We start from the raw sequence: 72,089 nt of genomic DNA on the forward strand, positions 1-72,089 counted from the left end.
CAAGGAAGGGATAGTGAAGTGTTGAAATCAGAGAAGGTATTTTAAAACTTCACGTTTTATTTATTTTTTTATTTAAAATACAGTTGATTTACAGTGTGTTAATTTTTGCTGTACAGCAAAGTGATTCGGTTGTGTGTGTATATATATATATATGTGTATATATATGTGTGTATATATATATGTGTGTGTGTGTGTGTGTATATATATATATATTCTTTTTCATATTTTTTTCCATTATGGTTTATCACAGGGTATTAAATATACTTCCCTGTAGGACCTTGTTGTTTATGCATTCTATATATAATAGTTTGCATCTGCTAATCCCAAACTCCCAATCCATCCCTCCCCTACCCCTCCTTGGCAACCACAAGTCTGTTCTCTATGTCTGTGAGTCTGTTTCTGTTTTTTAGATAGTTTGATTTGTGTCATATTTTAGATTCCACATATAAGTGATATCATATGGTATTTGTCTTTCTTTGACTGTACATTCTTGCCTTCTTGTCATATATTAATTGCCCATATAAGTTTGGATTCATTTCTGGGCTCTCTATTCTGTTCCATTGATCTGTGTGTCTGTTTTTGTGCCAGTACCATATTATTTTGATTACTGTAGCTTTGTAGTATAGTTGGAAATCAGGGAGCATGATACCTCCAGTTTTGTTTTACTTTCTTAAAATTGTTTTGGCTATTTAGGGTCTTTTGTGTTTTCATAAACATTTTAGAATTATTTGTTCTTGTTTTGTGAAAAATGCCATTGGTATTTTGATAGGGATTGGATTGAATATGTAGATTGCCTTGCATATGTAGATTACCTTGCATAGTATGGTCATTTTAACAATATTGATTCTTCCAATCCAAGAACACTGTGGATCTTTCCATCTGTTTGTATGGTCTTCAATTTCTTTCATCATTGTCTTCTAGTTTACTGAGTTCAGGTCTTTCACCTTCTTAGTTAGATTTATTTCTACGTGTTTTGTTCCTTTTGATGCAATTTTAAATGAGATTATTTTATTAATTTCTCTTTCTCCTAGTTCACTGTTAGTGTATAGAAACACACAGATTTCTGTATCCTGAAACTTTACTGAGTTCATTTATTAATTCTAAGTTTTATGGTGGTGTCTTTAGGATTTTCTATATAGAGTAGCATGTTCTCTGTTAACAGTGACAGTGTCACCTCTTCTTTTCCAATTTGGAGTATTTTTACTTCTTTTTTTTTCTGATTGTGGAGCTAAGACTTGAATACTATGTTAATAAAAAGTGGTGAAGTGAGCGACCTTGTCATGTTCCTGATCTTAGGGGAAATGCTTTCAGCTTTTCAGTGTTGAGAATGATGTTGGCTCTGTGTTTGTCATATATGGTCTTTATGATGTTGAGGTAATTTCCTCTGTGTACCCACTTCGTTGAGTGTTTTTATCATAATTGGATGTTGAATTTTGTCAAAAGCCTTTTCTGCTCTATTGAGATGATCATATGATTTTTATCCTTCAATTTGTTGATGTGCTGTATCATAATTTTGTTTTGTGGGTATTGGAACGTTCTTGCATCCCTGAGATAAATCCCACTTGATCATGTTGTATGATCATTAAATGTATTGTTGAATTTGTTTTGCTTATATATTGTTGAGGAGTTGTTGCATCTATGTTCATCATAGATGTTGGCTTGTAATTCTCTTTTTTTGGTGGTGTCTTTGTCTGATTTTGGTATCAGGATCATGCTGGCCTTGTAAAGTGAGTTTGGAAGCATTCCTTCCTCTTCAAATTTCTGGAATATTTTGATAAGGGTAGGTATTTAACTCATTTTTAAAGTTTGGTAGAATTCACCTGTGAAGCCATCTGGTCCTGGACTTTTGTACATGGGGAGTTTTATTTATTATTCATTCAGTTTCATTACTTGTAATCTGTCTCTTCATTTTCTGTTTCTTCCTGATCAGTTTTAGGAGATTGTATAGTTCTAGGGATTTATCCATTTCTTCAGGTTGTCTAGTTTATTGGCATATAACTGGTCATGGTAATTTCCTATGATATTTTGTATTCTTGATTGTAATGTTTCCTCTTTCATTTCTGATTTTATTTGGGCCCTCTCCTTTTTTTTCTTGATGAGTCTGGCTAAAGTTTTATCATTTTGTTTATCTTTTTAAAGCTCTTATTTCCATTGATCTTTGCTTTTTTATGGTTTCTGTTTTACTTAATTGCTCTAATTTTTATTCTTTCTTTCTACTAACTTTGGGTTTTGTTTTTCTTTTGTAGTTCCTTTATGTTTAAGGTTAAATTGTTTATTTCATATTTTTCTTGTTTCCTGAGATAGGCTTTTATAAACTTCCTCATTACAACTGCTTTGCTGTGTCCCTTAGATTTTAGATTGTTGAATTTCTGTTTTCTTTGTCTCTGTGCCTTTCAAAAAATTTCCTCTTTGATCTTCAATACTCATTGGTTGTTTAGTAGCATATTGTTTATTCTCCATGTGTTTGTGTGTTTTGCAGTTTTTTTCTTGTAGTTGATTTCTGGTCTCATAGTGTTGTGGTAGGAAAAGATGCTTGATATGATTTCAGTCTTCTTAAATTTACTGAGACTTGTTTTGAGGCCTAGCATGTGATCTATTCTTGAGAATGTTCCATGTGCACTTGAAAAGAATATGTATTCTACTGCTTTTGTTTCTTTTTTTTCTAAACAGTATTTTATTTATTTTTTAAACTAATTTATTTTATTTATTTTTGGCTGCATTGGGTCTTTGTTGCTGCACGTGGGGGCAGTGGCGAGCCCCCCGGCTCTCTGGTTGTGGTGAGCGGGGACTACTGTTCATTGCAGTGCATGGGCTTCTCATTGTGGTGGCTTCTCTTGTTGTGGAGCACAAGCTCTAGGTGCATGGGCTTCAGTAGTTGTGGTACGCGGCCTCAGTAGTTGTTGCTCATGGCCTCTAAAGCGCAGGCTCAGTAGTTGTGGCACGTGGGCTTAGTTGCTCTGCAGCATGTGGAATCTTCCCAGACTGGGGATCAATCATATGTCCCTTGAATTGGCAGGTGGATTCTTAACCACTGCACCACCAGGGAAGTCCCTCTACTGCTTTTGGATGGACTGTTCTTTAGACATGTATTAAGTCCATCTGATCTAATGTATTAAGGGCAGTGTTTCCTCATTGGTTTTCTTTCTATATGATCTGTCCATTGATGTAAGTGAGATGATAAAGTCACCTACTGTTATTGTGTTACTGTTAATTTATCCCTTTATGTAATATTTGCTTTATGTATTTAGGTGCTCCTATGTTGGGTGCATACATATTTACAATTGTTATATCTTCTTGCTGGATTGATCCTTTTCTTATTATGTAATGTCCTTCTTTGTCTCTTGTTACAGTCTTTGTTTTAAAATATATTTTAATATTTTTGTTTATGTATATGATTATTTTAAGGTGATGATCTCTTAAGTTTGAATGCATTCTAACAAACCTGCATTTTTACTCCACCTGCTCACTTTTAATGTTTTGACATCATATTTTACATCTTTCTTCATGTGTATCCTTTAACTTTTTATTGTGAATATAGATAATTATAATACCTTTGTCTTTTAACCTTCTTACTAGTTTTATAAGTGACTACCTTTACTGTATGTTTGCCTTTACCAGTGATATTTTTCCTTTTGCGAATTTCCTATTTCTAGTTGTGGTCTTTTCTGCTTGGAGAAGTCCCTTTAACATTTATGTAAAGCCAGCTTAGTGGTGCTGAAATCTTTCAGCTTTTGCTTGTCTGTAAAACATTTTATCTGTCCTTCAAATCTGAATGATAACCTTGCCTGGTAGAATATTCTTGGTTGTAGCATTGTTTTTTTTTTCCTTTCATCACTTTGAATATATCATGCCACTCCCTTTTGCCCTGCAAAATTTCTGCTGAAAAGTCAGCTGATAGCTATGGGAGTTCTCTTGTACATAGCTGGTTGTTTTTCTCTTACTGCTATTAAGATTATCTTTTTATCTTTAATTTTTGCCATTTTAATTATAATGTGTCTTGGTGTGGACCTCTTTGAGGAATCTTGTTTGGGACTCTGTGCTTCCTGGACCTGGAATTCTGTTTCCTCTTCTACATTAGGGAAGTTTTCAGCTATTTTTTTTCTTCATATAAGTTGTCTGTCACTTTCTTTCTCTTTTCTACTTCTGGGACCCCTACAATGCGAATGTTAGTATACTTGATATTGTCCCTGAAGTCTCTTAAATTATCCTTATTTAAAAAAAATTCTTTTGTCTTTAGCTTGAGTGATTTTTGCTATTCTGTCTTCCAGTTCACTGATCCATTCCCCTCTATCGTCTAATCTACTGTTGACTCCTTCTAGTATATTTTTTACTTCATTTATTGTATTCTTCAGCTTTATTTGGTTCTTCTTTATATTTTCTAACTTTGTTAAAATTCTCACTGTTTTCATTCTTTTGTGTTTTTTGAGCATCTTTATGATCATTATTTTGAATTCTTTACCTGTTAAATTGCTCATCTCCTTGTCATTTACTTCTTTTCTGAGGTTTTGTCTTGTTCCTTTGCTTAAAACATATTTTACTATCTCCTCACTTTGCTTAAGTCTCTGTGTTTTTTTTCCCCATGTATTAGGTAGGTGGGTTACATTTCCTGATCTAAGAAGTGGCCTTCTGTAGGAGATGTTCTGTAGGGCACAACAGCACACTCCTCTCTGGTCACCAGGGCTATATGTGCAGGGTTGCCCTCTATGTGGGCTGCATGGCCCTTATTTTGTGGTGCTAATGTGAGTCTGTTGGTAGGCAGGGCTGGGCCCTGACCTGGCTGGCTGCCAGGCTCTGCCTTGTGCAGTATCTCTTTGCCCATCGGTGGGCATATCTGGGTTTCGGTTCAGCTGGCTACATTCCCTGGGCAGTCTCAAGGCTGGTGCCAGCCTTCTGGTAGGCAGGACCATGTCCTGGGCCGACTTGCTCTGTGGCTGGGGGGGTCCTGTGTCTGGTACCTGACCACTGGCTGTGAGGCTGGGCCATGGGGATGCTGGCTGTAGTATTCGTGAGGTCTTGGATCTGGTGCTGGCCTGCTGGTATGTGGGTCCAGGTTCTGGGGCAATTGCCTGCAGGGCCTATGGGGGCTAAGGGCTAATGCTGGCCTGCTCATGGGCAGGGTTGGGGCCTGGGAGGCTACCTGTAGGACCTGGGGGAGGGGCTGGGACTGGTACTGGCCCACTGGTGTTGGGGCTGGGTCCAGGGGGTGCTGACTGTGGGGCCCAGGTGGGTGCCCTGGTGCTGGTGCTGGCCCACTGGTGTGTGGGGCTATGTCCTGAGGTGGGCCCGGGAGCTGGTATTGGCCTACCCCTGGCACTAACAGACTAGAGGGAAGACCCCAGAATGGCACATGCCAGCATCAGTGTCCTCATGGTAGAATGAGCTCCCTAAATTGTCTCTCATCAATGTCTGTGTCCCAGGGGGAGTCCCAGTTGCCTCTCACCTCTCAAGGAGGACTCCAAGATCAGCAAGTGGGTCTGACCCAAGCTCCTTGCAAATTACTGCTTCTGTGTTAGAACTTAAAGCACGTGAGTTTGTGCATGAGCTCTTTAAGAGAGGAGTCTCTTTTTCCTACAGACCTTTAGCTCTCTCATATGCAAGCCTTGCCAGCCTTTAAAGCCAGACATTCTGGGGCCTCATCTTCCTGGTGCAGGACCCCTGGGCTGGAGAACCCAATGTGGGGCTTGGACCCCTTGCTTCCTGGGGAGAACGTCTGCAATTGTGTTTATCCTCCCATTGTGGGTCACCTGCTCAGGGGTGTGGGTCTTGACTATACCACCTCTCTACCTCTCCTATTCATCTTATTGTGGTTCCTTCTTTATATCTTTAGTTGTGGAAAATCTTTTCTTCTAGTCTTCAGGTCATTCTCATAGATAGTTGCTCTGTAAATATTTTAAATTTTGGTGTGCCCATGGGAGGAGGTGAGGTCTTCTTACTTTGCCATTTTGGCCACACTGCTCCATGTTAATTTCTTAAAGTGTACCTTAGGTAATATTCTTCCCCTTAGTTCTTCACATCCCTCCTTTTATGGAGCTTCTCGGTTTAGAATTCGCTCTAGGACAATGTGCTGAGAATGCCTTACCAATTAACAGACTCTGCATATAAACATAGTTCTTATATTAAATACTGAGGATGAATAGAGAGTCAAGGTAGACCCTCAGGTAACTAGACTTTTGTAATAGGTAGATAAGGAAAAAACTGCAGCTTCTTTTAGACATAAAATCTACCAATATTTGTCACTTCCTCAGAACTCTCCTTACATGGCAAACTTGGGAGTACTTAGCCTGCCTGTTTCCACCTACCTAGGCACACTAAGGGGAGTTTATCAAGTAGCTCATCCTATGCATTTCTAGAGAACCTATAGTTAGCACCCCCTCCCTCCCATAGAAGACAGGAGAAACATCAGAACCACAAAGTAATCTCAAATTGTGTCCTTAGATTAACTAATATAGATCTTTGCATATAAATAGGAATAGAAAATGAAAAATCATCAAACATCTGAGATAAATCAATAGTATAGAAAGGAGAACAATATGAAAAAACAGGACCAACTTAAGTAAAAACAGGTAACTTTGGAAATAGATTATAACCTCACACAAACTTATTTTTTAGTAATTGCAGAGATTGGGGATAATTTAAAATTCATAAACAAGACCAAGAGACTGTGAAAAATGAGTAATGAGAAAAGAAATAACAACAAGAAAATCAAGGGAAAGGCTAACAATTTGCATGGCTATTGGTGAAGAGTAAGTTGTTGATCTGAAAGTTAAATTTGAAGTTTAATGTAAGACCAGAAAGAATAAAGGCAGGAAATAATCAAAGAAGTGTAGATGAAAATTTTCCTGAGCTATAGAAGACTCAAGTCTTTAATTTGTAAAAACTCACTATATACTAAGATGGGAAAAATAAAAATATACATCTACACAAGTTCTGGTTAAATTTCTGGACTGTAAAGAAAAGGATAAAACCTCTAAAAGGCTCCAGGGAAGACGACAACAACAAAGTTACTTTTTTCTTTTTGAAAATGTGATTAATTATTTTTGTGATATCCATGAACCACTTCAACTCCTCATATTCCCAGAAGGGACTGATCTCACAGAAAATAGCACAGCTTGAAGTAGTGAATTTGCTAAAAAGAATGGACTTCAGAAATATGAAAATGTCTTAACATCCAAGAACTACAGGCTTTACTTTTGTAGTAGACCATCTAAGAGAAGGTAAGAACCTGGACGCTGTCCATGACATCACGGTTGCATACCCTCATAACATTCCTCAGACAGAGAGGCACGTCCTCCTCAAGGACTTTTCCAAGGAAATCCACTTCCATGTCCACCGATACCCAGTGGACACCCTCCCCACATCCAAGGAGGACCTCCAGCTCTGGTACCACAAGTGGTGGGAGGAGAAAGAAGAGAGGCTGTGCTTCTTCTACTGGGGGGAGAAGACTTTTTACTTTATGGGACAGACTGTAATTCCACCTTGCAAGTCTGTGCCCAGGATCCTTCTGGTCAAATTGCTCCCTATACCGTACTGGACCCTGTTCAGCCCTGCAGTGTGCCTGCTCATCTATTTGTACAGTCTTGTTTGGTGGTATTTTATAATCATCATTATCATCTTCATGCTGCGGGAGAGAATATTTGGTAGACTAGAGATCACTGAACTTGCATGTTAATGTTTTTTGGACAAACAGCCGCATTTAAATGCAAAGAAAAATGGGTAAGATTGTAAGGTTCACAGTCTAAAAACCTAGGGGATATTTTGTAAATGTTCTAATAAGCCTTTGTAAAATGAGATGCATTTTTGCATGACTACATCTAATATTTCTTACTACCATCATTATTTGTTAAAGATATTTTGCACTCAGTTTTGTGGAAAAATATTGCTACACACACAGTTTTCTTTTTAAATCTCTGAATGTAATTTCAACACTATGTAGCAGGGAGCGTTCTCCGTGAAATAACTTAGGCCAGAGTATTAGTAAACACTCATCATGCTGTTAGCAGACAAGGTACACACAAGATTGTCTTAAAGGCCCAATCCTACTTCCTAACAAACTCTCCAGACTAGAGGCAGATTTGGGGCTCCTGGGCACTGGCCCAGATCAAGTTCTGGCACTTGACAGTGGAGGTGAGGGCCCTTCCTGCTGGCTCCCTCTCGGCACTGTCCCCACACTCCTTTCTATGCCAATCAAACCCTTGCATTCTTCCTTAAGACCAGAAAACAGAAACCCTTTGTCCTTAAGCTAAACAAACATTTTGATAGGAAGTCCTTAGTTATTCATAAAATCTTGGCATTTAGCCTTGCGGTGACCTAGATGTCAGAAGACCACCAGTGCCCTCTACTCACCGGAAAATAAGGTCTAGATGAGTCTCACAGAGCAACCATAGGCTCTCCACTCAGAAACCTTAGTTTGAATTTTTAAAGCTAGGAATTCATACACTTCAGTTCTTCCACGTCTGCATAACCTTGTATGTTTAGGCTGGTTTCTTCATAGCTTGTTGGCAGGTGTCACTTTTCTGCATTAAAAACGATGCTCATCAAGTCATTTACCATTTGAAAGGAAAATATAGAAGAAGGTTCTACTGCCATCAGAAACTCTCTTTTGAAGTTGCGTCTTGGTTGAAATATTTTTTTAAAACCTGTGACATCCCACAGTCGATTTTTACCTCATAGGCAACTCCTCCCTCAGCTCCTGGCTTCTACTGCAAAAAGACGCTCTACTGGTTGACGTCCCCCATCCATTTAGGCCTTGTATGTTGGGTTCCTTTTAGGAGGACTCAGTTCTAGCCCAGTTCTGCAGGGACCACGACTGACTCTTGAAAAACAAGCACCTCTGGCTGCCCGTGGTAGATGAGTGACTCGTTCCTACTGCAGACTTCGTGTTTCTCTTTTTACACGAGCAGCTCCAGCCAGACTTTGACTTTTAGAAGTTGTTTACATGAGACATACATAGTTGTTGTGGCCACCCAACTTCAAGGGACACATGTCAAGTGCTCCAAGGGGTTCTTGTTCTTTTTATTTTTTTAAGAAATTTTTATGGCAGCCATGGCAAGAAGTCTCCGTGCTGTCCATTGGCTGCTTGAGTCCCACAGCTCAGATGCCAGGTGCCAGAGTGCTGCAATGCACTGCACAGACAGGCTTCTTTGGCTTCAAACATTCCTGCAGTAATGCAGGGCAAAGGACCTGTCCTCAGGGCAACTGCACTGGCTCCTCAGACACCTATAAACATACGGGCTGCGTGAAGCAGCCCAGGAGGTCTGCCCCGCCACAGGCCCTGCTGGCTGCCCTCCGCCCTCACAAGCTGGTGGTGGCATCGCCATCTTGCTGCCTCGGAGCTGCAGTGCTAAGAACGCCGACCAAAGTTACTTTTTTGATAGATACTGCTGATTGTCTGACAGCAGCCATTCCTCCATCTCCTTTTTTATCTGGAAGAACTTTGCTTTTATCAGGTTCTACGTATGTTTAGGGAAGGTCGACTTCTTCCTCAAGGGGAGAACTGTGATGCTCTTATTTCCTTTGCAAGGATTGGTTTGGGCTTGGAAATGTAATTCAGTCTGGTTAATGGGACATAAAGAGAAATCTGTCTCTAGAGGAAAGGTTTGCCTTCTCAGATAAAGGGAAAAAGAAAAAAAAATACATTCCTTCTTCTACTGCAAAATGTTGTTAAGGGTGCATGTGATTCCTGGAATTGTGGCAGCCATGTCTTGGCCATAAGGACATTTGGTCAACATACTTTAGATAGCATTACAACTATAGGAAAGTATTTGGGTTGATAGCAGCATTGTGAATTAATCCACACTGGTACTGTCATGCCACTAGTCTAGTTTTCATTGTGAGAAAAGACTTTTTTTGTTGTCTTTGTTGTTTGTTTTTATACTATTTGAGTTAGGTATTCTGTACCTTGCAGCAGTATCAGACTATACTTGCAAAAGTTCAAGAATATGGGTGGCATCACAATTCCAATTTATAACCCTAGCTACTAGAAGACATTGAAAAATAACTTCAGTAATAAATGGTGTCTTAACATAGAATTCTTTGTCTAGTCAAACTGCCATCAAGTGTGAGGGTAAATATCCATTTTTGCAGAGGCAAAACTTGAAAATGTTCATCAGTTATACTTGCCCTTTGGAATAAAAAGGTGATTTGGAGACATGGTCATACAACATGAAAAAGGAAGTAAGGAAAAGGTATGCATTACCAAAAAACAAAAAACAGTAAAAACTAAGTTTCACTGAGAAAAAACGAAGGAAGTTAGAAATGAAATGAAAAAATTCTTATAGTAAATATTATCATCACAAAGATTTACTTTTAAGTGGCAAAGTTTTCATAATATAGGATTATATTTCTTTCTCAGTGTAAAAATATATAAATACAAGCACTTTACTATCAAAATCAAAGTGATAAAACTATATTTGAACTATGGTATTAATGACAGAAACAGATTGTATTAAAATAAAATAGAAGATTACACAAAGATATACAGAAACAAAATGACGAACTGTATTAAATAGAGTGGGTTGGAACAAAAATATAGTTAATACATCCTTACAAAAAGAAAGCTGACGTCAATATTAAAAAAGGCTTAAGATATAATGTATTACATGAGAAAAATGGATATTTTATATTGAAAAAAATTAGTGAATCAGGAATTTTCATTTTTATTAATCTTTATGTTCTCATTTTCAAAATATCAAGGAATATAAAGCAAAATATTTTCAGAGAAATATACTAATCCATGACCTCAATGGGAGACTTTAATATACTTCTCTTAGAAATTTATAGATGAGGGAAACAATAAGTAGGGTAATAGAAATAATTTGAATAACACAATCAGTACATTCAGTGTCAGAAGTATTAATATGTAACTTTATACCAGTAAACAGAAGGTATATGTTCTTTTCAAATATCCATGAAACATTTATAAAAACTGAACATGTCATTTAAGCTACAAAGATAATCTCTATTAATTCCGTGTAGGAGAAATTACACAAAACAGATTTTCTAACTACAAGCAATATAAATAGAAATTAAGCATAACAGTATATTGAAAATAAATGCATTCATTTCATAGTCAAAAAAAATTCTGACTTTTCTTAGAAATTATTTAAAAATGCATTTAAATGGATTAAAGGGAATACTGAAATATATTGTTAAGAATTTTTGAAAATAACAAGGTGGGTCACATATAAAGACCTAGCTAACACAATTTGCTGAAAAAAATTAAAGTCTTATGAACTATCTTCAATTAAAAAAAAACAAAACTGGCCATATAAACCCAAGGAAAGGAGAAAAAGAAGCTAACAAAGATAAAAGAGAGACTGATCAACTAGAGAAATAAAATCATGAATAAACATTAAGTATAAGAAATCAGGTGCAGTTACAGAGATTTAAAACTTAGAAGATTATGTGTAACTTCCTTCCAATAAGTTTGGAAATTGAGTCATGAAATTGAAGAAAAGATGTTTTCTAAGATATAGTATTCTAAACCTAAGGAGAGGTAGAATACCCAAGCAAAACAGAAAACCGAAAAGTTTCACCATTAAAAAGGCATCAGACCCAAAGATTTTATAGTGATTTTACCAAATATTTAAATACATTGTTTAAAATATTCCTGAACATTAAATAGAGGAAAGGTACTATATTAGTCAGAATGCTGCAGTAACAAACATTCCAGTAATGCCAGTAGTTTAACATAGAAAAGTTTACTTCTCAATCAAATTAAATCTGTTGAGGGCACAGATGAGACTTTCAGGCAGCCCTTTTTGATGTGGTGAATTAGCCAGTAGGGCTGCTCATACATTGTGCCTCAAGATTTTAACCCCACCACCTTTATGTTAACTGCAAGACAGGAAGGGAAAAACATGGAGAACTGAAGGAGAGATAATGCCTTTCAACGCTTCTCGACTCATTTCAAGATTAGTTCATGTCTAAGCCCGAACTATATACATGCACAAAATAAAATGCAATAAACTGAAAGAAAGAAAAATTTAGATCAATTTCCTTTATTAATAGAGATGCAACTACTTTAAGTAAAACTTCGATCAAAGTCAGCTTTGTAACATAGAGTTTATCACAGGAATGGAGTAGTTTTTAGTCATTAGTAATCTAACGAACTACTTACTGTACTAAAAATAAAAAGTTTCTGGTAAGAATGCTTAGTAAGCTATAAAAAAATGAAACTTCCTTTAGCTTATAAAGGATTTAAGAGAGATCTTAAAAGTATAGAAAACTATGCTAGCAAAACCAAAATTATTGAAAATATTTGAAGTATTATAACTAATATTGGAAATGACAAAAGGAGTACACCTTCAGCACCACTGTAGGTATTTTATAGATGGTTCTGTTCAATGCAATACATCTTGAAAGCACAATGAATTTTAGATAGTAAGAATAAGAAAAATTTTACTTTTTGGAAACAACATGAAGAACTCTCTGGAACCAACTAGAGTCAACTAACTATATATTGGAGTAAATAAGAGAGATAAGCATGGAGACACAAATTCAAATGGATAAAAGTGTGTTTATACTAGAAATTAAAAATATACTGGGAAAGGGCTTCCCTGGTGGTGCAGTGGTTAAGAACCCTCCTGCCAATGCAGGGGACACGGGTTAGAGCCCTGGTCTGGGAAGATCCCATATGCCACGGAGCAACTGAGCCCGTGCACCACAACTACTGAGCCCACCTGCCACAACTACGGAAGCCCACACACCCTGGAACCCGTGCTCCGCAATGAGAAGCCCGCACACCGCAACGAAGAGTAGCCCCTGCTCCCTGCAACTAGAGAAAGCCCGCGCGCAGCAACGAAGACCCAAAGCAGCCAAAGATAAATAAATAAATAAATTTATTTAAAAAAATAAAGCATACTGGGAAAAATGTCACACACACACACACACACACACACACACACAATTACCTGAATTTAAAAAAAAAGAAAAAAGAAATTAAATACAGATACTAAATGAGTCCTGAATAGATGTTGAGATTTTCTATGTTCCTGAATATAAGGATTTTGTTTTGTAAAATATCTATTCACCCAATGTATCTATAACATAGATGCAATCTGAAACACAATTCTAATGGTATTTTTAAAAATAGAAAGTGACAAATTGATTCTAAGCTTATCTGGAAAAGTAAGTGCATAAGAGGAGACAGTAACTTTTGGGGAAAAAAATGAGGGCAGTCTTTTGATGCTGGATGTTAAAGCCAAAATTATTAAAAGATAATGCTGATAGGGCTTGAATGAACAAGTAGTTTAAGAAGTAGAGAAGTACTCCTGGAACATACATGAACTTAAATAAAAAAGATGTATTGCAAATTGGTGGGAAAAAATAGACTATTCAATTAATTTATCTGATAATCCATTTATTTAGCTGTATAAGTAAAGCAGAATCTCTTTCCTTACCATATCCAAGAAAATTCAAGAAATATTAAACACTTAAAAATTATAAAAGTAATACAAAGGTACTGGAGAACATTTTTATAAATTTTTAACAAGAAAGGCCTTCTTAAAAATGACGTAAGGGCTTCCTTGGTGGCGCAGTGGTTGAGAGTCCGCCTGCCAATTCAGGGGCCACGGTGTTGTGCCCTGGTCCGGGAGGATCCCACATGCTGCGGAGCGGCTGTGCCCGTGAGCCATAGCCACTGGGCCTGCCCGTCCGGAGCCTGTGCTCCGCAATGGGAGAGGCCACAACAGAGAAACAACAAAAAACGACAAAAAAAAAAAAAAAAAAAAAAAAAAAAAAGACATAAAACTCTAAAAGCCATAGAGCCATTTGTAAATATGATTTACAAATGTCATCATATAAAACTGGTGACCCCCATATTGTTTATAATATTAAAAAATCCATGGACAGACTTAAAAGGCATTTGAAAAATCTGGGCCAGATTTTTGTAAACATTTAGCGAAGGATTGATAAGTGTGCTGTATAAGGAGCACTTTTAAATCAGTAAGAAATACAACCAGTAGAAAAATTGGAAAATAATATGCACAGCAATTCAGATAAGAAGAAATACAAATGGCTCAGAATAATTATGAAGAGTCTCAATAAAATGAGTAATGAAATTATATAGTTTAATCCATCTAATGGACAATGTTAATATGTGGAACTAGCAAAAGTATGGGGAAATAGACACATTCTTTTCCTCTTGGGGTTAATTGGAACTGCTTTTTGATGGGCAGGTTGATGGTATCAAAATTTCAAAAGCACATTTACATCAACTAAAAGATTTTGCTTCTGATATACAGTCGTCCTCAGTATTCATGGGGAATTGGTTCCAGGACATCTCGTGGATACCAAAATCAGTGGATGCTTAAGTCCTTTATATAAAATGGCATAGTATTTGCATATAAGCTATACACATCCTCCACTATACCTTAAATTGTCTACATTACTTATAGTACCCAGCACAATGTAAATGATGGTAAATAGTTGCTGGTGTGTGACAAATTCAAGTTTCACTTTTTGGAACTTTCTGGAATTTTGGGGGGATATTTTCCATCCACTGTTGGTTGAATTAATGAATGTAGAACCCGTGGATATGAAGGATGTTCTGTATATGCTCAGCATTATTTTTTGCAATTATATTTGTGATCATGGAAAAGTTTAAACAATTCAAATGCATATGAACAGGGAAATGGTTAAATAATACTAGAGAAGTATTATTTATTTATTATTAAGTATTATTTATATATTATTATTTATTATTATTATTTAAATGGTTAAATAATATACTAGAGAAGAGTGTGCAACAGCTAAAAAAAGTGAAAAGATCTCTAAGTAATTCATGTATTTTTAAGAAATAGAGGAAGCAGGATAACATAGAATGGTATTATTCAATTCACATTAAAAGTCTGCTTGTATGAATGTGAGTCTGTGTGACTGTGTCTGTATCATCTTTATTTATTTTCTGTGTCTTTATCACATGTGGTAATGTATAGAAAATGTCTGGATGGAGTACAAGCATACCTCAGAGATACTGTGGGTTTAGTTCCAGACCAACACAATCAGCAAATACTGCAGTAAAGTGAGTCATATGAATTTTTTGGTTTCCCAGTGTATATAAAAGTTATGTTAACACTATACTGTAGTCTGTTAAGTATACAAAGCATTATGTCTAAAAAACGTACATGCCTTAATTAAAAAATATTTTATTGCTAAAAAAATGCTAGCTATCATCTGAGTCTTCAGTGAGTCCTAGTAGTAACATCAAAAATCACTGATCACAGATCACCATAACAAATGTAATAATAATGAAAATGTTTGAAATGTTGTGGGAATTAGCAAAATGTGCCACAGAGACACGAAGTGAGCAAATGCTGTTGGAAAAATGGTGCTGATAGACTTGCTAGACGCAGGGTTGCCACAAATCTTCAGTTTGTAAAAAATGAATTATCTGTGAAGTGCAATAAAGTAAAGCACAATAAAGCGTGGTATACTTGTATACTAAACTCTTAACGTTGATTTGCCTCTGAAGAGGTAAATAGGAGTCATGGTTTTGTGAAAAGGAATTTGTATTTTTGGTAATCTTTATTATTTAAAAAGATATGTTACAGTATAGTACATTAAAAAATACTGTTGACTACTGTATCCCCGGTGTCCAAAGAGTGTGATACGTAGAGTAGGTGTTCAATAATTAAATGTTGAATGAATCAAAGAAAAAAAAGATATTTTAAAATGATCCATAGTCTACCATAAAGGTATCCCTGGTCAATATACTTTTATATGCAAATGGTAATAAAAACGACGTAACAGTGGAAAAAATGAAATGCAGAAAGTCTTTTCCTGTCTTTTGACCAATATTCTTTTATCTAAAGGTACTCACTAAGAGTTTATTTATACAAAAATGTAGATTTACTCAGTGCCTTATTGATGCATTTTTTCTTTTGTTTTATTGTTGTAAACAAGGCTTTGATGACTATTTTTAGATTGGAATTCTGACTACTGGAATATGCACAGGGTTAATTTTTAGTAGATGAATTCGTAGATCATATGACATAAAGATTTAAAATTTGATGGTTATTGCCAAACTGCTTGCTAGAAAGGCATTCCAATGGTATATGAGAATGCTGAGTTGTCAGTATCTTCTGTGGAGTCATCAGGGTTTTCCAATTTAAAACATCCTGTGGCTGTTTTAATTGGGATTATATAAAATAGTTGAGTAAATTATGGAGAACTCATAATCTCAACAATACTGAGCATTTCTATCCAAGAGCATGAAATATCTTACTTTAATTTTTTTTCTTCATTTCCTCCAGTTGATTTTTATAGTAGTTTTCTTATGGGACCAGCACCTTTCTTAAATATATTTCCATCTGTTTAGTGCTATCATAAAGAATTCTTTTTCTTTTCATATATTTTCTGACAAATTCTTTGCATATTTGATGTTATTGATTTATATATATTAATTTTGTAATCAATTGCTTTACTGAATTCTTTTTATTTCCTATATAGTTGATTCTCTCAGTTTTCTACATATGTAATCCTACCACCATTAAACAATGATTATTTTCCCCAATATTTTTAATCTAATTTTCTTTGATAACTTAATTGGATAGGACTTTGAGAACAAGATTATAATAATATTTAAAATAATGATCATTCTTGCCTTGGCTGGCTTTAACTTTTTATTCCGTACATATTGCTTGAGTCAGTACAAAAGCTGTGCATTGCTTTTACATTTAAAAAAGTACTTAAAATTTTAAAAAACATTTTCTTGTCTCCAAAATTATATCTTTGACTAAGGCTAAGAAATCATAGCTTTCATGCTTTCCAACCAAACATTGTAACACTGAGTAAATATCATAAATAGCATTCTGAAAACCATTCCAGTCTTTGCTTTTTTTGTTGTTGTTGTTACCACCAAATCCTGACACTAGCAATGGGCATTATAGTAAAGATTAAAAAAGGTAATCACCTCCTGGGGAACAGTATATAATTAAAATAGTATATTGTTGTTAACATACCTACCGTCAGTGTAAGTACTGCAAGAAGTGGAAGTTACTGCCATGGTTTAGAACTGATCAAATATGGCCACTAGCAAAAGATGAGTAAAAGGGTAGAAAAATGGAGAGCGTTTAACTCCGGTGCTCACGCGTTCTGTAAAATAGTTGCCCAGGTTTGTTTCAGTATTTTGGGTGCTAAAATCAGAGCCGTTACCAAACCTGCATCCCAGAGAGAAAATGGGCCTAAAGGGTGTAAGTAATTCCATCATGGAGAAAAACATTCTAAAGCTCTGGATTGGAAAGTTGATTTAGTTTATTACCTTTGACTATCAAACATTTTAGTTTAAGAAATATTTCATTTGAGGTAAAAAACACATATTCCTCTTATAGTCATTCAAAGTGGCACTCAGTATTCCAAAATATTCAAGCGCTTTTTATCCATCTTTTCTTCCATTACCTGACCACTTTATTTTGCCCTGCAATGTAATGGAAGATGTAGGGAAAACCTGAGAATCAGGTTTGGCTCAGAAGGTGTTTTAGACAGAATGGAATAATATTCCTTAGGAATTTATCCTTACAGAATTGTACAATTACTTAAAGATAGTAAGATACAATGTTTAGATACCAAATCATATTTTGCAGGACTATTTTCAAGAAGTGATGTTTTTGATTTTGTTCTTCAAGATAAAGTAACAAGCCAGTCTTTATCAGATAAACTTAAATAAAGCCTGCTAACTACATTCTGCTCTAAACAGATTACTATGTCTCTAATTTATTCTAGAGCTGTAGGTGTGCAGAAAAATAATTAGTAATAATTATATTGGAGAATTCTTTATCCATTTTTGTTAGAAACTAATTTATCTCTCCAAGTACCTCTTAATTGTGTTTTGAATACAAAACTGTTTCAGTTTATTACCTAGGACTTCATTCAAGAATAAAGGAATAGGGCTTCCCTGGTGGCGCAGTGGTTGAGGGTCCGCCTGCCGATACAGGGGACACGGGTTCGTGGCCCGGTCCATGAGGATCCCATATGCCACAGAGCGGCTGGGCCCGTGAGCCATGGCCGCTGGGCCTGCCCGTCCAGAGCCTGTGCTCCACAGCGGGAGAGGCCACAGCAGTGAGAGGCCCGCGTACCGCAAAAAACAAAACAAAACAACAAAAAAAAGAATAAAGGAATAGAAGACTGCCATCACAATTCTTCACTGTGAATTTCATGTGTGTCCATGAAGGAGTCCTGTCCATCCTCACCTGGAGCTCATAGGTTCTTTAGGACTACTTGGCATCTCATTGGTGCTTCCTGCTGAAATTCTTCTGCTTTCAGACCTACCATAACCAGTTGTGTGAGTACTGGCCATCGAGCTGATTTTCCTGGGCTCCTCTACCTCTAATCAGGCACTGTTTGCACTCTGCATGGTGATCACTATGCTGTTGCTGACTTCTTTGGAGACCACAATGCACTGAAGCCACCTTGCTTTCCATGCAGAGGTTGGGAAAATGCTCCTTTCCCACCTTTCCCTTCTTTCAATTCGACTTTGTTACTAATACCAAGCAGAGCTCTTTGTTCCCTGTATTTGTTTCAAGTTGCTGCTGTAACACTTAGTGCCTTTATAACAACACAAATTTATTTTCTTCTAGGTTTGTAAATTAGAAGTCTGACCCAGGTCTCCCTGAGCTCAAGCCAAGGTGTTGTCAGGGCCATGTTCTTTTCTCAAGACTAGGGAAGCAACTGTTTCCTTGCATTTTCTGGCATCTAGAGGTTGCCCACATTGCTTGACATGTGACCCCCTTTCTCCATCTCCAAAGGCAGCAACATTGCATCTTCGATCATTTTTCCATAGTCACATCCCTCTCTGACCACACAAGGAAGTATTCTTTACTTCTAAGAACACACGTGTTTAGATTTGGCCCACCTGGATGATCCAGGATAACCTCTCTATCTCATGGTCCTTAATCTTAATCATATCTGTGAAGTCTCTTTTGCCATATTCACAGATTCCAAGGATTAGGACAGGAACGTCGTTGGCGGCCCATTATTCTAACTGTATTCCCCAATAGCATGCAGAGCTTTTGGTATAAACAACTATTTTCATTGTGTTTTTTCAAGTTTCACTGGCCTTTGTAAGATTCAGGCATTAATCCATTTATTATACTTGAGGATGGAATCTGTGAGACTGATTTTCTGTGCTCTCATAATTCTTGAGTACAGTTCTAGTCATTGCCTATTTATTTACACAAAATCCAGTTCTTGGCCCATTATGTTTTCTGTCTTGTCTATATTTGCTGTATGTTGCCTCTGTGTTGGGCTTCCAGGTATGTTTGGCCTGTAGGAAGCACGGGTGGAATATTAGAGGGTTTCAGGAGTAAAGAAGCTGGGATATTTCTAAAGTTCTTCAGCCTCAGGCAGCAGGTTCTGGAAGTGCCTGAGTCTTTAGGGTAGCAAGTTCTTTCTGAACAGCTCTCCCTTTGTAAACCCAGTCCCTACCAAGTAAACCCTGCTGTGGTTCTAGCTCTCCCCATGTGTCCCAAGCTTCTGATTTCCGGTAGTACCACTTCTCTTTTGTGTTCCTGCAGTCCTAGAGGTGGTGGTGGTTTTCTGCTGTTTCTAACTATTCATTTACTCCGCCAGCCCTGCTTCGCTTCTCATCTTTCTCATCATCTGTATAACCCCTTCCCAACATTAAGTTCCCTGTGTTTAAAACACTGAGAGTGTTTCCTGTTTCCCCACTGACCTGTGACTGATACATAAAAGTGTACCCTCCTCTATGGACATTCAACCCAAACCCTCATACAACCAGCCGATCAGATATGCTCAGTCTGAATCCCAGGGCTGAGTATGGGTTCACCTCAGTGTCAGCCTCTGCTATGTGCAAACATAATTAGTAACTGAAAAGTTCTTGGTGCTTAATCTAGTGGAGCCTCTTACATGGATTGGTTGAGTATTAGCAGAGAGATGCTAGAATCAATATGTTCTGAAAAGGATAAACTGCAGTTTTAATTCTGTGTCTGTATAGCTGGGTGGGAAAACAAAACAAAACAAAACAAAATGTTATCAGCTGGTCTACACAGAAGCTGGAACTTCTGAAGAAATGGCCCGTGAGAAATTCCTGGTGCTAAGGAACTTTAATAGGAACAAGGATACCTAATACTGAACTTGAAGTTAATTGTTATGCAATGAATTATGTCTCCTCAAAATTCCTATGTTGAAGCCCTAACTCCCAGTGCCTCAGAATGTGCCTGTATTTGGAGATGGGGCCTTGAAAGAGGTAATTAAGTTAAAATGAGACCATTAGGCTGGGCCCTAATCTCATATGACTGGTGTCCTTATAAGAAGAGGAAGTTTGGACACCCAAAGTGACCAAGGATATGTGTGCACAGAGAAAAAGCCGTGTGAGGGCACAGTGAGAATGTGGCCATGTGCAAGCCAAGGAGAGAGGCCTCAGGAGAAACCCAACCTGCTGACACCTTGATCTCAGACTTCTGGGCTCCAGAGCTGTGAGGAAATAAATTCCTCCTCTGTGTAAGCCATCCAGTCTGGTATTTTGCTACAGCAGCCCTAGCAAACTAATACACTTGCATTTTGTGTTGTAAATCTCTTCCATTGCTACAAATGTCAATATACTCTGTTGCATTCACAAAAGTCTCAGGTGAAGTATATTTTTGGAAGGGGAGATGGTATCACAGAAGGATTAAAGGAAGAGATCTATGGTTTATGTCTAGATTAGTGAGTTCCAGAGCGAGGACAGCTGAAAGGAGCCATTGAGATGGAGAGTTCCACAAGAGCAGCACCGTGAGTACACTGATGCCCAGGGAAATGTATCCCCGTCTTCATGTGACCTCAACGCCCTCACCCCAGAATACACACCTCACCCCCACCCTGTGAGAAGTGCTGGAGTTACAGGAAGAGACAGTAGGAGTTTCACAATCACAAGATGGTGTGCCCTAATCTACAGAGCCAAATTCGGTGTAAATCTTAAAGGATATTAGGCATGCTTATTTTTCTGCTGTGGTTATTGATGGAAATAGAAACTGCTGAATGGAGGAGCTGTGGAAACAGCTGAAGGAAGATGGAGCACTTGAGATCCAAGATGCATAAAATGGCAGTTGTCATGCGATTAATAAATCACATTGCTCACCGTTAAGTAGAGCAAATGTATGAGGGAGGAGGAAAGACTGCCTGTACAACCGCACTTAGGCTCTGTCCTGTCCAGGCCTATGTGGGCTAGTAGTCCAGGGGTGCCTTGAGTCAGAGGGGAATGGCGCCCACAGGGGCGCTGGGAGTGGAGGGCGGGCCAGCATGGCTGAAGTCCCACCTGAATGGTTTCCTGCACACTTAGGATGGCAGCTCTGGCAGGTCACAGTTCCACAGCCAGGGAAAAAGAAACTTTCACTTGACCAGGATACACGTGATCTCATGTCACTCAAATGCATGAACACCCGCAAACAAACTGTGCACTCATTCTCAGTTTTCTTTTCTCGTGTTGTTCTTTCCACATGAGATACTCTTAATTCCTCCCTATGCATGTTCAAAAGCTAAAAATCTTTGAAGCATTAGGTAAAGTGCCACTCCCTCCTTCAGCATGGGTTAAACTAAGTTGGGTGACTTACTCTTGCCCCTATATTTCGCTGTACTGGCTTTATAATTCACTTTAACATAGTTAACTGAACATTTTACATATCCATTTTTACCACTAAATTGGGAAATGTTATTCCTTTCTTCAACCTTTAACATATTTATGAATATAATAGGTGCTGAATAAATATTTGCTGGGTAAAAATTTGGTTTGGGTGTTTCAGTTAGTGATTTTAAGAAAATAAGAATCTAAAAATCGAAACTGTTTCAATCCAAGGTAAAGATTCTGTTGTGATTCTTTCCCACTTAAGTATTAGTATCCGAGTCTGTAAGGATAGTTTCTCACCTTTGCACTTGAACTACTCTGTCATTTGATTGTCATATGTTAGGTTACAGAGAACAAAATGGCACTGAGAGTTGGAAATTTGCCTCAGATTATATAGTACTTTAAGGTGATAGCCCAATAGTGATTCTAATTTTTGCTTAGACACTAACATCTGCTACTGCCCTATGAGAGATGCCAACATATACTTGTCAGTAACATCTCTTTGCGTGCAGTAAGGTCCAGTGCAACAATTGAATTGGTACTTTCTTGACACCTACTCTTTATCCAGATCTAAGGGGGATAGAAACAATTAAAAAACATGATATGGTCATCCCCAATAAGCGTTTTGTGTGTGTGTGTGTGTGTGTGTGTGTGTGTGTGTGTGTCTTACACATATTTTATTTTTATTATTTTTAAATTTTATTTTATATCTTTTTATACAGCAGCTTCTTATTAGTCATCAATTTGATACACATCAGTGTATACATGTCAATCCCAATCACCCGATTCATTATGCCACCATCCCCACCCCCCCGCTGCTTTCCCCGCTTGGTGTCCATACGTTTCTTCTCTACATCTGTGTCTCAACTTCTTCCCTGCAAACCGGTTCATCTGTACCATTTTTCTAGATTCCGCATACATGTGTTAATATACGATATTTGTTTCTCTGACTTACTTCACTCTGTATGACAGTCTCTAGATCCATCCAGGTCTCTACAAATGACCCAATTTCGTTCCTTTTTATGGATGAGTAATATTCCATTGTATATATGTACCACATCTTCTTTATCCATCCGTCTGTCGATGGGCATTTAGGTTGCTTCCATGACATAGCTATTGTAAATAGTGCTGCAATGAACATTGGGGTGCATGTGTCTTTTTCAATTATGGTTTTCTCTGGGTATATGCCCAGTAGTGGGATGGCTGGATCATATGGTAATTCAATTTTTAGTTTTTTAAGGAACCTCCATACTGTTCTCCATAGTGGCTGTTTCAATTTATATTACCACTGACAGTGCAAGAGGGTTCCCTTTTCTCCACACCCTCTCCAGCATTTGTTGTTTGTAGATTTCTGATGATGCCCATTCTAACTGGTGTGAGGTGATACCTCATTGTAGTTTTCATTTGCATTTCTCTAATAATTACTGATGTTGAAGCAGCTTTTCATGTGCTTCTTGGCCATCTGTCTGTCTTCTTTGGAGAAATGTCTATTTAGGTCTTCTGCCCATTTTTGGATTGGGTTGTTTATTTTTTTGACATTGAGCTGCATGAGTTGCTTGTATGTTTTGGAGATTAATCCTTTGTCCGTTGATTCATTTGCTAATATTTTCTCCCATTCTGAGGGTTGTCTTTGTGTCTTATTTATGGTTTCCTTTGCTGTGCAAAAGTTTTGAAGTTTCATTAGGTCCCATTTGTTTATTTTTGTTTTTATTTCCATTACTCTAGGAGGTGGATCAAAAAAGATCTTGCTGTGATTTATGTCAAAGAGTGTTTTTCCTATGTTTTCCTCTAAGAGTTTTGTAGTGTACAGTCCTACATGTAGGTCTCTACTCCATTTTGAGTTTATTTTTGTGTATGGTGTTAGGGAGAGTTCTAATTTCATTCTTTTACATGTAGCTGTTCAGTTTTCTGAGCACCACTTATTGATGAGACCATCTTTTCTCCATTGTATATCCTTGCCTCCTTTGTCATAGATTAATTGACCATAGGTGCATGGGTTTATCTCTGGGCTTTCTATCTTGTTCCATTGATCTGTTTCTGTTTTTGTGCCAGTACCTTATTCTCTTGATTACTATAGCTTTGTAGTATAGTCTGAAGTCAGGGAGTCTGATCTCTCCAACTCCGTGTTTTTCCCTCAAGACTGCTTTAGCTATTCGGAGTCTTTTGTGTCTCCATACAGATTTTAAGATTTTTTGTGCTAGTACCATAAAAAATGCCATTGGTAATTTGATAGGGATTGCACTGAATGTGTAGATTGCTTTGGGTAGTATAGTCATTTTCATAATATTGATTCTTCCCATTAAGAACATGGTATATCTGTCCATCTGTTGGCATCATCTTTAATTTCTTTCATTGGTGTCTTATAGTTTTATACATACAGGTCTTTTGTCTCCCTAGGTAGGTTTATTCCTAGGTATTTTATTCTTTTTGTTGCAGTGGTAAATGGGAGTGTTTTCTTGATTTCACTTTCAGATTTTTCATCATTAATGTATAGGAATGCAAGAGATTTCTGTGCATTAATTTTGCATCCTGCAGCTTTACCAAATTCATTGATTAGCTCTAGTAGTTTTCTGGTGGCATCTTTAGGATTCTCTATTTATAGTATCATGTCATCTGCAAACAGTGACAGTTTTACTTCTTCTTTTCCAATTTGTATTCCTTTTATTTTTCTTCTCTGATTGCTGTGGCTAGGACTTCCAAAACTATGTTGAATAATAGTGGTGAGAGTGGACATCCTTGTCTCTTTCCTGATCTTAGAGGAAATGCTTTCAGTTTTTCACCATTGAGAATGATGTTTGCTGTGGGTTTGTCGTATATGGCCTTTATTATGTTGAAGTAGGTCCCCTCTATGCCCACTTTCTGGAGAGTTTTTGTCATAAATGGGTGTTGAATTTTGTCAAAAGCTTTTCCTGCATCTATTGAGATGATCATATGGTTTTTATTCTTCAATTTGTTAATATGGTGTATCACATTGATTTGAGTATATTGAAGAATCCTTGCGTCCCTGGGATAAATCCCACTTGATCATGGTGTATGATCCTTTTACTGTGTTGTTGGATTCTGTTTGCTGGTATTTTGTTGAGCAATTTTCCTCTATATTGATCAGTGATATTGGTCTGTAATTTTCTTTTTTTGTAGTATCTTTGTCAGGTTTGGTATCAGGGTGATGATGGCCTCATAGAATGAGTTTGGGAGTGTTCCTTTCTCTGCAATTTTTTGGAAGAGTTTGAGAAGAATGGGTGTTAGCTCTTCTCTAAATGTTTGATAGAATTCACCTGTGAAGCCATCTGGTCCTGGGCTTTTGTTTGTTGGAAGATTGTTAATCACAGTTTCAATTTCATTACTTGTGATTGCTCTGTTCCTATTTTCTATTTCTTCCTTGTTCAGTCTCAGAAGGTTGTGCATATCTAAGAATTTGTGCATTTCTTCCAGGTTGTCGATATTATTGTCATAGAGTTGCTTGTAGTAGTCTCTTAGGGTGCTTTGTATTTCTGCGGTGTCTGTTGTAACTTCTCCTTTTTCATTTTTAATTTTATTGATTTGAGTCCTCTCCCTCTTTTTCTTGATGTGTCTGGCTAATGGTTTATCACTTTTGTTTATCTTCTTAAAGAACTAGCTTTTAGTTTTATTGATCTTTGCTGTTGTTTTCTTTGTTTCTATTTCATTTATTTCTGCTCTGATCTTTATGATTTCGTTCCTTCTGCTGACTCTGGGTTTTGTTTGTTCTTCTTTCTCTAGTTCCTTTAGGTGTAAGGTTAGATTGTTTATTTGAGATTTTTCTTGTTTCTTGAGGTAGGCTTGTATAGCTATAAACTTCCCTTTTAGAACTGCCTTTTCTGCATCCTGTAGGTTTTGGATCGTCATGTTTTCATTGTTGTGTCTCTAGGTACTTTTTGATTTCCTCTTTGATTTGTTCAGTGATCTCTTGGTTATTTAGTAACATATTGTTTAGCATCCATGTGTTTGTGTTAATTACGTTTAGTTTCCCTGTAATTGTTTTCTAATCTCATAGCATTGTGATCAGAAAAGATGCTTGATATGATTTCAATTTTCTTAAATTTACTGAGGCTTGATTTGTGACCCAAGATATATATCCTGGAGAATGTTCCATGTGCACTTGAGACGAAAGTGTAAACTGCTCTTTTTGGATGGAATGTCCTATAAATATCAATTAAATCTATCCGGTCTATTGTGTCATTTAAAGCTTCTGTTTCCTTATTTTCATTTTCGATGATCTGTCCATTGGTGTTAAACGCCCCCATTATTATTGTGTTATTGCTGATTTTCTTTTTTATAGCTGTTAGCAGTTGTCTTATGTATTGAGGTGCTCCTATGTTGGGTGCATATATATTTATAATTGTTATATCTTCTTGGATTGATCCCTTGATCATTATGTAGTGTCCTTCCTTGTCCCTTGTAATGTTCTTTATTTTAAAGTCTATTTTATCTGATATGAGTAGTGCTACTCCAGCTTTCTTTTGATTTCCATTTGCACGGAATATCTTTTTCCATCCCCTCACTTTCAGTCTGTATGTGTCCCTAGGTCTGAAGTGGGTCTCTTGTAGACAGCATTTATATGGATATTGTTTTTGTATCCATTCAGCAAGCCTGTGTCTTTTGGTTGGAGCATTTAATCCATTTACGTTTAAGGTAATTATTGATATGTATGTTCTCATTTTCTTAATTGTTTTTGGTTTGTTTTTGTACGTCCTTTTATTCTCTTGTGTTTCCCACTTAGAGAAGTTCCTTTAGCATTTGTTGTAGAGCTGGTTTGGTGGTGCTGAATTCTCTTAGCTTTTGCTTGTCTGTAAACTTTTGATTTCTCCATTGAATCTGAATGAGATCCTTGCCGGGTAGAGTAATCTTGGTTCTAGGTTCTTCCCTTTCATCACTTTAAGTATATCATACTACTCCCTTCTGGCTTGTAGAGTGTCTGCTGAGAAATCAGCTGTTAACCTTGTGGGAATTCCCTTGTATGTTATTTTTCGTTTTTTCCTTGCTGCTTTCAGTAATTTTTCTTTGTCTTTAATTTTTGCCAATTTGATTACTATGTGTCTTGGTGTGTTTTTCCTTGGGTTTATCCTGTAATTGACTGGCTGTGCTTCCTTAACTTGGGTGGCTGTTTGCTTTCCCATGTTATGGAAGTTTTTGACTATAATCTCTTCAGATTTTTGCTGTGGTCCTTTCTCTCTCTCTTCTCTTTCTGGGATCCCTATAATGTGAATGTTATTGCATTTAATGTTGTCCCAGAGGTCTCTTCGGCTGTCTTCATTTCTTTTCATTCTTTTTTCTTTATTCTGTTCCTCAGCAGTGAATTGCACCATTCTGTCTTCCAGGTCACTTATCCGTTCTTCTGCCTCAGTTATTCTGCTATTGATTCCTTCTAGTGTAGTTTTCATTTCAATTATTGCATTGTTCATCTCTGTTTGTTCTTTAATTCTTCTAGATCTTTGTTAAACATTTCTTGCATCTTCTCAATCTTTTCCTCCTTTCTTTTTCCGAGGTCTTGGATCATCTTCACTATCATTATTCTGAATTCTTTTTCTGGAAGGTTGCCTATCTCCACTTCATTTAGTTGTTTTCCTGGGGTTTTATCTTGTCCCTCATTTGGTACATAGCCCTCTGCCTTTTCATCTTGTCTGTCTTTCTGTGAATGTGGTTTTTGTTCCACAGGCTGCAGGATTGTACTTCTTCTTGCTTCTGCTGTCTGCCCTCTGGTGGATGAGGCTATCTAAGAGGCTTGTGCAAATTTCCTGATGGGAGGGACTGGTTGTGGGTAGAGCTGAGTGTTGCTCTGGTGTGCAGAGCTCAGTAAAAGTTTAATCTGCTTGTCTGCTGATGGGTGGGGGGGCTGGGTCTCCTCCCTGTTGGTTTTTTGGCCTGAGGCAGCGCAGCACTGGAGACTACCTGGGCTCTTTGATGGGGCTAATGACAGACTCTGGATGGGCTCACGCCAAGGAATACTTTCCAGAACTTCTGCTGCCAGTGTCCTTGTCCCCATTGTGAGCCACAGCCACTCCTTGCCTCTTCAGGAGACCCTCCAACACTAGCAGGTAGGTCTGGTTCAGTCTCTCCTGGGGTCACTGCTCCTTCCCCTGGTCCCGATGTACACACTACTATGTGTGCCCTCCAAGAGTGGAGTCTCTGTTTCCCCCAGTCCTGTCAAAGTCCTGCAGTCAAATCCCTCTAGCCTTCAAAGTCTGATTCTGTAGGAATTCCTCCTCCTGTTGCCGGACCCCCAGGTTGGGAAGCCTGACGTGGGGCTCAGAACCTTCACTCCAGTGGGTGGACTTCTGTCATATAAGTGTTCTGCAGTCTGTGAGTCACCTACCCAGCAGTTATGGGATTTGATTTTATTGTGATTGAGCCCCTCCTACCATCTCATTTTGGCTTCTCCTTTGTCTTTGTATGTGGAGTATCTTTTTTGGTGAGTTCCAGTGTCTTCCTGTTGATTGTCCAGCAGCTAGTTGTGATTCTATGGTTCTCACAAGAGGTAGTGAGAGCACGTCCTTCGACTCCGCCATCTTGGTTCAGGGCCCCAATAAGCTTTTAAAGTGAGGAGCTGAGTCATAAACATAGGAAATTTTTAGATAGTTGTAGAAGTAAAGCTGTGATAATCAGTTAGTTAATAAATAATAAAATAATTGGTTACAGTGCTTCAGCAATTGGAACTTGACATCGTTAAGGCACTCTTCTGGCAGAAACAACCACATATGCAACAGGATGTAATATAATTCAGTCAGAACAGCACTCAAACATTGGTTAGAATTTTGCATGAGTTCAAGGCCAACCTGTGTTGGATTTCCATTACTACTTAAGGATTTGCCCTTGGTCTCCTATACCTGACCTGCTTTGTTTTCCATATTTTTGGATTAAGTTTTTTGTTACCCACCTGGTAAAGTTATAGAAGATACAATTCATAGTGATAGCAATGGCTACTACCTACTTAGCACATATTTGCCTCGCTCTTTGCTATGTGAGTTATATTATTCTTATAGTTATCCTGAAAGAAAAATATTATTTACATTTTATAAATTAAGAAAATGATCATTTTAAAAATGAAGAAAATGGGGATCAAGGTATTAAGTAAATCTCTCTAGGACACAGAGCTAAGCGAGTGGTGAAAGTGAGATTCACACAATCCTGTGTTGAGTTTCAACGCCTCCAGTCTTGGCACTGTACTGGCTGGAATTTAAAAGATGGAGAGGTTACCATTGTTTGGGGATGACTAAAAAGAGGTGGCGTTACTGTCATCCTTTGAATGAAGAGTAGCTTTTTGACAGGTGAGGTGGATGGAATTCCAGGTGGAGGGAATATAATGAATAACTTACTATACAATGTTTGGAATGAATTTGAGAAATAATGCCCACTTCAGTAATTCTACGGGCAGTAAAGTAAGATAAGACTGGTGTACATATATGGTAGAAATTCTTTGTAATCATTTTGTTTTCTTAATTTTGCGCATGATGGGAAAGTTGTGAGCAATAAGAGACATGGTGATATGAGAATTACTTTAAAATTTTGAAAGAGGTTATTGGAGATTTTGTTTTTCCTGCCATTAATTAGAAAGGTGTTAGAGAAACAATCCACTTTGAGGACATTGAAGGCAAGATCCTATTGAAGATTAGCTGGTGTACTCAGAGGGCCTCACTTAAAAGGGAAAACCTTGGAGCTACTGGGTTAGTCTCCCTCAGAGAAGGAAGGTGAAGGCACCCTTGAAGCTTCTGAGAGGGCCTTCACATGCATAGCTCTAGATCTGGAAATGGGTGTCATTTGTACTTTTAGAGTGCCCGAATGCAGACGTAGTCAGGAAATTGACAAGGGAAGGAGGTCAAGGTTTTGGGTTTATAAGGTGGCAGTTGCTAAGTCCACATTGATCTCAGATCTCATGGCTGGGGACAAGAATATGACCTACGAGATAGGTGAGCATTAAGATCGTTCATAGAATGGGTAGATCATTTAGCTCTGTTAGCTCTTGGAGCTCACATTAGCATCTTTGGGCAGTGTCTGGAGCACGTCTTCAAAAGCAACCTGCTTAGTGAGCTGCTGTATCTGTTGTTAGTGCTCACTCCCTGCCCTCAGCTGAACATTTTCCTCTTCTCCGCACTTACCACTACAGGTTGCCCCAGCAATCAGGAAATTCTGTGAGGCTGAAATAGTATCACTGTCATCTAGTGTTTAGAATTGCCCGTTAAGCAGCCCTTCATTACTGCTGTGACTGTGTGGTGTTGTTATAACGGAGTCCTTTGAGAATCACCTTTGGCACTGCGTGTCTATGGTATTAGGGGAAATGTGTGCAAGTAGTAATAGTAGGCCACTTATTGTTCAAAAATACCAACCAAATGGGGATGGCTGCGTGTAATTTTTATTTTCTTCTGCTAGAGGAAGACCTCTGCTCTTAGTTCCTTCTACTCTAAGAGCATACATCAAATTGGCATGTATTTTCTGTTTAAAAGGAATTGTTGGATTAAGCAGCTAGAGGTTCATGAGTGGAGAACAGAAGAAAAAAGAGGGGTAGAGCTGGATTTGGATCATCCATATTAGGCTGCCACGTAAAAGCTGATAGGTTTGCAGGGCATGTGGATTACAGCGTAAGGGGGCCATGAGAGTTGTGCACTGCACAACCTGACCAAACTCATGCAGGGACTGTATGCCACAAGAGGGATGGTTCTGTTCAGGGACATTTACCGAGGGAGAGAGTACAGAGAAGGAATTTTGAGAAATGCTCAAATTTAGAGGGTAAAAGGAAAAAAGAAGTAAGCCAGCAAGGAAAAGAGGAAGGAGAAATCAGAGAAACACAACTGGTCCAGAAGAGTACAGTTGCGATTGTCCTGTCTGTTCCTCTACGTGATGTCCAGACCTTTCAAAGTGAAGGCAGTTTGTTGCCTTCTACTCAGGATGTAAAGTCAGTCTCTCACTGTATCTCTCTGTCCCTCTCTGTGTCTGTGTGTCTCTTTCACACACTTGTTCATTAGTATTTGTCACTCTCTCTGTCAGTTCAGATCAGTTTATCAGAGCTAAACTATCTTTGACAAATCATTGTTTACCCACGGAAGTGGTGGCTCCCACTTAAATTGATGGTAGGAAACTTCATTCCCATTCCCTGTCTGTATAAAAGATTGATCTTAAAGCCTGATCCTCCACTGAGGAATCACATCAAACCATTGAAATGTTATGAGGAGACTATTTTGTAGTCATTCCACAGCCATATCTACTTACGTTATCTCTGTAAAGGATGGTAGGTATTTAAAATGTTTATCCTTATTTTAAAGTTTAAAACTATCCTATCAGCAGCCAATCATCATAATTTGATGCACTGTGTTGAGGTCTTTGGTTCAGAAGTTGTATTTCAAAAACTCTGTCCTTAGGGACATTTTCTTTCCGAAGGAATGAAATAATTAGTTCCTAAGAAATGACACAGCCACATGTTGTCAAGATGATTAAGGGTGCTGCTGCCAAAGTCAGATGGGCCTGCACTCCTGTCCTCCTGCCTGACAGCAGACCCAACATGTTTGTTGCTTATCATTTTATAATCACCACTGAGAGAAGCTCAAGGAAGCTTCTTGAATCCCAGGAAAACCATAAAATAAGACTGCCTACCATCCTGGCCATGCCCCCGATATTAAACCATAGTTATTTAGTCCGCCCCTACCACTTGTCTTTTGCAGCAATGTACAATTACATAGGAATTCATGTTTTCTTAAAAAAAAAATCAGAAGAGTGTTTTCTGTGGTTTGGACCTATAATCAGTGGTGATGTATACTAATGTGGACCATCAACAGTGAAAGCCAAATTTGATCAGCATCTTCTGTTTTTAAGCTAAGCCCTAAGCAAATGGTGAACAGATTTGTCTTGTGTATCCTTGGCTCAACTTCGTCCACCTTGACTCATCTCTGTTATGGTGTGGGATAGTTATTTGGGGCTGCACATGACAACGTTTCCATCATTGCCTCTCTTCTGGTATCAGACTTCACCCTCATGGTGACTGGATGGTATGGGGGGGTATGACCAAGCATAGTGACCCCAATTCCTGGACAGCAGTGATTGTGATGGGAGCTTGACCCAAGTATGCAGGGTTGCCAGATAAAATGCAGGATTCCCACTTAAATGTGAATTTTAGATAAACAATGACTGGGAGCCTAGGTTATGCCTTTTTTTCACATCTGTAGAAATTTTGTCAGGTATTGAATGGGACGTATTCATACCAATATAGGCTTACACTCAAGTAATATTCATTGTTTATCTGAAGTTCAGTTTTAACTAGGTGTCCTGTATTTTTGTTGGCTAAATCTGGCAACCCTAAAAGTAGAATCAGAGCCCTCTCTCTTTTTTTTTTTTTTTTTTTTTTTTTAATGAATGCCAGGAGGGAGAATTTTTTTTATGTTTGGAGGTAGGGAAGAGGGTTAAAGACAAACCCATCTGATAGCCAGTTGCCCTGATGAATAAGAGGGAAGAGTCTTTTTAGAAAAGTAAGCCAAGTAGAGGGAAGCAATATTTGAGTGGCATAAGAGATAATGGCCTCTGAGTTCCAGCTTCCATCTCCTGGCCCTGGTTCTAAACTTTTCTTTTATGCTATGCACTATCCCCAGCATCCTTCCAGACATGTGAGCTAATGAATTACTTTTTCTTGCATGAGCAAGTGTGCGTTGGGTGCTGTCACTTTTAGCCTCTGTATTTTCCACACTCCTTTAAAGTATGTGGCACTCTCACACTACCCCCTTGCCTCCTCCGGCTTTTGCTAGAGAATATACATTCTGTGCTGCTCTCACGTTTGATGGTGGACAATAGATCCCTTGATACCTCAGCACCACAAAGGCCTTCACTGGTAGAGTCCTTCGTGAATAAGAGTGGAAGCTGGAATACGCTTTCTTTTACTTACTGCATGGAGAAACAGCGGTCTCTGTAAGGAAAGTAGTCTTTATTTAGAAAAACAGTGGAATCCAAATTTACCGAAGTATGAACACTGGAAGGCAAAAATATGCAGAGGTATAGGAAACATAAAACTAGGCACTTTGCTTCATGCATATATCAAGTAATGTTAAAAATCAAAGATGAACCAAAATTGTCAGTAGGGGTCCCCTAGTCAAGAAAGCAATCCTCTTAAAAGACGCCTTAAAGAAGGAGAGTAAACAAGTAAAGTTGAATGAGAAAACAAGCAAAATTTATACTTTCTTGTAGGTTTTGGCCCCTTTTGGATTAACTGTCAAGCTCAGTCTCCCATGAGTAAGTGGGTGTACATGGCAAGGGTCTAGCACATGGGATTTCCTACCCATCAATAGTTTCAACTTCTTGGAACATCAGTCATAAATACGTGAAAGCAGTGTTTTAATCTGGCCATAGGTTGCTCATAAAACTCACTTTAAAAATTTTACCATCCCCTCCTGGAGGAAGTAGGAGATACAGCAGGATGAATTAATAGGCTAGGCTAAGGCCAAATACCAAGAGTCCTGATGTTTCACAGAGTTACCTCATTAGGCAGGTTTAGAGTAGGTAACAAAGGTACAGATCAGTATCTGAGGCTCATAAGACTGGACAGGTTCGAGAAATCAACCCTTCTGGGCCAGAGACTTCCATAGTGTGAAATAAATAACCGCCCTTGACAGCTAATATAGAGACCAGAACTCACTACTCAGGGTCAGGACAAAGAGAATAAGAATAAGGTTGATCTCTATAGTTTACCGTGAGCAGAATCTAACATAAACCTTCTTTTGTTTACATTTTCTATCCACTTCGTTTTGTAAGAACATTGTAGTCAAGATGGAGGCAGTTAGAGGGGATGTGAGGTGAGGAAGAGGTGGAGAAGGAAACATGGAGGTAGGGGTAAACAATATTTGTTGGATACTTTCTAGGAGGGTTCAAGAACACTGGGAATAATAATACATAATATGCATTACTTTTTCTTTAAAAACAATTTTATAGACTTAAAAGTATTCTGTATCTAAAATCTTCCCAAGATTCTTAACAAAAATATATGAAGTAAGGTACATTTGATGAAATTGGTCCTCAAGAGATTGAGTGACATGTTAAAGTCACCTGAATAATAAAAAAAAAAGCACAGCCTGGACTCCAACCCAGAGTATCTTGAGTGTTTTTACAGGAGTCTTTTCACTGTTGTGCCTACTTAATTTTGATATCCCATTCACCTGGAGACATGTGATGTGACCTTATGTTTATTACCATATGTCTGGTCTTCTATTTAAAATAAAGAGTAGCAGAGAGATGGGAAAAGGGTGTATCCAGAATGCCAGTATTAAATTAGGCATCAGTAGAGGCAATTATACAAATGATTGGGAAAGACACTGGGACCTTAGAAATGGCATTTTAGATGTTACCAAACAAGACCACTTAAAGTGAGTTTTCAAAGAGTTGTAGAACCAAAGAAAACATTAGAAAGTCATGTAAATATAAACACTTTCAGTAATTGTTAAGATAAATGGGATTGTTCTTGGCAATGGCTATGAACTATATGTGACTGGAGAGAAAAATAAAACAACACACGAGGTTGTCAATAAATTTACAGATGCATCTCTTAATATGGAAGGTAGTTACAAACCAGGTGACTCTCCTTAATATCTATCATTTTAAGTTCTATAACCTATTGTACATTTACTTATATTCTCTGTTGCATATATGCCCAGACACAATTAATGGTTAAAATCTTGAAAATGTTAAGATTGTAACTCAAAAAAGTGATCACTCACAGTTGGGAAGCATACAATTTTGTCAACAAAACAGGAACAAATTTCTTAGAAATCAGTTTTAATTGGGATTTTTTAAAGGAACTCTGTAGGGTCGCATTGCCTTACATATGAGGAAAATACTACTCTAGCTTGTGGCTTTAATGCTATGTTTTTCTATGGACTGGTTGCCAATGATTCTTGCCTATGAGACATACATCGAAGTCTGTTGTTGGTACTTTTCTTCTTTCTTTCCTTTTTCTGCTTTGAAGCTAAAAAACAATGTTGTATTGGACTTAGGAGGGAAAGGCCAAGATAATTTTTTTTTTTTTTTTTTTCCGGTACGTGGGCCTCTCACTGTTGTGGCCTATCCTGTTGCGGAGCACAGGCTCCGGACATGCAGGCTTAGTGGCCATGGCTCACGGGCCTAGCCGCTTCGTGGCATGTGGGATCTTCCTGGACTGGGCCACGAACCCATGTCCCCTGAATCGGCAGGCAGACTCTCAACCACTGCACCACCAGGGAAGCCCCCAAGATAATTTTTAACTTAATTTTGACATTGCTGAGCTACTGAGTTAAGACAAGAAAATTCTTACTTTCAGATTTTGTATAATGTGATAAAACACCCTTTATTGTTTAAATTACTCCTAGTCAGATATTTTAATTACTTGCAGACAAAAGCACTCCAAACAACATCCTGAATTGCTATATATTTTCTTTTCTTTCTTTCAGCTTACTATTGGTCTGTTGTGGAAATTTTTTAGTCTTTTCAGCAGCTTAGCATTTGAATTCCCTTCCTATGTGAAATGAGTCTTAATGGGAGACAGAGCCAATTTTAAACTGTAGAAACTAAGATAGTTTCTCAGCCTCATTTGAAACTAGGGCTTAGGCAAATAAAGCTTTCTCAACTGGATGTACACACACCAGGTTTTGAATGTAGACCTAGTGACACCGAGAAATATGCAAAGTGGATAATTCCTTATAAAGGAAGTCGGTTTAGCAAAATTGTACTCCTGGCACATCAGTGACAGTAGTATTGAGGACATTCAGTATTCTAGTCCTTCCAGAGACAGAAGTTATGTCTTCATAAGCCCAGTTTTGCAGCCTAATTTGTGGTGGTGTTTCAAGATGTGCAGTTATAAGCGACACGGTCCAGATCTCCTGGTGACTCAGAGCGCTACCCAATAGCCTTTTAAATAAATTCTTTTCCTTCCCATTTAATCTGTCATGGTTAGTTTCTCTTGCTTGCAACTAAAAACACAGCCTGATACATTTTTTATCTCTTAGGCCAAAAGAATAGAGGTCAGAGGAGAGGCAGACCAGTCAGTAAAAACAACTCACATTTTTTCTGGAGTAATTGGTCACTTTTCACAAATGAAGTAGAACAGTAAATAAGCTGATGGGAGAAAAGAAGACGAATAAAAGAAGCTCACCCACATTTTTTGAATTAAAAAATCACGAAATTTATCGATTTAAGAGTCTGTACAAAAACTATTGGAAATGTTTCAGGCTAACTTTTTTTTTCTTTTTCGTTGAGTTTATTTTTGTGTATGGTGTTAGGGAGTGTTCTAATTTCATTCTTTTATATATAGCTGTCCAGTTTTCCCAGCACCACTTATTGAAGAGGCTGTCATTTCTCCACTGTATATTCTTGCTTCCTTTATCAAAGATAAGGTGATCATATGTGCATGGGTTTATCTCTGGGCTTTCCATCCTGTTCATTTGATCTATATTTCTGTTTTTGTGCCAGTACCATACTGTCTTGATTATTATAGCTTTGTAGTATAGTCTGAAGTCCAGGAGCCTGATTCCTCTAGTTCCATTTTTCTTTCTCAATAATGCTTTGGCTATTCAGGGTCTTTTATGTTTCCGTACAAATTATGAAATTTTTTGTGCTGGTTCTGTGAAAAATGACATTGGTAGTTTGATAGGGATTGCATTGAATCCGTAGATTGCTTTGGGAAGTATAGTTGTTTTCACAATGTTGATACTTCCAATCCAAGAACATGGTATATCTATCCATCTGTTTGTATCATCTTTAATTTCTTTCATCATTGCCTTATGATGATTTTTTTTTTGATTTCTGATGGATAAAGCATTTTTTAAAAATATCTTTATTGGAGTATAATTACTTTACAATGGTGTGTTAGTTTCTGCTTTATAACAAAGTGAATCAGTTATACATATGTCCCCATATATCTTCCCTCTTGCGTCTTGCTCCCTCCCACCCTCCCTATCCCACCTCTCTAGGTGGTCTCAAAGCACCAAGCCGCTCTCCCTGTGCTATGCGACTGCTTCCCACTAGCTATCTGTTTTACGTTTGGTAGTGTATATATGTCCATGTCACTCTCTCACTTTGTCCCAGCTTACCCTTCCCCCTCCCCGTATCCTCAAGTCCATTCTCTAATAGGTCTGTGTCTTTATTCCTATCTTGCCCCTAGGTTCTTCATGACAATTTTTTTTCTTTTTTAGATTCCATATATATGTGTTAGCATACAGTATTTGTTTTTCTCTTTCTGACTTACTTCACTCTGTATGACAGACTCTAGGTCCATCCACCTCATTACAAATAACTCAATTTCGTTCTTTTTATGGCTGAGTAATATTCCATTGTATATATGTGCCACATCTTCTTTATCCATTCATCTGTCGATGGACACTTAGGTTGCCTCCATGTCCTGGCTATTGTAAATAGAACTGCAGAGAACATTTTGGTACATGACTCTTTTTGAATTATGGAGTTTTCTCAGGGTATACGCCCAGTAGTGGAATTGCTGGGCTGAATGGTAGTTCTATTATTAGTTTTTTAAGGAACCTCCATACTGTTCTCCATAGTGGCTGTATCAATTTACATTCCCGACAACAGTGCAAGAGGGTTCCATTTTCTCCACACCTTCTCCAGCATTTATTGTTTGTAGATTTTTTTATGATGAACATTCTGACTGGTGTGAAATGATATCTCATTGTAGTTTTGATTTGAATTTCTCTAATGATTAATGATGTTGACCATTCTTTCATGTGTTTGCAAGCAATCTGTATATCTTCTTTGGAGAAATGTCTATTTAAGTCTGCCCATTTTTGGATTGGGTTGTTTTTTTTTTTTGTTATTGAGCTGCATGAGCTGCTTGTATATTTTGCAAATTAATCCTTTGTCTGTTGCTTCATATTTTCTCCCATTCTGAGGGTTGTCTTTTCGTCTTGTTTATAGTTTCCTTTGCTGTGCAAAAGCTTTTAAGTTTCATTAGGTCCCACTTTTATTTTTGTTTTTATTTCCATTTCTCTAGGAGGTGGGTCAAAAAGGATCTTGCTGTGATGTATGTCATGGAGTGTTCTGCCTATGTTTTCCCCTAAGAGTTTGATAGTGTCTGGCCTTACATTTAAGTCTTTAATCTATTTTGAGTTTATTTTTGTGTATGGTGTTAGGGAGTGTTCTAATTTCATTCTTTTACATGTAGCTGTCCAGCTTTCCCAGCACCACTTATTGAAGAGGCTGTCTTTTCTCCCCTGTATATTCTTGCCTCCTTTATCAAAGATAAGGTGACCATATGTGCATGGGTTTATCTCTGGGCTTTCTATCCTGTTCCATTCATCTATATTTCTGTTTTTGTGCCAGTACCATACTGTCTTGATTACTGTAGCTTTGCAGTATAGTCTGAAGTCAGGGCGCCTGATTCCTCCCTTCTGTTTTCTTTCTCAACATTGCTTTGGCTATTCAGGGTCTATTGTGTTTCCATACAAATTGTGAAATTTTTTGTTCTAGTTCTGTGAAAAATGCCAGTGGTAGCTTGATAGGGATTTCATTGAATCTGTAGACTGCTTTGGGAAGTATAGTCATTTTCACAATGTTGATTCTTCCAATCTAAGAACATGGTATATCTCCATCTATTTGTATCATCTTTAATTTCTTTCATCAGTGTCTTCTAATTTTCTGCATACAGGTCTTTTGTCTCCTTAGGTAGGTTTATTCCTAAATATTTTATTCTTATTGTTGCAGTGGTAAATGAGAGTGTTTTCTTAATTTCACTTTCAGATTTTTCATCATTAGTGTACAGGAATGCAAGTGATTTCTGTGCATTAATTTTGTATCCTGCTACTTTACCAAATTCACTGACTAGCTTTAGTAGTTTTCTGGTAGCATATTTAGGATTCTGTTTACAGTATCATGTCATCTTAAAACAGTGACAGCTTTACTTCTTCTTTTCCTATTTGGGTTCCTTATATTTCTTTTTCTTCTCTGATTGCTGTGGCTAAAAACTCCAAAACTATGTCGAATAATAGTGGTGAGAGTGGACAACCTTGTCTTGTTCCTGATCTTAATGGAAATGGTTTCGGGTTTTTACCATTGAGGACAATGTTGCCTGTGGATTTGTCATATATGGCTTTTACTATGTTGAGGAAAGTTCCCTCTATGCCTACTTTTTGGAGGGTTTTTATCATATATGGGTGTTGAATTTTGTCGAAAGCTTTCTCTGCATATATTGAGATGATCATATGGTTTTTCTCCTTCAGTTTGTTAATATGGTGTATCACATTGATTGATTTGCGTATATTGAAGAGTCCTTGCATTCCTGGAATGAACCCCACTTGATCATGGTGTATGATGATCCTTTTAATGTGCTGTTGGATTCTGTTTGCTAGTATTTTGTTGAGGATTTTTGCATCTATGTTCATCAGTGATTTTGGCCTGTAGTTTTCTTTCATTGTGACATCTTTGTCTGGTTTTGGTATCAGGGTGATGGTGGCCTTGTGGAATGAGTTTGGGAGTGTTTCTCCCTCTGCTGTATTTTGGAACAGTTTGAGAAGGTAGGTGTTAGCTCTTCTCTAAATGTTTGATAGAATTCCCCTGTGAGGCCATCTGGTCTGGGGCTATTGTTTGTTGGAAGATTTTTAATCACAGTTTCAATTTCATTACTTGTGATTAGTCTGTTTATATTTTCTCTTTCTTCCTGGTTCAGTCTCGGAAGTTTGTGCATTTCTAAGAATTTGTCCATTTCTTCCAGGTTGTCCATTTTATTGGCATAGAGTTGCTTGTAGTAATCTCTCATGATACTGCAGTGTCAGTTGTTACTTCTTTTTCATTTCTAATTCTATTGATTTGAGTCTTCTCCCTTTTTTTCTTGGTGAGTCTCGCTAATGGTTTATCAATTTTGTTTATCTACTCAAGAACCAGCTTTGAGCTTTATTGATCCTTGCTGTCGTTTCCTTCACTTCTTTTTCATTTATTTCTAATATGATATTTATTATTGCTTTTCTTCTGGTATCTTTGGCATTTTCTTGTTCTTCTTTCTGTAATGTCTTTAGGTGTCAGGTTAGGTTTTTTATTTGAGGTGTTTCTTCTTTCTTCAGGTAGGATTGTGCTGCTATAAACTTCCCTCTAAGAACTATTTTTGCTTTATCTCATAGGTTTTGGGTTGTCGTGTTTTCATTGTCATTTGTTTTTAGATATTTTTTGATTTCCTCTTTGATTTCTTCAGTGATTTGTTGGTTATTAAGTAGTGTATTGTTTAGCCTCCATGTGTTTGTATTTTTTACAGATTTTTTTCCTGTAATTGATATCTAGTCTTACAGCACTGCGGTCAGAAAAGGTACTTGATACGATTTCAATTTCCTTAAATTTAGGTAGGCTTGATTTGTTACCCAAGATATGATCTATCCTGGAGAATGTTCCATGAGCTCTTGAGAAGAATGTGTGTTCTGTTGTTTTTGGATGGAATGTCCTATAAATATTAATTAAATCCATCTTGTTTAACGTATCATTTAAAGCTTGTGTTTCCTTATTTATTTTCATTTTGGATGATCTGTCCATTGGTGAAAGTTGGATGTTAAAGTCCCCTTGTATGATTGTGTTACTGTCGATTTCTTCTTTTATGGCTGTTAGTATTTGCCTTATATATTGAGGTGCTCCTGTGTTGGGTGCATAAATATTTAAAATTCTTATGTCTTCTTCTTGGGTTGATCCCTTGATCATTACGTAGTGTCCTTCTTTTTCTCTTGTAATAGTCTGTGTTTTAAAGTCTATTGTGTCAGATATGAGAATTGCTACTCCAGCTTTCTTTTGATTTCCATTTGCATGGAATATCTTTTTCTGTCCCCTCACTTTCAATCTGTATGTATCCCTAGGTCTGAAGTGGGTCTCTTGTAGACAGCATATATACATGTCTTGTTTTTGTATCCATTCAGCCAGTCTGTGTCTTTTGGTTCGAGCATTTAATCCATTTACATTTAAGGTAGTTATCGATATGTATATTCCTATTACCATTTTCTTAATTGACCTGTGTGTGTTATTGTAGGTCTTTTCCTTCTCTTGTGTTTCCTACCTAGAGAAGTTCCTGTAGCATTTGTTGTAAAGCTGGTTTGGTGGTGCTGAATTATCTCAATGAGATCCTTGCTGGGTAGAGTAATCTTGTTTGTAGACTTCCCTTTCATCACTTTAAATATGTCCTGCCACTCCCTTCTGGCTTGCAGAGTTTGTGCTGAAAGGTTAGCTGTTAACATTATGGGGATTCCCTTGTATGTTATTTGTTGATTTTACCTTTCTGCTTTGAATATTTTTTCTTTGTTTTTAATTTTTGATAGTTTGATTAATATTTGTCTTGGCATGTTTCTCCTTGGATTTACCCTGTATGGGACTCTATGTGATTCGTGGACTTGATTGACTATTTCTTTTCCCATATTAGGGACGTTTTCAACTATAATCTTTTAACCTATTTTCTCAGTCCCTTTTTTTCTTTCTCTTCTTCTTTTGGGACCCCTATAATTCGAATGTTTGTTCATTTATTGTTGTCACAGAGGTATCTGAGACTGTCCTCAATTCTTTTCATTCTTTTTTTTTTATTCTGCTCTACGGTAGTTATTTCCACTATTTTATCTTCCAGGTCACTTGTCTGTTCTTCTGCCTCTGTTATTCTGCTATTGAATCTTTCTAGAGAATTTTATATTTCATTTATTGTATTGTTCATCATTGTCTGTTTGCCCTTTAGTTCTTCTAGGTCCTTGTAAAACGTTTTTTGTATTCTCTTCATTCTATTTCAAAGATTTTGGATCATCTTTACTATCATTACTCTGAATTCTTTTTCAGGTAGACTGCCTATTTCCTCTTCTTTTGTTTGGTCTGTTGGACTTTTTTCCCTTGCTCCTTCATCTGCTGTTTGTTTCTCGGTCTTCTCATTTTACTTAACTTACTGTGTTTGGGGTCGCCTTTTTGCCGGCTGCAGGCTCGTGGTTCCCGTTGTTTTTGGTGTCTGCCCCCACTGGGTAAGGTTGGTTCAGTGAGTTGTGTAGGCTTCCTGTTGGAGGGGACTGGTGCCTCTGTTCTTGTGGATGAGCCTGGATCTTGCCTTTGTGTTGTGTAGGACCTCGTCCGGTTGTGTGTTTTGCGGTGTCTGTGACCTTATTATGATTTTAGGCAGCCTCTCTGCTAATGGGTGGGGTTTGTTCTTGTCTTTCTAGTTGTTTGGCATATGGTGTCCAGCCCTGTAGCTTGCTGGTCGTTGAGTGGAGCTGAGTCTTAGCGTTGAGATGGAGATCTCTCGGAGAGCTTTCACGCTTTGATATTATGTGGAGCTGGGATGTCTCTGTTGGGCCAATATCCTGAACTCGCCTCTCCCACCTCAGAGGCACAGGCCTGACACCTGGCTGGAGCACCAAGACCCTGTTAGCCACATGGTTTTTTGGAAGCCTGAGGTCTTCTGCCAGCATTCAGTAGGTGTTCTGTAGTTGTTTCACATGTAGATGTATTTCTGATGCATTTGTGAGGAGAAGGTGATCACCACGTCTTACTCCTCTGCTATGTTGAAGGTTCGCCAGGCTATCTTTTAAGATGTTAACCTAATGTGTTTTTCTCTAGTTTTCCAATTATATCCTCATTCAAGTAGCTAGCCAGGCTCTGTGCTTTCTTCTCTCAAGGAAAAGTTGGGTATGATAAAACTGAAGTTTCACTTTCACCCAGATTTTTGTTTTCTAACAATCTAGGTCTTTTGATGAGATTATGGTAGATGCTCTTGAAGGAGAGGAGAGAGAATGCCTCATGAGAGAGATGAAGGGAAAATGATTAATTTTCCTCCTACTGAAATGAATATACTACTTATAGTGGTGCAAGGTGGGGATTATTATAAGGATAACTCAAGGGTCACATGAGACACCCTGTTCACTGTCAGTGCTGTGGGTAAGGAAGCAAGACCTCTGGGAGGAATGTTGTACAGATACTAGGCTTGCACATGTTCCTACCTCCCCATTGTGGTAGACAGAAGCAGCAGGTGGGAAGAAGGCTGGACCCAGAGGGACCATGTGGAATATGTCTAGGTAGTATCCAGAGAGGTTACTCCTTGTCACTGTACTAAGTCCTTCACACATCCTCCTAATGTTGGGAGGATTCCCAGGAATTGCTGAGATTTACATTGTCTTGGCAAGGGGTGGGCAAGAAATCAACATTAGGGACATTTATAGGAAATCAAGAAATTCACTGTTGTGTTAGTTTGCTAGGGCTGCCGTAGCAAAGTACCACAGACTGGGCTCCTTAAGTAACAGAAATTTATTTTATCACAGTTCTGGAAGCTAGAAGTCTGAGATCAAGGTGACAGCTGGGTGGGTTTTTCTTGAAGCCTCTCTCCCTAGCTTATAAATAGCTGTCTTTTTCCTATGTCTTCACATGGTCTTCTCTCTGTGTATGTCTGTGTCCTAATCTCTTCTTCTTGCAAGGACATTAGACATATTGGATTAGGGTCCATCCATATAACCTCATTTTACCTTAATTACCTCTTTAAATGCCCTATCTCTAAATGCAGTCACATTCTGAGGTACTAGAGGTTAAGACTTCAGCGTATGAATTTTGGCAGGGGAGTAGAGACATACAGTTCAGCTCATTACAAGTATCTTTTGTCCAAATGACTGTGAAATTGTGTGAAATAAATTTCTCTGTATGATGATGTTACTAATAATGATAATGTTACTAGTAATATAAATAATAATAGTAAATGTTCCCTGCATAATTGCTTATATGGGATTAGGCAATTTCTAAACACTATATGTGATAACCTATTTAATCCCTACAGTAGACTAATGTAAGAGATACCGTTATTCCCATTTTATTAATGAGGAAGCTAAAGCATAAAACATTTTTGTAACATTTATAAGCACTGTGCTATGCTGCTTCTCAATAATAAAAATAATACAATAATTATTAAGCCTGGAAATCATAGCATAATTGATCCTCCAGTTGGGCCAGGGCGAGGATTTTTGCTTATGATAGCCTTCCCCATTTTGTCCTTGGTTCTTGAAGGCTCTGTCTTATCATTTAACATGGGTAGCAGTTAGAAATGCCAAAGCTGGCTGGCTAGGAACCATTGCTGAGGTGAAGCCTTTGGAATTATCTCCATTTTTATTCTAGACTATAGATATGTGTCTCTCTACTGTCTAGGTTATAGATTAAATACAATGGAATACCGTGAGTCTATAGTCTTAATTTTCATTTCATGAGCCTAGATTTGTTTCTGTAGTAAAAATATCCCCTGTCCTAGCTCAGTAATGGTGTGATCTCTTTTCTTTTGAAGTATTTTGAAGTCTTATTCCTTGGCTTTTGGACCCATCCTCCTTGCTCAGTTGGTTTGGTTGTTTCTTATGCTCTTTAGGTTTTGGGTTACTTTGTTGGAAATCCTGAGAATCAGGGTCTGCAAGAGATTGATTTAGGACTCATTTTTTTTCTCTAATCGCTACAGGACAAAGCTCCGTTCTAGTCTCTGGCCCCTGTGGAGGAAGAGCTGGACTGTGCCAGCTTATTTTAGTGCTTAGGACAGAGCAAAGAACTGAGCATAGTGGTGATGTAACCGAACAAGGCTGGTACCAAATCCAAGTTCGGCTCCTCACCGCTCAAAAGGCCAGTACTCGAGACATATGTGTTGGTGGAAAAGGAAATGTTGCTTTATTCAGGAGGCGGGCAATCTGCGAAGACGGTAGACTAATGTCCTAAGACCATCTCCAAGTTGACGGTTGGGAGACAAATGTTTTAACGGTTGTGTGAGGTAGGTGGCTGTAGGGTGTGTGAGCAGCTTGTGCATAATTCTCAGATAGGTTGGCATCAAGGTCAAGTTGTGAGTATCACCAATTTTCTGGTTTCAACCGGTCTGGGGTTTATATGCTTGTGGTCAGCAGTTTTTATCTGGTGGGGGCTGTTCCTGTAAAAGCAACTTAAGAGTGTGTGTCAGACCTTTATCTGTATCGTTCAGGAACTGGGAGTTTGCTTCAAGTCTGGCTAATAGTCTAAGTTATTGCCAGTTTCCTGGAGCATGTCCTTGAGGTTGGTATCTGGAATTAAGCAAGTAAGGTTAGTTCTTTCCTAGTCAATTAGTCATTGTTTAAAATAGCTTTAAGGCATGTGTGGGTCAGCAGGAATGGAAAATACATGTTTCAAATTTTGTGCTTGTCAAATTGGGGCAGCTTATGCTCTTGCTACAGTGAGTCATTTTGACCAGAGACCTAACCAAGGATGGTCTATCATCTTAGTGGGAGGTCTCATCACCTGCAAAGTGGAAAAGCAATCAAAACTTTCTTAATAGAGTTGGTTGTTATATGAAAACACTGTAAGTTACAAATAATAGGCAAATAGAGTTTGTTTCTATTATTACTTTTTATTATTCTACTTCTTTGGTATAATCCAAGGAATACAGATGTAAGAGTCATTGGATAAAAACTGAGACCAAAAAATGATACCTATTTATTTGGAAAAATGATACAAAAACATTTAACAAAAAACTTACAGCAGTTCTCAATTCTGGCTGCATGGTTGAAGTGCTAGGAGGCTTCTAAGTAATAATATCTGGCTCTAGCAAGTCAGTTAAATCAGTAGCCCTGGAGGTGAGGCCCAAGAATTAGTAGTTATTGAAAGTTTTTCAGGTGATTCTAACATAAATTTAGGACTGGAAACTAGTGAGCTATAGGAAGGGACATCAGGATTAGTCAACTACCAGATGCATAGAAGTAAAACAGGATTAGTCAACTACCAGATGTAAAACTCCTGAGTAGCAGTGTATTAAATAAGAACGTTTTTTTCTCTCACTGAAAAGAAGTCTGGAGGTAGGCAATCCAGTGTTGGTGTGGTGGCTCTATGGTGTTATCAAGTACCTCGGATCATAGAATCTTTTTCTCATATATGGATTCATTCATAAGGTCACCTCATGGCAAGATTTATTATATATTTATTCAGCCAGTATTTATTGGGCGCCTACCTTGTGTCAGGAATTGTTCTAAGATCTGGTTGCATTTTAGATAGTGTGGCTACAAAATATCTTGCCAAGAAGGTGACATTTGAGTAGAAAACTGAAGAGCAAACATCAAGGAGTAAGTGACAGATATCTGAAGCAAAGTGTTCCAAGCAGAGAAAAGAAGCATCGAAGTCCCTAAGGTAGGAATGAACCTGATGTGTGTGTTTGAGAAAAAGCAAAGAAGTGAATGTGGGTGAATGAGTGCAGGGGTAAGCAGAATGTGAGAGAGATTGTGGGTGGGTTAACATATTGAGTAGGCTTTATAGGCTACTATAAAGATTTTCAGTTTAGCCTGAGGGCAGGGAGGGACATTAAGCAGAAAAGTGACATGATATGATTTATATTTTAGTTTCATCAGGATCACTTCTTCTTGCTGTGTTAGAGAACAGACCCACTAATTGACCAGGTGGAAGCAGGGGGACCAGTCAGAATGCTGTTGTAATTGTCAGGGTGAGACATGATGGTGACTTGGACCACGATGGTAGTTATAAATTTGATAAGAAGTAGATTGATTTCAGATTTAATCTGAAGATAGAGGCAACATCGTTTGTTAATATAATGAGTGTGGCATGAGAGCAAAAGACCAGAGTCAGTATGGGTACAAAGGTTTTGGGCTGATGAACTGGAAGAATGGAGTTGCCATTTACTGAGATCGGGAAGACTGAAAGTAAAGAAGGTTTGGGTCAAAATCAGGAGTTTGGACATGTCAAGTTAAAATGCTGGCTAGACATTTGCTTTGGTTTGCTTCTCAGTTCCAATATATACTCTGTGATAAACAACAACATTTTTCTAAGCATTTCTCCTTTAAAGTAAGCACAGTGTTAAGCTTTCTTAGTAGAGGGCACTGGTGGGACGCTGCAGGAGGAAGAGGCATTTCCTCCTGGCGTTTCTGGTGGAGACTGGGCATTGGCAGTATGGGTGTGAGGACATCCAGTGGAGTTGCTTCAGCCCTGGGACCAGGATTTGACCGCTATATGACTTTGGAGCCTCAGCCTGGCAAGAACTATTTTGCAGCCCTCTTGAAGTGAAAACCAGAGCCCCCACACTCTCTGAGGGCCTTCTTCATCTTCCCACACCCTGACTCCCTCTGCACGTCAGTTGGTGCTGATTACTTGTTCCCACCTGCACCTCAAAGAGTAGCCTGTTACTTGTCCAGCAACTCCAGACTCGTTCTGGCTTTCTCTACTGTCTGGTAGGCTGAGCTACACCTTCTCCAACAAGGTCTGAACCTCTTCTAAGTTTGCCTTTCCTTGGGTTCCCTCCCTATGCCCTATGGTACCATGTGTGTCAAGTTGCTCTTTTATAATAGGTCATAATTTTTATTTTAAACTTCCCCATTTAACCTGCTACATGGTTTCTCTCTTCTGGTTGGACACAGACTGCTGTAAGCTCCAAGTGGAGAGGTGTGGAGGCAATTGGTTATATAAGTTAGGAGCTCACAGGAGAGGTCTAAGATGGGGATACAAACTTGGAACCATAAACACATAGATAATGGTAAAAGCCATGAGACATGAGTAGCTTGTGAAGGGAATTAAAACAGAGATAAAAGATACAAGACTGAACCAAAATTTAGAGGAAGAGGAAATAAGGAGAAAATAGCAAAGGAGGCTGAGAAGGAGTCCTAAGGGGAAGGAGAGAGGATGAGAGGGAGGGAAGGGGGGAAGAAGGGATGAGGAGAGAGAGAGAGATAGAGATGGGAAGGAAGGAAGGGAGAAAGGAAGGGAGGAAGGAAGGAAGGAAGGAAGGAAGGAAAGAAGGAGGGAAGGGAGGGAGGGATGAAGATGGATGCAGGAGGAGAATATGATCAACCGTATTAGATGTAGCTGGTTGGTCAGTTAAAAAATGGTGGATAATTGGCCATTGAGTTAGGCAGTGTGAAGGTCTTTGATGATAACAATAGTTTTGGTAGAATGGAAGGAGTTAAATTCTAATTGGAGAGGGTTTGTGGGAGAAGGTGACCATGAAATTATAGACAGTGAGTACATAAAATCTTTTAAAGAGTTTTTCTTTGAAACAAAGGAAAAAATAAAGGTTAATGCATGGAGGAGAGTGTGGGGTCAAGGGGAGGGTTCTCTTCCTTTAAGTGATAAATTAAAATACAATATTTTTTATGCTAATTGGAAAGTTCCAGTATGAGGGAAAAAAGTGATGATGGAGGAGAAAAAGGGAAGAACTCCTGGATTCTGGGGCAATGTCTGAGAGAAGAGAGGGGATGGAACACAGTATGCCAGTGGTAGGGCTCATCTATAGTAACAGAGGAGAAGACAAAATACCTAGGGACAGATGCTACTGCATAAGCAGATACAGTGGTGGAAGAATATAGAATTATTCTTTTGATTAAATACATTGAATATTTTGTTAGTGAAATAAGAAGTAAAGTCATTAGCTGAGATTAAAGATGTACTGGCAGAATTTGTTTGATGAACCTATTTTGGAACTCTGGAGTGTATTGAAAGCTTGAAACTTCCAGAGGATGGGTTATACAGCAAATCATGGTTATTATAAGTCAATTTTAGCTCTTAGTTCAGTAGTGGCTCTCCATCTGTCACCCCTAGCCCCATGGCAGACAGCTGCGCACAAATTCTTGGAGCAACTTGCATGCTGCTTGCAGGAGCCAGTGTGGGCCCTGTCCACCATAGCAGGTATTTATGCTCTGATGCTGATTGCTGCTTCTGATTGCAGAGGCACAGGTGCAGAGGCAGGAAGCCATTGTTGCACTCCCACTCCCCCATTGTTGTAAGTACCTTTCCTAACAGCTGAAGGACTACCAGGGCATTGAAGAAATTGTCCCCCTTCATTTTTTACTTTTTACCCGTTTGGGGGCCATATATGTTTGTTCAAAAGCATCAATATATAGTGGGAGATTTAGAAAGTCACCATGTATGCCCAGGAAAACACAGACTCAGAAGAGACCTAGGAAGACCTTAAATCTACACCTCAGGCTGATTACTGGCACAGAGACACCATAAAACAATCAAAAGTGAAACAAAACAAAATAGCAAACCCTGGAGAAAAGGGAGAATCTGATCTTCAGAGTTACCACATTATGGGATTCAAATGTCCATATTTTAAAGAAATCACAAGGCTTATAAAGAAATAGGAGAAAAATGAATCAATAGAAACTATCCCTAAAAAGAGAAGATGGCTGACTTACTAGGCAAAGACTTTCAAACAACTATCTTAAAGATGCTTAAAGAGCTAAAACAAGATGTGGATAAAGTCAAGATAATGGTGTATGAACAAAATGGAAGTATTAATAAAGAATAAAAACATAAGAAGCTAAAAGCTTATCCTGTAAAATCAGGAATGAGATAAGTATGCCCACTCTTGCCACTTCTATTAACATAGTATTGGAAGTCCTAGCCACAGCAATCAGAAAGAAAAATAAAAGGCATCCAAAATGGAAGGGAAGAAGTAAAACTGTCACTATTTGCAGATGACATGAAACTATATATAGAAAACCCTCAAGTCTCCACCAAAAAACTATTAGAACTAATAAATGAATTCAGTAAAGTTGCAGGATACATGATTAATATACATGTTTATTATTGTTGTTTTTCTGTACACTAATAATGAACTATCAGAAAGAGAAAGCCAGAGAACAATTCCATTTAAAATTGTATCAGAAAGAATAATATACCTAGAGATAAACTTAAGCAAGGAGGTGAAAGACCTATACTCTGAAAACTATAAAACATTGATGAAGGAAATTGAAGATGATACAAAGAAATGGAAAGATATCCAGTGTTCATGGACTGGAGTAATTAATATTGTTAAAATTACCACAGTACCCAAAGCAAGCTATAGGTTTAATGCAATACCTGTTAAAATAAACATGACATTCTTCACAGAATTAGAACAAATAATCCTAAAATTTATGTGGGACCACAAAAGACCCTGAATAGCCAAAGCAATCCTAAGAAAAAAGAATTAACCGAGGTATTATGGTCCCTTACTTCAGACTATACTGCAAAGCTACAGTAATCAAAACAGTATGGTATTGGCACAAAGCAGACACATAGATCAGTGAACAGAATAGAGAGCCCAAAAATAAACCCATACCCTTATGGTCAATTAATCTATGACAAAGGAGGCAAGAATATGCAATGAGGAAAAGACAGTCTTTTCAGTAAGTGGTGCTGGGAAAACTGGACAGCTACATGTAAAAGAATGAAATTGGAACATTTTCTCACAGCATATACAAAAAGTAAACTCAAAATGGATTAAAGATGTATATAAATATAAATATAAGACCAGAAACCATAAAACTCCTAGAAGAAAACATAGGCAGGATACTCTTTGACATAAATTGTAGCAATATTTTTTTGGATCTGTGTCCTAAGGCAAAGGAAACAAAAGCAACAATAAACAATTGGGACCAAATAAACTTAACAAGCTTTTGCACAGCAAACTACTGACAAAATGAAAAGGCAACCTACTGAATGGGAGAAAAATATTTGCAAATGATATGACTGAGAAGGGGTTAATATCCAAAATATATAAACAGCTCATATAAATCAATATCAAATAATTTTTTGTCAGTTTGATTACTGTGTGTCTTGGTGTGTTCCTCCTTGGTTTATCCTGCCTGGCACTCTCTGAGCTTCCTGGACTTTGGTGATTGTTTCCTTTTCCATGTTAGGGAATTTTTCAGCTAATATCTCTTCAAATATTTTCTCAGGTCCTTTCTCTCTCTCCTTCTGTGACCTCTGTTATGCAAATGTTGATATTTTAATGTTGTCCCAGATGTCTCTTAGACTGTCTTCATTTTTGTTCTTTATTCTGTTCCATGGCAGTGATTTCCACCATTCTGTCTTCCAGCTCATTTATCTGTTCTTCTGCCTCAGTTACTCTGCTATTGATTCCTTCTAGTATATTTTTCATTTCAGTTATTGTATTGTTCATCTCCGTTTGTTCTTTAGCCTTCTAGGTCTTTGTTAAACATTTCTTGTATCTTCTCGATCTGTGCCCTCATTCTTTATTCTGAGATCTTGGATCATCTTCACTATTATTACTCTAAATTCTTTTTCTGGAAGATTGCCTATCTCCACTTCACTTACCTGTTGTTCTGGGGTTTTATCTTGTTCCTTCATCTGGGACATATTCCTCTGCCATCTCATTTTGTCTGACTTCTGTGACTGTGGTTTCTGTTCTGCAAGCTGCAGGATTGTAGTTCTTCTTGCTTCTGCTGTCTGCCCTCTGGTGGATGAGGCTGTCTAAGAGGCTTGTGCAGGCTTCCTGGTGGGAGGGACTAGTTCCTGCCCACTGGTGGGTGGAGCTGGAACTTGTCCCTCTGGTGGGCAGGGCTGTGCTCAGGAATACTTTAAGCAGCCTGTCTGCTGATGGGTGGGGCTGTGTTCCCACCCTGTTGGTTGTTTGGCCTGAGGCTTCCCAGGACTGGATCCTTTAGGCTGTTGGATGGGGCTAGGTGTTGGGGAGGAATTGGCAGCCTCCAGGAGGGCTCACGTCAAAGAGTGCTCACCAGAACTGCCACTGCCAGTGTCTTTGTCCCCACAGTGAGCCACAGCCTCCCCCTGCCTCTGCAGGAGACCCTCTAATACTAGCAGGTAGGTATGGCCCAGTCTCCTATGAGGTCACTGCTTTTTTTCCCTCAGTCTTGGTGCACAGGAGACCTTGTGTGCACCCTCCAAGAGTGGAGTTTCTGTTTCCCCCAGTCCTGTGGAATTCCTGCAGTCTAACCCTGCTGGCCTTCAAAGCCAGATTCTCGGGGGTCTCCTCCTCCTGTTGCCAGGCCCCCAGGCTGGGAAGTCTGATGTGGGGCTCAGTACTTTCACTCCTGTGGGAGAACTTCTGTGGTATAATTATTTTTGAGTTTGTGAGTCACCCACCTGGCAGGTATGGGATTTGTTTTTATTGGGATTGCGCCCCTCCTACCATCTGCCTGTGGCTTCTTCTTTGTGTTTGGCTGTAGGGTATCTTTTTTGGTAGGTTCCAGTGGGATTTTTGTCAATGATTGTTCAGGAGTTAGTTGTGATTTTTGTGTTTTTGTAAGAAGGGATGAACTCATGTCCTTCTACTCTGCCATCTTGCAACTTCCTCTCAATATCAAATAAACAACCTGATTGAAAGATGGGCAGAAGACCTGAATATCCATTTTTCTGAAGAAGACTACAGATGTCTAACAGACACATGAAAAGATGCTCAGTGTCACTAATCATCAGAGAAACGCAAATCGGAACAACAATGAGATAGAACTTCACACCTGTCAGAATGGCTATCATCAAAAAGTCTACAAATAATAAATGCTGGTGAGGATGTGGAGATAAGGGAACTCTAGTACACTGTTGGTGGGAATGTAAATTGGTGCAGTCACTATGGAAAACAGCATGGAGTTTCCTCAAGAAAACTAAAAATAGAACTACCATATGATCCAGCAGTTCCACTCCTGGGTATATATCCAAAGGAACTGAAAACACTAACTTTAAAAGATACATGCATCCCAATGTTCATAGCAGCATTACTTATAACAGCCAAGACATGGAAGCAACATAAGTGTCCATTAACAGAAGAGTGGATAAAGAAGATGTGCCATATGTGTGTGTATGTATGTGTGTATACACACACACATATACATACACACAATGGAATATTACTCAGCCATAAAAAAGAATGAAGTTTTAGGGACTTCCCTGGTGGTTCAGTGTTTGAGACTTTGTCTTCCAATGCAGATGGGTGGGTTCGATCCCTGGTCAGGGAGCTAAGACATGCCTCACGGCCAAAAAACCAAAACATAAAACAGAAGCAATATTGTAACAAATTCAATAAAGACTTTAAAAATGGTCCACATCAAAAAAAAAAAAAGTTTTGCCATTTGCAACAACATGGGTGGACCTGGACATATTATGCTTAGTGAAATAAGTCAGACAGAGAAAGATAAATACTCTATGTTATCACTTACATGTGGAATCTCAAAAGATAAACAAATTAATGTAACAAAACATAAACAGACTCACAGGCATAGAGAACAAACTAGTGGTTATCAGTGGGGAGAGGTAAGAGGCGAGGGGCTAGAGAGAGGTAGGAGATTAAGAGATACATACTACTACATATAAAATGAACAAGCTCCAAAGACATATTGTACAGCACAGGGAATATAGCTAATATTTTTATAATAACTTTAAAAGGAGTATAATCTATAAAAATATAGAATCATAGAATTGCTATGTTGTACACCTGAAACTTATATAATATTATAAATCAACTGTACTTCAATTAAAAATATATAGATAAATATTCTAGGACATTAAAAGCATGACACAAAATTCAGAAACACCAAAATGTTAGTGTTCATTTTCTCAGGTGAAATATCAGAGGGATTTATATTTATTTGTTAAATATTTCAATTTTATTTGATTTTTTAACAACAAATATCATGTAAGTAATAAAAAATTTTTAAAGAAGAGATAAAAACATAAAAAGGAACTAGAAAGAAATTCTGGAGCTGAAAATTACAATAACTGAAATGAAAATCTCAGTCGATGGATTCATAAGCAGATTTAAGAACCCAGAAAAATCATAGAACTTGTTGATAGGGTGGACAATTGAAATGATCAAGTTTGAGGTACAAAGAAAAAATAAGATTGACGAAAAATGAACGGAACCTGAAGGACCTTTGGTAACCATCAAGCAGACCAACATGCACGTTGTGGGAGTCCCAGGAAGAGAAAGAGAGAGAAATGGGAAGAGAAAAAATAATGTCCCCAAACTCCCCAAATTCCGTGAAAGGCGTGAATATAAACATCCAAGGAATTCAACAAATTCTAAGCAGGGTAGATTCAAAGAGACCTACACTGAAGCACACTGTAATCAAACAGTTGCAAGCCAAAGCCACAGAGAGAATCTTGAAAGCCACAGAGAGTTATACAATGGAATCCCCAATAAGATTATCAGCAGATTGTTATCTGAAACCTTGGCGGTCAGATGGCAATGCATTGACGTATTTAAATTGTGGAAGGATAAAAGCTATCAATCAAGAATCGAGCAAAACTATCACTCAAAAATGAGGGAAAAAGGCTTCCCTGGTGGCGCAGTGGTTGAGAGTCCGCCTGCCGATGCAGGGGACACGGGTTCGTGCCCCGGTCCGGGAAGATCCCACGTGCTGCAGAGCGGCTGGGCCCGTGAGCCATGGCCGCTGAGCCTGCGCGTCTGGAGCCTGTGCTCCACCACGGGAGAGGCCCGCGTACCGCAAAAAAAAAAAAAAAAAAAAAAAAGGAAAAATTAAGACATTCCCAGATAAACAAAAGCTCAGGGAGTTCATTACCACTAGACCTGCCCTTGCAAGAAATGCTAAAGGGAGATCTTCAGTTTGAAATGAAACGACTCTACTGTCTAGTTACTCTAGACAGTAACTCAAAGTTGTATAAAAAAATAAGGGTCTTTGGTAAATGTATTCACATGGACAATTAAATATTATTAATATGATTTGTAACTATACTTTTTGTTTTCTGTGTTATTTAATGAATAAAAACAATAATTATTAGTTTATGTTTTTGGACACACAATGTGTAAAGATGTAGTTTGTCACATCAATAACAGAGAGGGGTTAGGGATAGAGCTGTATTGGAACAGAGTTTTTGTATGTTACTGAATTTAAGCTGGTATAAACTCAAATTAGAACGTTGTAACTTTAGAATGTTAAATATAATCCCCCGTGGTAACTATAAAGACAGACAGTAGAATAATGGTTGCCTGGGGCTGGGGAGAGTGGAGAATGGGGAATTATTGTTTAATGGGTAGAGAGTTTCAGTTTTGCAAGTTGAAACAAGTTCTGGAAATGGAAAGTAGTGATGATGGTTATATTAACAGTGTGAATATACTTAATGCCACTGAACTGTATTCTCAAAAATGGTTAAAATGGTAAACTTTAAGTTATGTATATTTTACCCCAATTTAAAAAATAAAAAATTAAAATAGAGTTGGTAGTATGAATTTAAGATGATAACATTTATTATGGTTTTGTGTCTTTTGTGTACTCCAGTTTATTTGTGTGGACGCAGGCACAGATTCAGCGAAGATCTGAGTTTCTCAAGGTGTAAGACAATAAGGTTATGTGAGAAAAGGGTCAAAGAGTTTTAAGAGTATGCTAAGGATGATGTTAATGACTGATCGTGGAGTGTAAGATGATCACTAAAACTCTAGCCAGGCTGGTAACAGGAGAAAGTAGGAAACAGCAAAGGGGCCCCAACCCCTGTGAATCCACTTCCTTTAAAGTCTTCCTGGAAGTTCCAAATACTTACATTTTAATGGCCAGACTTAGGCATGTGCTGTACATAGCTGTAAGGGATTCAGGAAAATCTATTTTTTTTATTCTGAGGAGCAATGTGTCCTACTAAAGCCCCTGCTATTTAGTACGGAAGAAGGGGAGAAGGCATGTAGAAAGCCACTAGCCTCTTCTGTCACAGTATGAAATAGTGTCCTGCTTAATGAGTCTCTTTGGGAAAAAGGTTTACAGACAAAGTTGATTTAGCTGGGGGGAAGGGGATATTCTCCTTTAATCAAAGCTAGGCACAAGGCCATTTAGGCAAAAAATGTGAGTTACAGTTATACAACAGTATGTTTTTTGCTCATCCATTTGTCATCTTCTCCCTCAGGCGTATTTATCTTTCAAGTTATAAGTATCTTCATGTATTTCTTATCTCTTTATTTACAGAAGCTTCTTTCAGGAAAATATCTGATAGACCCAATTTCATTATAGCTTAAATGACTGATAAAGTTTAGAGTCACTCATCTGAACAGTGTAAACATTTTGAAAGGGGATGAAACCTTAAGCTAAAAGGTATGACATCTCACTAGAGTGGGTCCCTAGCTTAGGAAGTAGAAATAGTTTAAAAGATATGGGGAGCTTCCAGTACCGTATGTAATGATGCCACCTTGGCCATTCCCTGTCTGAATGTTCCTATGGATATCACTGGCCAGAGCTACATGGTTCCATCTTTCAGACTGTCAGCCTGGCAACAGCTATTAAATTCAGTCTGAGACCAAATAAAATGGAGTATTTTGCCTTTAGATTTAGTAAAGGTTAATGGCATGAAAGATTCAGAACTCACTATCAGATAGCTGTGGGACTCAGACTTCTCACAACTCAAAGTGAGTGCTGGGAAGTTGAGTTAACCTCAAGGCATCCGGCAGAATTGGCTTAGGACAAGTTTTTGCTTGTGACAGAAGTGCATTTCCTTTTCTGCTCATTGAATAGCCAAATAGAATTGACTGATGGTTTGCCACATGCCACCAAGAGATATCTTAGTACATCTGATAGATTACAGAATAGAAATGCTGCTTAACATGAATTTTATTGCATCTCAGCACCTGCTCCAGCCAACAGTTATTACCGTCAAGGGGAGGCTGTGCTCAGATAATCATTATTCCTGTATCTTTGCATTTGTGTTCTGCAGACCACTGTGCAAGGTAAAATTGATAAATGGAGGCACTGATTGTGAGTGGCAGAAACCTGTGGCTGCAAGTCCTTTGCAAGCCTGGAATATTAGGAGAGGTTGGGAGGGGGGGGGCATTGTTTATGTAATTGGAATCATTGTCTAGATACACCAGCCTTTCTCTCTCTTCTCTCTGATTCAACCTTTTTCCCTCCCATCTTCCCTCCCCCATCTTTCTCTGTCTCTCTTCTCCATTAATTTTCAGCAAGATCTTTTATTTTAATAAGAGACAGGGAAAATATGTAATAACCAGAACAAAAACCACTAGGTCAAAAATCCAACTCTCCAGTCAATAGGATAAGTGCTAGAATTATATCAATAGAATCCCGTGTATTAGACACAGGGATAATATTCACTCAGATAACCAGAACCGCTGTTAAGATAATGAAATTCCTCCTTACCAAATGGTATATATCTGCTGACCCAAGCCCTCCGAACATATCCTTGCCACAAAATTTCCTGGTGGGTCCTAAGACCCTTGAGACTGCCTCTTTATCTAGAAACTAAAGAGTTAGACCTTGGCATGGCAGGGGGCCCGCAGAAAGGAGCTCCCGCTGTCTAATCTGATTGTTCCAAACCCATGTTATATCGGTTGTTAACTGCCAGAATTTTTAACTGCTAGAATGCGCTCCAAAGACTCGAACAGAGAAGGCTGCTGTGGGGTAGGAAAAATGAAATGAATTGCTCCTATGTAATGCATGGGCTTTTTGTTCTTCAGTGCAAAACTAGGCATTTAGCTCTCTTGGGCCTTTGGTGAGGAGCTGAATCAGTATTCTCTCACTTATCAAACTGTTTTTAGGCAAAGAATGGCAACTGTGTCTGAGTATATGAGATAAAGCAAAAGGACATGCTCAATTCATGGGTCAGGGATGCTTGCAGATCATTTTGTGTAGCCTATTGTAACCCTTGCACCCTTGGTTTATTAATCTGTAAAGTGGATTTACTACTACGTATCATTATTTGTAGGTGTCCTCTTATTGAGAAGGTCCCAGGGGCTTCCAGAGGAATTCAAATTTTACCTGTTGCGTATTTCTTTCCTCCAAAATTCAATAGGTATAAAAATGTATCCTATCTGTTTAGCAAGATCCATGTCTTTTCAATCACAGTTAACAATGCTATTCCTGACAGAAACTGCATCCTCAGCCATGTTATAATGTGCATATCTTTGAACCATTTGTATGTTGTGTGTAATTGGGTCTGTACAGATTAAAATAACACTGAGAGAGCCAATTTAAGCCCTGAGATGAATGAGCCTGAGCATGAGAGACATTCTGGCACACACACACCTAGTAAATACTGTTGTTAAGTTTGCAGTGGTTGTGATGGAATGTGCAGCTCAGGCACTTTACCCTCCTTAGTGCAGAAGTAAATTATCAGGGCTCTCGCACAGCTCCAAGGGAATTAAAGGAGAGGGAATGGAAGACCTTGTGAAATCTGATAGCTACCCCCTTGGTACCCTGAGATGCAAATATACCAGTAAAAAAGGCTAACATTTTTGCTGATTTTAGCCTTGTATGCTAATTAAATACATGCAGTTGTTTAGTGAAAGGAAATCAGAAAGGCTTTCAGCATGTTCAAAATGGGATAGGACTAGAAACAAGTCTGCTATAAATAGTTCATGGATGAGATATGGTTAATGATGGGAAATTGCTGAAGATTAGGCTCATGATGGCAATTAGATATGTATTCTCCTCAAAAATTCACATTAAGTAACAAACATATTAGCATGATAAGCTCATTGTAGGGACAATCTCCTGAGGAGCCTTAAAAATTACTGACACCTTGGTCCTACCCAAAGAGATTCTGATTTATTTGGTCTGGAGTGGTCTGTGTATCAGAATTTTTAAAATCTCCCTGGCAAATTAAAAAAGATTTTTTCCGCCTTTATCAAGGTTATCACTGACAAACAAAGCTGATACATTTAAAGTACAATGTAATGATTTGACATATGTATACACTGTGAAAAGATTCGCACAAATTAATACATCCATCACCTCACATAGTTTTTGTTGGTTTCTTTGTGTTTTTCTGTTGAGAATGCTTAAGCAAATTTCAGTTATACAACAGTACACTAAACTGTATTCACCGTGCTATACATGAGGTCCTCAGAATTTATTCATTTTATAACTGACAGCTTAATAAACTGTCAGTTTACCAACCTCTCCCCATTTCCCCCAAACTCCAGCCCCTGGCAATGACCATCCTAGTGTCTATTTCTATGAGTTCCTATAAGTGATACCATGCAGTATTTGCCTTTCTCTCTCTGGCTTATTTCACTCAGCATAATGCCCTTGAGGTTCATCCATGCTGTGCAGTCTGGGTTGAGAACCACTGGGTGAGAACCACATTGAACCATTTAGTTCAGAATAAGGTGTCTTATTGACACAAATGCTTTAAAAAGTATATTACAAATATACATATATTTTTATATTATATAGTTGCATCTTATACATACGTTTTTCAAGCTATAAGTGACTCAAAATAATTGTTTAAACATTTAAGGCTTAGAAACATTTGAATTCAAAGACTGAATTTTTAATGGAAAATATCTAGAAATATTTTCATAGCTTAGTTTAAAATTATAGTGCATAAAGTTTATAGAAATTCAGAACTGTATCTATTTTGGATTTTATAGTATCTATAAGAAAGCAAAATTTCTGAGCACACACAGTTAATTATTTTAATGAGGAATGTTTTCCTGCAGGCACTTAGCAAAAGCAAAGGTATTTCTATGTAACAAAGTAATATTTGCTTCTCATTGGAAGAGAGACAGTAATCGAGATACATTGAAGATAATAGCAGATGAATGCTGATGAAGGTTTGACTGATTTAATTAAGAACACAGTTTTTCTGAGATTCAAACCTGCTCTGTATCAGAGGTGATGGTGATCATTTTGACACATCAAAAAGTCTGTGAGTTGAGTGAAGTATATTGGAACTTTGACGTCAGAGAAAGGCTTTGATGTAATTATTTATCATTGCTTGGCTCCTGGCATAAAGAATAAAGTCACTTCATTAGCAACTTAAAACGCTATTGGTGGGGCCTATTTAAAATGTCCATTAAAAAGCATTGTAATACACTTTTTTTTCTTCCAGAAATAAAATCAACTTTCTCACTGTTCTTGAACAATCTGAGTAGGAAAAATGTGAGTATTTATTTGTTTACTTTTTAAGTTTTCACAAATTAATCTTTTTTATTGAAGTATAGTTGATGTATAGTATATAAATTACAGGTGTGCAGTATAGTGATTCACAGTTTTTAAAGGTTATACTCCATATATAGTTATTATAAAATATTTGTTATATTACCTGTGTTGTACAATATATCCTTGCTAAACCTAATGGTTTGAATATTTATTTAAAATTTTTTTTCGTTTTTATTTAAGTATACTTGACATATAATATGTTAGTTTCAGGTATACAATATAGTGGTACAACATTTATATTCATTATGAATTGATCACCACAATAAGTCTATTAACGATCTGTCACCATACAAACTATTTCAATGTTATTGACTATATACCCTATATTGTACATTACGTTCCTGTATTTTATAACTGGAAGCTTGTACCTCCTAATTCCCTTCACTTATTTTACCTAACCTCCACCCCTCTCCCCTCTGGTGATAACCAGTTTATTCTCTATATCTATGAATCTATTTCTGTTTTATTTGTGTCTTTTGTTCTGTAGATTCCACATATACGTGAAATCATATGGTAATTGTGTGTCTCTGTCTGACTTATTTCACTTAGCATAATACCCTGTAGGTCTGTTCATCATTCATGTTGCCGTAAGTGGCAAGATTTAATTCTTCTTTATGGCTGAGTAATATTCCATTGTGTGTGTGTGTGTGTGTGTGTGTGTGTGTGTGTGTGTGTAACATTTTCTTTATCCATTCATCTATCAATAGACTACTTAGGTTGCTTCCATATCTTGGCTGTCGTAAATAATGCTGCAATGAGTGTATAGATGCATATATCTTTTCTCATTAGTGTTTTTATTTTCTTTGGATAAATACCCAGAAGTGGAATTGCTGAATCATATGGAAATTCTATTTTTAATTTTTTGAGGAACCTCCATATTATTTTCTATAGTGGCTACACCAGTTTACATTCCCACCAACAGTGCACTAGGGTTTCCTTTTCTCCATATCCTCGTCAACACGTGTTATTTCTTGTCTTTTTGATAATAGTCATTCTGACAGGTATCAGGTGGCATTTCCCTGATGATTAGTGATGTTGAGCATCTTTTTATGTGCCTGTTGGCCATCTGTATGTCTTCTTTGGAAAAATGTCTGTTCAAGTCCTCTGCCCATTTTTTTTTAATGAGGTTGTTTGTTTTTTGATTTTGAGATGTACGGTTTCTATGTATATTTTGGATGTTAACCTCTTATTGGATATATCATTTTCAAATATCTTCTGTAGGTTGCCTTTTCTTTTTTTTTTTTTTTGCGGTACGCGGGCCTCTCACCGCTGCGGCCTCTCCCGCTGCGGAGCACAGGCTCCAGACGCGCAGGCCCAGCGGCCACGGCTCACGGGCCCAGCCGCTCCGCGGCACGTGGGATCCTCCCGGACCGGAGCACGAACCCGCGTCGCCTGCATCGGCAGGCGGACTCCCAACCACTGCGCCACCAGGGAAGCCCGCCTTTTCATTTTGTTGATGGTTTCCTTCACTGTTCAGAAGCATTTTTAGTTTGAGTTAGTTCCACTTGTTTATTTTTGACTTTGTTGCCCTTGCCTGAGGGGACAGATCAAAAAAAAATATTGCTAAGATCAGTGTCAGAGAACATACTGCCTGTGTTTTCTTCTGGGAGTTTTATAGTTTCAGGTTGTACATTGAAGTCTTTAATACATTTTGAGTTTATTTTTGTATATGTTGTGAGAAAGTAGTCCAGTTTTATTCATTTATTCATTTTATTCATTCAGTCCAGTAGTCCAATTTGCTGTCTACAAACTAGACAGCATGTGGCTGTCTAGTTTTCCAAATGGTATTTATTGAAGAGTCTGTCTTTTCCACACTGTATATTTTTGGCTTCATGGTTGTAAATTAATTGAGCATAAAAGCATGAGTTTATTTCCTGACTCTGTATTCTGATCCATTGATCTATGGGTCTGTTTTTGTACCAGTACCATACTGTTTAGATTACTGTAGCGTTGTATTATAGTTGGAAATCAGGGAGCATGGTACCTCCAGCTTTGTTCCTCTTTCTTAAGATTTCTTTGACTATTCAGAGTCTTTTCTGTTTCCATACAAATTTTAGAATTATTCTAGTTCTGTGAAAATGCCGTTGGTATTTTCATAGGGATTGCATTGAATCTGTATATTAACTTGGGTATTATGGTCATTTTAACAATATTAATTCTTCCAGTCCGAGCTCCTTTCAAAATACTGCTTCTACCCTGGGTCCTGGAGTGTGTAAGATTTTGTGTACATCCTTTAAGAGTGGAATCTCTATTTCCCACAGCTCTCTGGGTCACCTAAAAGTAAGACCCCACTGGTCTTCAAAGCAAACATTCTAGGAGCTCAACTTCCTGGTCCAGGACCCCCAGGCTAAGGAGCCCGATGCAGGGCTCAGACCCATTGTTCCTTGGGGAGAACATCTGCAATTCTTATTATCCTCCTGTTTGTGGGTCACCCACCTGGGGGTATGGGTCTTGACTATATTCACCTCCACCCCTCCTACCTGTCTCATTATAGTTCCTTCTTTATATCTTTAGTTGTAGGAGATCTTTTATGGTAGTTTTGGTCTTTCTCATCAATAATTGCTCTGTAAATAGTTACAATTTTGGTATGCCCACGGAAGTGAGTGCAGCATCTTCCTACTCTGCCATCTTGATGAGGCCTTTTTATTTTTGTATATCTGTTATAAGTTTCTGGTTTGTGGTTACCATTAGCAATCCCACTCCTGGGTATATATCAGGAGAAAACCATAATTCGAAAAGATACATGCACCCCAATGTTCATTGCAGCACTATTTATAATAGCCAGGACATGGAAGCAACCTAAATGTTCATCGACAGAGGACTGGATAAAGAAGATGTGATAGATGTATACAATGGAATATTACTCTGCCATAAAAAAGAACAAAATAATGCCATTTGCAGCAACATGGATGGACCTAGAGATTGTCATACTGAGTGAGGTAAGTCAGACAGAGAAAGACAGATATATGATATCACTTACATGTGGAATCTATAAAAAGGGTATAAATGAACTTATCTACAAAACAGAAATAGAGTTACACACATAGAAAACAAACTTATGGTTACCAGGGGGTAAAGTGAGGGGATAAATTGGGAGATTGGAATTGACATATACACACTACTATATATAAAATAGATAACTAATGAGGACCTGCTGTATAGCACAAGGAACTCTACTCAATTCTCTACTTATACTCTTTAATGGTCTATATGGGAAAAGAATCTAAAAAAAGGGATATATGTCTACGTATAACTGATTCACTTTGCTATATACCTGAAACTAACACAACATTGTAAGTCAACTATACTCCAATGAAAATTAAAAAAAAAATAGTCTGGAGCTGCTAGATGCCATGATTCTTTCTGCATGCAGAGAGCTACTTTGGGAATGAAGCCATCCCAGAAGAATGCAGGGTCTAGAGACAGAATGTGAGACATAGTCCATGATGATCTTGTTTGATTACCTGCATCCAGCCATTTCTGAATCTTAATATAGCCATGAAATGTTCAGTTATGTGAACCAATAAAGTCCCTTTTTATTTCTAAAAGAAAAAACCATATGTATATAGCAGTCTATTTTAAGTTGCTACTCACTTAAGTTTGAGTTCATTCCAAAAGCACTACATTTTTACTGTCTGCCACCCCCCATTTTATATATATGTGTGTGTGTGTGTGTATACACACACACACACATATATATAGTTTTTATTGAAGTATCGTTGGTTTACAATGTCGTGTTAGTTTCAGGTGTACAGCACAGTGATTCAGTTATACATATATATGTATATACATGTAAAAGAATATATATATATATTCTTTTTTCAGATTCTTTTCCCTTGTAGGTTATTACAAAATACTGAGTATAGTTCCCTGTGCTATACAGTAGGTCCTTGTTGATTATCTACTTTATATGTAGTAGTGTGTATATGTTAGTCCCAACCTCTTAATTTATTCCCCCCACTTTCTCCTTTGGTAACCATAAGTGAGTCTCTTTCTCTTTTGTAAATAACTTCATTTGTATCTTAAAAATTTTTTTAAAGAGTCCACATGTAAGTGATATCATATGATACTTGTCTTTCTCTGTGTTGCTTACTTCACTTAGTATCATAATCTCTAGGTCCATCTATATTGCTGCAAAAGGTATTATTTCATTCTTTTTTATGGCTGAATGATGTTCCACTGTATATATGTATACACCACATCTTTTTCTATTCATCTGTTGATGAACATTCAGGTTGCTTCCATGTCTTGGCTATTGTAAGTAGTGCTGCAATGAACATTGGGGTGCATGTATCTTTTTGAATTATAGTTTTTTCTGGATATATGTTCAGGAGTGGGATTGCACGATCATATCATGGTAACTCTATTTTTAGTTTTTTAAGAAACCTCCATACTGTTCTCCATAGTGCCTGTACCAATTTACATTCCCACCAATGGTGAAGGAGGGTTCCTTTTTCTCCATACCCTCTCCAACATTTAGTATTTGTAGACTTTTTGATAATGGACATTCTGAGTGTTGTGTGGTGATTCCTCACTGTAGTTTTGAATTGCATTTCTCTAATAATTAGTGATGTGGACCATTTTTTTCGTGTGCCTATAGGCATCTCTATGTCTTCTATGAAGAAATGTCTGTTTAGAGCTTCTCCCCATTCATTTCTTGATTGGATTGTGGGTTTTTTTGATATTGATTTGTATGAGCTGTTTGTGTATTTTGGATATTAAGCCCTTGTTGGCCACATTGTTTGAAAGTATTTTCTCCCATTCCGCAGATTGTCTTTTTTATCTTGTTTATGGTTTCCTTTGATGTGCAAAAGCTTTTAAGTTTAACAAGGTATCATTTGTTTATTTTTGTTTTTATTTCCATTACTCTAGAAGATGGATCCAAAAAGATATTGCTGCAATTTATGTCAGAGTGTTCTGCCTATGTTTTCTTCTAGGAGTTTTATTGTATCTGGTCTTACATTTAGGTCTTTAATCCAGTTTGAGTTTATTTTTGTACATGGTATTAGAGAATGTTCTAATTTCAATCTTTTACATGTAGCTGTCCAGTTTTCCCAGCACTACTTATTGAAGAGACTGACTTTTCTCTGTTGTATATTCTTGCCTCCTTTGTGTTAGATTAATTGACCATAGGTGTGTAGGTTTATTTCTCGGCTTTCTATCCTATTCCATTGATCTATATTTCTGTTTTTGTGCCAGTACCATACTGTTTTGATGACTGTAGCTTTGTAGTCTGAAGTCAGGGAGCCTGATTCCTCCAGCTCTGTTTTTCTTTCTCAAGATTGCTTTGGCTATTCAGGGTCTGTTGTGTTTGCATACAAATTGTACATTTTTTTGTTCTAGTTCTGTGAAAAATGCCATTGGTAATTTGATAGGGATTGCATTGAATCCGTAGATTGCCTTAGGTAGTATACTAATTTTAACAGTATTGATTCTTCCAATCCAAGAACGTGGTATATCTTTCCAACTGTTTGTGTTGTCTTCAGTTTCTTTCATCAGCATCTTTTAGTTTTCTGAATACAGGTCTTTTGCCTCCTTAGGTAGGTTTATTTCTAGGTATTTTATTCTTCTTGATATGATGGTAAATGGGATTGTTTCCTTAATTTCTCTTCCTGATCTTTCACTATTACTGTATAGAAATGCAGCAGATTTCTGTCTATTAATTTCGTATCCTGCAACTTTACCTAATTCATTGATGAGCTCTAGTAGTTTTCTGGCCCCATTTTATATTTTTGATGTCATATTTTACATCTGTTTATTTCATGTATTATTTCATTATTTATTTTAGATATAGATGGTTTGACTACTCTTGTCTTTTAACCTTTTATAGATGGTTTATTCACTACATTTTGTATATATTTGTCTTAACAAGTGAGATTTATTTCTTTCACATTTTATTGTTTCTAGTTATGGCCTTTTCTTTTTCATGTAAGGAAGTACCTCTAACATTTCCTGTAAGGCTAGGTTAGTGGTGATGAATTCCTTTAGCCTTTGCTTGTCTGGGAAATGCTCTATCTCTCTTTCAATTCTGAACGATAACCTTGTTGAGTTTTGGATGTAAGTTTTTTTTCCTTTCAGTACTTTGAATATATCATGCTATTCCCTTCTGGTCTATAATGTTTCTGCTGAAAATCAGCTGATAGTTCTAAGGGGTGTCCTTCAAATATAACTAGTTGTTTATCTCTTGGTGCTTTATCTTTCACTTTTGGAATTTAAATTATAATGTGTCTTGCTGTGGGTCTCTTTGGGTTCATCTTGTTTGGGACTAGGTGCATCCTGGACTTGTATGTCTGTTTCCTTCACCGGGTTAGGGGAGTTTTCAGCCATTATTTCTTCAAATAGTTTTTCTCTCTTTTTCTCTCTCTTTTCTCATTCTGGGACACCCATAATGCAAATGTTAGTACATTTAGCCTTGTCCTAGATGTCTTTCAAACTCTCCTTATTTAAATTTTTTTCTTTTGCTGTTTGGAGTAATTTTCAGCATCATGTCTTCCAGATTGCTGATCAGTCCTTCTGCATCCTCTAATCTGCTGTTGGTTCCCTCTAGTGTATTCTTTTTACTTCAGTTATATATTCTTCAGTTCTGATTTTTTTAAAACATATTTTCTATCTCTTTGTTGAAATTCTCATTGACTTCACACAGTCTTCTGAGTTCAGTGAGTATCTTTGTGACGATTACTTTGAACTCTTTATCTGGTAAATTATTATCTCCATTTTGATTAATTTTTTTTCCTGAGGTTTTGTCTTGTTTTTCCATTCAGAACATATTCCTTTGTCTCCTCATTTTGCCTAACTCTTGGTGTTTTTTTTGTGTTTATTAAGTAGATCATCTCCATCTCCTAGTCTTGAAAGAGTGGTATTATGTAGAAGGTGTCCTGTGGGGCCCAGTGGTACAGTCCCCCTGGTCACCAGAGTCAGGTGCTCCAGGGGTTTCCCCTGTGTGGGCTGTGTGTGCCCTGGTGTTGTGGTTGGGCCACAGTTGCTGTGGGTGTGCTAGTGGGCAAGGTTGGCTCCTAGGCCAGCTGGCTGTGAGGCCCAGCTGCAATTGTTTTGGGTGCTTTGGTGTGTTGTGCTGATCCCCTGGAGCAGGAGTTTCTTTGAAGAGGTACCAGTGCTGGTCAGGGCTGCTTGCCTGGTGGGGTGGCCTGTAAGCCACCTTGGAGGAGTGCCAGTGTGGGCAGGTTGGGTGGGGTTGGTACTCAGGGGAATACAAGGGCAAGGTGCACCATCATGTCAGCTATGTTGATAGAGAGTGACAGAAATAGCACCAGCCAGTGCCAGGTGAGCTAGGTAGGAGTGTAAAAATATGGCAGCTACCTTGTAAATTCACAACCTGCCATTGAGCTTTGTCTTAAAATTCCAAATAAGTTGAAGGTCGATAATCTCTTTGATTTGTGGAAATTACTGGTATGTGAGGAATTAGAAATTGTACAGTGTATTGTATAAAGTATTTTTTTCTGAATGTATAATAACTTCATATTGATTGTGGAAGAAAAATGGCACCTACCAGTACTTTTGACTCCAGAGAAAGTTCCACTAGATTTCTGCCCCTCCAGCACATGCTTTAAAATTTGTCAGTGAAACTTCTCATATGACCTAGCTGCCTTTCAAGCTGCTGCCTCTGTACTAGAACTTGGAGCAAGTGTGTTGTATGTGACCCTTCAATAGCAGGGTCTTGGTTTCCCACAGCCATCCAGCTCTCCCTGACGTAAGCCTTGCTGGTTTCCAAAGCCAGACGTTATGGGGGCTCATCTTCCCAATGAAGGTCCCCTGGACTGGGGAGTTGAACATGTGGCTGGGACCCCTTGCTCCTCACCTTGGTTGTGTTATGTTTCATGCTTGTGGGCTGCCGCACCCGGGGTGTGGGTTCTGACCAGATTGTATCTCTGCTCCTTTTACCTATCTTGATAGGGCCTTTTCTTTAAATCCTTAGTTGTAGAAAATTTGTTCTTCTAGTCTTTAGGTCATTCTCAGGGATAGTTATTCTATATGTTGTTGTAGTTTAGTGTGTCTGTGGGAGGAGGTGACTTAAGGATCTTCCTACTCTGCTATCTTGATCTGGTCCTCCAAAAGTGTGAATATTTAAATTGCATTTTCATTCTCCATTAAGACAGTAAATTCCAAGGCTAAGCATTCCTAGGCAGCCCTCATCTGCCGGGGATCTACTTCCATCCCAGCATTGCTGAGGAAACAGTTTATTAAGGGAAAACTATATACCACTTTACACCGTGGAATGGCCTGATGGTTGATGGACAGTACTCTTTCAATGTTGTCAACAAACATGTGTTTTAGAGCTAAAAATAGCTCAGTTTTTTAGAGTGCCATTCCCTAGTACAAGAGGTTTTTGATTTATGGGTAGTTTTGAAACAAACTCTTCATTTTACAAGAGTCTCAGTAAGGGGTGTTGCAAGGCATTTTTGTAAAGCTGATATTATTGTCTCCAAAGTGAATCCATAAGGACAAAGTGAATCCCTAAGGATTTCAGTTTTTTCTTTCTTTCTCATAATAAATTCTACATTTTATTTCCTCAGCTTATGTGAGGGTTAATTTTATGTGTCAACCTGACTGGGCTAAGGGATGCCCAGATAGCTGTTAAACCAACATTTCTGGGTGTGTCTGAGAGGGTGTTTCTGGGAGAGGTTAGCATTTGAATCTGTAGACTGAATGAAGATAGCCCTCACCACTGCAGGTGGGCAATATCTAACCCCCTGGGATCCTGAATAGAGACAAAGGACAGAGAAAGGGTGAATTTACTCACTTTGGTTGAGCTGGGACATCTGTCTTCTTTTGCACCTAGACATCAGCCCTGGCTCTCAGACCTTTGGACTAGGACTGGGAATTCTACCATTGGTCTTCTGGTTTCATAAGTCTTCAGACTCTGAATGAATTACACCACTGGTTTCCTGGTTCTCCAACTTGCAGATGGCAGATTGTGGGACTTCTCGGTCTCCATAATCCAATTCCTATAGTAAACTTCCCATATATATCCATCTATAAGATACTTGTTCTCTCTCTCTGGAGAACTCTAACTAATACAACTTATATACCATAAAAATATTAGGACCCTTGAACATCATTCTGAATTCTCTCTTGGTTCTAGGCTGACAGCATCTAAGCCTTGCACATTGTAGGTGCTCAACAGAGATCTCTTTGAATAAAGAGAAGGAGGAGTAAGCCAAGATTTGCAGAAATAAAGAGGGAAAAGTTGTGATTATCAACAAGGGACCTTAATCAACCTATTACCATTTCTTTTTCTTCTTTTAATGAATTCCAATCCTTATTATTCTTAACTGGACCATTCCTGAGACATAGAAAGAGCTATTTCTCTGTTTCCCTGTACTTCTAAACATCACTCAACACTAATTTATTTTATTCCTTCTTGTAGTCTCGTGTGAGGATTTTTATTTGGGCACGCTGCACAGATCTTAGTTCCCCAACGAGGGGTCAAACCCGTGCCCTCTGCAGTGGAAGTGCTGGGTCCTAACCACTGGACCACCTGGGAATTCCCTCATATGAGGATGTTTAAGTGTCTTTACTCAGCATCATAAAATGTTAGAAGCTAGGCTTAGGAGAAAATCATGAGATAAGGATTTAAAGAATGTAGTACAGATGATCTTCAAGATGACAGAGGAGTAAGACATGGAGATCACCTTCCTCCTCACAAATACATCAAAAATACATTTTCGTGTGGACAACTCCTATAGAACACCTACTGAACGCTGGCAGAAGACCTCACACTTCCCAAAAGGAACAGATACCTGAGAGCGACCTACATGCAGAAGTGGGGCCAAAACCAAAGCTGAACCCCAGGAGCTGTGCAAACAGAGAAGAGAAAGGGAACTTTCTCCATGCAGCCTAAAGAGCAGCAGATGAAATCCCCACAGTCAACTTGATGTACCCTGCATCTGTGGAATACCTGAATAGACAGCAAATCATCCCAAAATTGAGGCAGTGGATTTTGCAAGCAACTGTAGACTTGTGGTTTGCTGTCTGTGACTGATTAGTTTCTGATTTTTATCTTTATCTTAGTAGTTTTTAGTGCTTGTTATCATTGGTGGATTTGTTTATTGGTTTGGTTGCTCTCTTTTTTTAATTACTACTTTTTTATTTTTTTATTTTAATACAATTTTATAATAATTTAAAAAAAGTTTTTTTCTTTCTTTTCATCCCCCTTTTCTTCTGAGCCACGTGGCTGACAGGGCCTTGGTGCTCCGGCCTGGTGTCAGGCCCGAGCCTCTGAGGTGGGAGAGCCGAATTCAGGGCACTGGACTACCAGAGACCTCCCAGTACCTAGTAATATCAGTCAGTGAGAGCTCTCCAAGAGATCTCCATCTCAACGTTAACCCAGCTCCACCTAATGGCCAGCAAGCTCCAGTGCTGGACGCCCAATGCCAAACAACTATCAAGACAGGAACACAACCCCACCCATTAGCAGAGAGGCTCTCTAAAATCATACTAAGTTTACAGACACCGCAAACACACTGCCAGATGTGGCACTACCCACCAGAAAGACAAGATCCAGCTCCAACCACCAGAAAACAAGCACCAGTCCCCTGTACCAGGAGGCCTACACAAACCACTGAACCAACCTAACCCACTGGGGGAAGACACCAAAAACAACTGGAACTATGAACCTGCAGCTTGGGAAGAGGAGACCCCAAACACAGTAGGTTAAGCAAAATGAATAGACAGAGAAACACACAGCAGATGAAGGAGCAAGGTGAAAACCCACCAGACTAAACAAATGAAGAGGAAATAGGCAGTCTACCTGAAAAAGAATTCAGAGTAATGATAGTAAAGATGATCCAAAATCTTGGAAATAGAATGGAGAAAAACAAGAAACGTTTAACAGGGACCTAGAAAAACTGAAGAGCAAACAAACAATGATGAACAACACAGTAAATGAAATTAAAAATTCTCTAGAAGGAATCAGTAACAGAATAACTGAGGCAGAAGAACGGATAAGTGACCTGGAAGATAAAATAGTGGAAATAACTACTGCAGAGCAGAATAAAGAAAAAAGAATGAAAAGAATTGAGGACAGTCTCAGAGACCTCTGAGACAGCATTAAACGCACCAACATTAGAATTTTAGGGGTCCCAGAAGAAGAAGAGAAAATGAAATGGTCGAGAAAATATTTGAAGAGATCATAGTTGAAAGCTTCCCTAATATGGGAAAGGAAATAGTCAAACAAGTTTAGGAAGGGCAGAGAGTCCCATACAGGACAAATCCAAAGAGAAACATGCCAAGACACATATTAATCAAACTATCAAAAATTAAATACAAAGAAAAAATATTAAAAGCAGCAAGGGAAAAACAAAAAATAACATACAAGGGAATCCCCATAATGTCAACAGCTGATCTTTCAGCAGAAACTCTGCAAGCCAGAAGGGAGTGGCAGGACATATTTAAAGTGATAAAAGGGAAAAAACTACAACCAAGATTACTCTACACAGAAAGGATCTCATTCAGATTCGACGGAGAAATTAAAACCTTTACAGACAAGCAAAAGATAAGAGAGTTCAGCACCACCAAACCAGCTTTACAACAAATACTAATGGCACTTCTCTAGGCAGGAAATGCAAGAGAAGGAAAAGATCTACAATAAGAAACCCAAATCAATTAAGAAAATGGAAGTGGGAACATACATATCAATAACTACCTTAAATGTAAATGGATTAAATGCTCTGACCAAAAGACATAGATTGGCTGAATGGATACAAAAACAAGACCCGTATATAGGCTGTCTAAAAGAGACCCACTTCAGACCTAGGGACACATACAGACTGAAAGTGAGGGGATGGAAAAGGTATACCATGTAAATGGAAATCAAAAGAAAGCTGGAGTAGCTGTTCTCATATCAGGCAAAATGGACTTTAAAATAAAGTCTATTACAAGAGATAAAGAAGGATAGTACATAATGATCAAGGGATCAATCCAAGAAGAATATATAAAAATTGTAAATATTTATGCACACAACATAGGAGCACCTCAATACATAAGGCAAATGCTAACAGCCATAAAAAGGGAAATTGACAGTAACACAGTCATAACAGGGGACTTTAACACCCCATTATCACCAATGGACAGATCATACAAAATGAAAATAAATAAATAAACACAAGCTTTAAATGGTACATTAGACAAGATGGATTCGATTGATATTTATAGGACATTCCATCCAAAAACAACAGAATACACTTTCTTTTCAAGTGCTTATGGAACATTCTCCAGGAGAGATCATATCTTGGGTCACAAATCAAGTCTTAGTAAATTTAAGAAAATTGAAATCGTATCAAGTATCTTTTCCAACCACAACAACATGAGACTAGATATCAATTATAGGAAAAAAATATGTAAAAAGTACAAACACATGGAGGCTAAACAATACACTACTAAACAACCAAGAGTTCACTGAAGAAATCAAAGAGGAAATCAAAAAATACCTAGAAACAAATGACAATGCAAACACGATGGCCCAAAACCTGTGGGATGTAGCCAAAGCAGTTCTAAGAGGGAAGTTTGTAGCAATACAATCCTACCGCAGGAAACAGAAAACATCTCAAATAAACAACCTAAACTTACACCTAAAGCAATTAGAGAAATAAGAACAAAAAACCCCCAAAGTTAGCAGACAGCAAGAAATCATAAAGTTCAGATCAGAAATAAATGAAAAGTAAATGAAGGAAACAGTAGCAAAGATCAATAAAACTGAAAGCTCGTCCTTGGAGAAGAGAAACAAAATTGATAAAGCATTAGCCAGACTTATCAAGAAAATAAGGGAAAACTCTCAAATCAACAGAATTAGAAATGAAAATGGAGATGTAATAACTGACCCTGCCAAAATACAAAGGATCATGAGAGATTACTACAAGCAATTATATGCCAATAAAATTGACAATCTGGAAGAAATGAACATATTCTGAGACTGAACGAAATGGAAA

General features: G+C 38.0%; 1 long non-coding RNA gene and 1 pseudogene across 1 annotated transcript; both read left to right on the plus strand.

The window, feature by feature from the left end:
* The first annotated feature begins 4,981 nt into the window (after positions 1 to 4,981).
* LOC113626938 (lysocardiolipin acyltransferase 1 pseudogene) lies at positions 4,982 to 9,463 on the plus strand (annotated as a pseudogene).
* Positions 9,464 to 33,749: 24,286 nt separating this feature from the next.
* Positions 33,750 to 52,272, plus strand: LOC113619563 (uncharacterized). Its single transcript, XR_003432436.1, has 3 exons — positions 33,750 to 33,764; positions 35,552 to 35,555; positions 52,131 to 52,272. It is a non-coding gene; the product is annotated as an uncharacterized LOC113619563 (long non-coding RNA).
* The last annotated feature ends 19,817 nt before the right edge of the window (positions 52,273 to 72,089 follow it).

This window comes from Aethalodelphis obliquidens, unplaced genomic scaffold (genome assembly GCF_003676395.1).
Source record: "Aethalodelphis obliquidens isolate GAN/ISIS:26980383/991018 unplaced genomic scaffold, ASM367639v1 scaffold1, whole genome shotgun sequence".
Classification (NCBI taxonomy): Eukaryota; Metazoa; Chordata; class Mammalia; order Artiodactyla; family Delphinidae; genus Aethalodelphis; species Aethalodelphis obliquidens.